At 36.2% G+C, this 72,089-nt stretch overlaps 2 protein-coding genes across 2 annotated transcripts; both read left to right on the top strand.

Moving 5' to 3' along the window:
- The first annotated feature begins 32,014 nt into the window (after window positions 1-32,014).
- On the top strand, window positions 32,015-43,335 carry LOC149773340 (SCAN domain-containing protein 3-like). The gene is made up of 5 exons (XM_089946443.1): window positions 32,015-32,071; window positions 35,419-35,485; window positions 39,015-39,080; window positions 42,542-42,819; window positions 43,159-43,335. Exons 1-5 carry the CDS (start codon window positions 32,015-32,017, stop codon window positions 43,333-43,335), a joined length of 645 nt encoding a protein of 214 aa, XP_089802569.1.
- A 44-nt stretch (window positions 43,336-43,379) lies between these two features.
- On the top strand, window positions 43,380-44,198 carry LOC149773339 (zinc finger BED domain-containing protein 5-like). The gene has a single exon (XM_089946442.1). The coding sequence runs from the start codon at window positions 43,380-43,382 to the stop codon at window positions 44,196-44,198; it is 819 nt and encodes a 272-aa protein (XP_089802568.1).
- Window positions 44,199-72,089: the final 27,891 nt, after the last annotated feature.

The raw sequence follows: 72,089 nt of genomic DNA, 5'->3' as shown, positions 1-72,089 counted from the left end.
TCGAAATGGGGTTAATTTCAAACGGTGTGTAATTATGGCTGTTCGGTACGAAATAACATATATTTAATCTGGCATTCACCACAACAGCTAAAAATATTATTATTGATGTTGCCTATTAAAGTTGGCCATGTCTTTACTGGATTGTTTTGATGACTCACAGATATAATCATCGCACATTGTCACGAATTAATGATATCATTGATTTAGAAAATGGAGGATAAATATTGAAAACTTCAACTCGGTACCGAACATTAAATAAGGTCTGAAAGCATTAGGAAAAAAGCAAAAACAGTATTTTAAGAAAGATTTCCAATATGAAATTTCAGATGCGATCCAGTGTTAGAATATGCAAACTGCATTTAGACAATTAAAGGAGGCTCTTGAAAGGGAAAGACAATTCTTGTTGAGAATGCCAAGAAGAAAACAGTTGAACATTGAGCCCATAAAATAATTAATTACAACAATAAAACAAAATTAACATTTACCAAGGCTGCAAATAAGCAAGTCTAGCACATCTGTATCATCAGTTTGTGTACTATGGGGAAAAAGAAGAGTGAATTTATGTCAATATTTTGATATGCTTGTTTATTTAATTAACAAGTTTTACAATGAAAAAAACATTTGCCATGAGAAGAGAAAAGTGTGATACACATGTAATATGTGCTGCAAAAGTTAACAAATTGTTAATGAATTATTGTGTGACAGCTGACATGCACATGTAACGACATAAATCATCGTGAAAGTCTACAATTATTATTTTAATTTGTGCAAATATGTTATTATTCAAACGGAGTCTTTTGTTGGCATGAAGTAACAACTTTGCCAATTATTATGATAATAATAGCCACCAGTAACAGTTTTGTATGCTGAATCTAAAATGGATGCCTGATCACGGGCACCACCCCTTGAAACCTTGCTGGAGAAGGATCCCCAGTACCCCAATAATTTTTCTCCAGAGAACCTACTCCTACTCATGTCTGCTTCTAAAGTATTGATAATTAAGCTCGGCTAATGTGGGTAAATGAGACTTTTTGCCTTTTCGTTGTTCGGTTGTTTTTCCAGCGATTTTCACAGGTTTTTCCTCCACCACTAATACTGGCCGAGATGTATAGCCCATCTTATACTGACAAAAGCATGAAACCTAACAAGAACAGCTACAAGACTATTGATAATTATCTCAGAGATGCAAGCAAAAGATGTTGCAATTCGTCTTAAAAGCTGTTAGGTACCCTTTGATTCATGTCAGTAGAAAGTGTCATTTTACCTTACATTAAACAAGTTTAATATTGTCATGCCTCCTCCATATACTATAACTAAACAAATAATGTAAACCTTCTTTTGACTTTACATTTCCTCTGTGCAACGTTTGTAGCAAATTTTGGTTTCATGGTTTTAACATCACTTTGAACATATTAATATTTTCCTAAATAATTAAGAATCGAGTGCATTTCTCAAGGCAGCCTACAATGGGCTGGCATGCATGGGTATTGAGTACACAATCCTTGGATTATGAGTCGTAACATGGCACACTTGTAGCATTTTTACAATTGCCACCCCCGCATTTTTACAATTGCCACCACAATGTTTTTTCTCCGAATATTACAGCCATCAATTCGCATTTATTTCCCTAGAAATACTGAACCGGTTTAGACCTAATGTAAAATCATGGTTTTTGTGGTTGCTGCAAATCAAAGTTGTAAAGAATAATGATCGTTCTATAAACATAATAGGACCTTTATATTATTACATAAATTCAGATTGTTATTGTTTGTGAACCAAGTATAGGAATTTACAATATTACATTACTGCAGGTCACTTTTTATAGATAGGCCTGTCACAATTATTCCATTAACTCCATTATCGCAGGTCATATTTAAGAGAAAACTCTATACAAATATTCACAGCATTCCTTGAATAAAGTCAGATAAACATTATTAACATTATAGCAGATCTTGTTTAAAGGAATCTAATACATTTATCGTTATTTCAATATTTCGTGTCATTGAAAAAGTTAAAAAATTATTAACTACATCATGATGTTTCCTGTCGCTGTAACCTATATTTTACACTTGTGGACTTTGGTTGCAGGTCATGTTTAATTAATTGTGTGTCACATTTATTAATAACATTCCATTATTGCTTGTTATGTTTAATACCAAAGTGTGATCAAAGTACTTAAATAATCCATTATTGCAGCTCATGTTTAATTGAAACGTTTGATACAACTATTTACAGTGTTCAGTGATAGGGTTTGTATTAAGATACAGTGAAGGTCGTTGAGAAATGAATAGCTCATTTCAATGTATTTTGTCTTCTTTGCTTTCGCCAGGGTATGATATTATTACACGCAAATGTGTAAAACAAATGTATATTACGTACAACCAAGAGTCGAGATATTGTTCTAGCTTATGGCTAGCAGTGATATAGTGACGGTGTATAATGCATTACACTACTTGTACATATCATATGCTAAGAGAGAGGCTACTTAATCTTCATCGGTATAATATCATCTGAAATTCTTACTATTCGGAAGTAAGTGTAGAAATAAATTTACATCTCACCTGTATCAAAAATGCGGCGTTCCAGTTGTGTATATCATAAAAAGAATTGTATAGTATTGACTGAGGATTGGAAATAGAGCTTGATCTTTTTCATCTGCTTCCCATTTCGCCATTATCAGAATCAATAGGACTTAATTAGACCATATGCATAGCGTGACTTTCACATGACGTTATTAATGCATGCATATTCAGCAATAGTTGATTTCAAGAAACAGACATCAATAAGATGCAACACTGAAACAGTGCTTAGTGTGGTGTGTAAGAAAAAATGTAACTCTTGAAAACACACGGCCTGTTGTTTTGATATTGTGCTCATAGTGTAAGTGCAAACAACTTCATTTAAATTGTTTTCATCAAAGTCATCTGTCTCATAAAACCCAGTTTCTACCGTGTCAGTATGTTCTACAAATTGTTTGACTGACAATTTGGGTGCAGTTTCTGTGACAGGCTTCATGCAAACCAGCGATGTGTTGAAGGATGAAATATTATAGATGTCCGCAACCTTTTCAAGGAAACAGCCAAACTGGCACATGAACCAGAAGAAAAAGGAACAATTACAATCTTGTCTCAGTACAATAGACTCAGACGAAAAGGGAAGAACAGCAGCAGGATGATAAAGTAAAGCAGTTAAAGAGCAGTGTTTTAAAACATGGGTCATGTTACAATGACGTTATTATCATTCGTCTTTCATATTTTATTCTTTTCATGTATATATATATATATATATATATATATATATATATATATATATATATATATATATATATATATCTTTATTGCTCTTATTTGTACATTTTTAGTTAGAGGAAGTTAAACATTTGATACTGAGAGTAGTTCCTGAAAAGCTGCAAACCAGTCCGTAAAACACCATCGAAAAGATAATGAATTTATGTTCTCCTGATCTACATTATTGGATGAACATTTTAATTGGAAAGTCTAATAAAGTTATTAACAATATTCCATTATTGCAGGCCTAAACATGAATCAATATTCATCAAACTATACCGAAACATCATCAGAAATGAGATTGATGATGAGTATTAACGTGGTAGTATCTGAAGCAGTTGTTGTTGTTGTTGTTGTTTTTGTTGTAGGTTTTTAACGCCATGTTTCAGCACACGATAGGCTATACATGGCAAACAAGTATCAATGGTGGAGGAAGACCTACCTACCCATGAGAAGCTGTTGGCAAGGTTTCTAACATACCCACATTGCCCGAATCTGAGACTCGAACCCACGCAGACAGAGGTGAGATGGCAATGATTCGTAACAGTGAGCGATTTAGACCACTCGGCCACTCGAGGCGCCAGTATCTGAAGCAAAGCATTTCTTTGGAGTTGAAATAATACATATTTTCTTTGACTTACTGGATGATGGATTGCTTCAGTTTGGATGAGCAATGCTATTTCTAACTTTGTACCTAATATGGCTGAGTCCGCTGTCAGGCAGCATGTTATTTCATGCTTTAAACATGCAAGTGACATGATGAATAGATTGATGACATCATTATTAGGGTATTTATAATCTTTATACTCAAGCAAAAGAGTTATTTCAACCCGTCACTGTAATCACTGAAAAGGTTTTAACTGCTATTAGGGGTCCCGAAGAAGGAAAAAGTCTTATTCAAGTATTAAGAGAAGAATCCGCTACGCAATTTGATTAAAAAAAATGACTAATCTCCGAGAAAGATTTACTGAAGAGGGTATAAGAAGAATCGAGGAAATTAATTTGACAGATGCCCACAGTAGGTTTGATTTTGGTAGGTTTGCCGCCGAAAGTCATCAGCGTAGAGATCAATTTTTAAAACCCGAGTATGTCAAAGGGGTAAGAAAAGATACTTGGGGTGATTGGTTGCATAAAATAAACACAAATGATTACACCATAGACAAAACGGATGTTGGTTATCCATTTTTTTACTAACGGAATGAAAGAATATACTAGAGAACAGCAAGAACTGCAGCAAGAAAAACAGCAAATAAAAATATAAAAAAAAGGAAAGAAAACGAGAACAGCAGCAAAAACGAAAGGAACAGCGACAAAAAGAGAAGGAAGAAAAAAAACAGAAAAAAAACCTGCGACCCTTTCACTTCCTGCGCCGTTGCAACAGACCGAGAAAAAAACAACGAGGAAGACCAAAAAAGCACCAGAAGGAACAATAGCAGTACCACACGTAGACGTACCTGATACATCTTCGTCACCAACTCTTGATTTATTGCCTGGTCCGCTACCCCCCCCCCCCCCAGTTCCGCCACGGCCTCAACTATCGGGTAAAAAAGCTTCGAGTCCCGTTCGTACTGACATCTAGCCGGAACGCTGTCCTAATCTGGAATCGTCTACTGAGGAGGGAGAGAGATACTTAAATCCCCTCGACAGCCCACCCCCCTTTTGGGCAACTGGCAGCGGTTTTCCTTGCCCTGATAATATTTTCAATGATGTGTCCCGGCTAGAAGTTCTCATCGGAGGAAGACGTGCCGGAAACAACTCCTCGGAAATAATTAATAGCTGCTAATATTTGCCGGAGATTATTTCAAGGCGGTGTTATGGATGCTCACATGTATCAAGAACTTGTCGATGAGCTTGTTGATTATTATAGTGACTAAAGTCATGACAACATGACAACAAATAACATAATATGGTTATGTACAACAGTCACTATACACCCGTGCAGGTCAGAGCAGTAAACTCACGATTACCGATTTATAGCGCAACTTACAGAGACGGACTTGGAGATACCGCTCGAAACTTATTTGCAGGGTTAGCACCAAAGTAGGGTCCTCTTGCAAAACAATTATCGATGAAGGCCATTAATGTTGTTGGTGAAAAAGCTCCTCGTGCAATTGTTAGCGCTGCTGGCAAAGCGCTCTCGGCAATCAAAGAAAGATTAGCGCGACTAATGAAACGCAAACCGGTGAAATTGCCAAGTACCGAAACTATGCCTGCGTAAGTTAGTAAAATAATAAATCAAGCCGCAAATCAAAAACTAGCGGCGCTGGAATCTAACGGAAAATAAATATCACAGCAAATTTAATAGCAGGAAGTGGGTTGTCATCCATTTGAAATCACACGCAATAGTATAAAATGTTTAAACCGATATCCGATATAGCATTTGATATAGATGCGCCGGTCCCCAAAGACAAATCGGTGCGTGATTATCAATTTTATTCCTACGATGCACGAGATCCAAATCAGCGAGGGCGCATTGAACTTTAAGTTCATGATACAAGTAGATATTTTTTGCCATCTGAGGCGTTTATTGAAGTAGAAGGCAATCTTGCAAAGGCGGATGGTACTAACTACGATCCCAATGTCCGAGTCGGTTTTGTCAACAACGGGATTATGGCATTGTTTAGCAGCGCCACATACATGATTGATGGAAAAAATATCGAATTGATTCAAAATGATGTCGATGTTGCCACAACAGTAATTGGTCTAGCAAGATATTCTGACGATTACATAAGATCAGCTGGGCCATCAATGATGTTTGCCAAGGGTATTACCAACAGCGCTGATCATATTCGGTAAGCTAAAATACGAACACCACGAGATACTACATCTGATCCACAGCCAGTTGCTGATGGTCCTGAATACGCAGCCAGACCAGGTGCTGCTTTTGATATTGTACGAGGTGATAGCGCGACTTACAACTTGGGATTTGCAACATGCCAAGCAATGTTGTCAGGAGTTACCAGAGATTTTTCATGCGCGATTCCACTCTCTCACATCTTCGGATTTTGCAGAGACGTTAGAAAGGTCATCTTTGGAGCTAAACACGCAGTTGTGCTTCATAGAAAAGCCGATGACAATGATGCGATCTGGCGAGGAGCTGGTGCTGGTGATGCTGGTATAGTAAGAATAACAAAACTTTCACTGTGGATGCCGGTATTGACTCCATCGGTCACAGAAGAACCGCGACTGCTCTCTTTTATGAACAAGGTGGTAAATCATTGCTATCGTGGCTTACAGTAACCACAGACACCGTCCAAAGTCAAGTCAGGGATGTGTTTTACTTGGCATATAGCATCACAACAGGGAGTTTCTGCACCACGACATATCTTTATTGCGCTGCAGGATGTTAGTCGGACGGGTAATCAGCTAAAGTCTCATATGATATTTGACAAACTTGACGTTACTGAGGTTTCGTTGAGAATAAGCGGTCAGCAAGAACCATCCGAAGATATATCATTAAGTTTTGCAAATAATCATGTGTCGCGCGCATATCATCGCTGGCTGACGTTCTTGTCGCGTAACACAAATATAGATACTGGCACGCAAATATCGCAGTTTGATTTCACAAATTTGTACCCGATTTATTACTTTTCACTGGAGCATCTTGATTTATCCAAGCAGTCTGTTGTTGATATTCTCTTTCGAGCTCGTGTCGGCGCCCTACCAGTCCCCGATCCTGCTCATGCAGCTGTTCACGGTCCCTACAGAGCAATCGCGGTCATCCTCAGCGATAAAGCAATGTTGCTTGAAGGTATTAGTGGCCGAATGAGAATCGTTGATGCACCAGTGGAAAACATGTAATGTTTTCAAAAACTTGTAAACAATTAGATCAATCCAATCTAAATAAAATGTCACACAGTCACGTTAATGTCACTCTGACTCCTGGTCAGGCTAAGAAATTACAATCGAAAAACGCGAGCACATGTGGGGCAAAAATAACTTTAAAACACGATCAGATTACTGGAGGTCCAAACAAGTTATCGTTGACTAAAACACAACTTAATCACTTTAATAAAGCAAAGCAATCAAAGACTGGGACTCAGCTTGATTTTTCTGCATCCGCGGTCAAAGACATGATTAAAACCGGTGGTATATTTCCTCTTCTCGCAGCAATACCAACACTGATAGCTGCTGCTGCCCCAGCTGTCGCTAAAGCCGCCGCGTTAGGAGCTGTTGGAACCGCTGCTGGAATGGCACTAAAAAAGGCGACTGGAAAAAGATACAAAGAAAGGGACGCGGACTAAGACTTCCAGGAACTCCGCCCTCATGGTATCCAAAACGTTTTTGAAAACACAAAGTGTTTTTACACCGATGTCCAATATTGATTTACTCGGTGCTGTTAAACAATTAAATATAAAATTCTTTAGAGGCGTCTTTATGCGAGATCAGTTACCACAACAACCGAATAATCCAGAAACAGGAATTATTAATCTTGATAACAGCGATGGTCCTGGAACTCACTGGGTTGCTTACACGATCGATCCACGTGGAATTATTTATTTTGATTCGTATGGGTTAGCACCGCCAGTTGAATTTCTAAAATATACAAAAGACATCCCCCTGACAAAGACAACGACAAAAGTTTGGTACTCAAAGCTACCAACACAAACACTGACCGATCCTCCGATATGTGGCCGTGAAGTATTAAATGTTCTCGATGCGATATCAGCGTCAACCAAACCACCTCACAATGTTGTGCACGAGTATACCACGGGTAGATTTAAACAGTTTCCTATCAAATAATGGTTGATATTTACGGAAGATCTATTCTCAACAGAAAAGTGAAGCGCTCCGACGTGGATTTATCAAAATATGTGACCAAAGATGAAATCGATAATCTTTTAAGTCTGACCGGAATAGACCCAGATGAGATTGTTATTTTTCAGAACCGACACGGAAAACTAAAAACCAGCGATATCAAATGGCATTAAATAATTCGTAGGATTATTGGAACCACTCCGGGTAACATCCCTGTGTTCACTGATAGCGGAAAAATCAGAGATTCGCTGATATCAATTGCGGCGCTTCGAGATGATACGCAGAAAGCTGCAGGGGAACGCGTAAAAAAGATCGGTGATACAATGACAGGTGAACTCAGCATGAACGGTAACAAAATACCTGTGTTAAGAGATCCAACATCCCCGGAAGATGCCGCGACAAAAAATTATGTTGACACCGTTGACGGTAAATTATCCACGTTGCGGGCCGAGTATGATGTTCATGTAAACGCGTTTACAAATCTCCTTAGAAACTTTAGAAAAACTAATGAAGCCGCAGAGGAATTCTTTGGTACTCCGCACACATTTTGACATAAAACTTTCTGATATCAAAACTAACATTGACACGATCAAACAAACACAACATGATATCGTAGCGGTGATTCCTGAGATCGTTAACAAAATCGGTTTGATTAAAATCCCATCTGGAATTACTCCAGGGCATATTACCAACATGGTATACACAGTATCATCTGGATTTGCAATATGGTCTAAACAAAACAACACCATCAAATATACAGCAACAGTCACTGGCGTGTACAGGTTGTCTGTGTTCAGTGCCGCTAAATTTGAAATCTTCACAACGTATCCCTGGAGACATTCCACCGATAAGTTTTCCGGGGTTGTAACTATCATATTAAACAAGGGAACCGAAGAAACATTTATACTGGAATCCGCCGACAAGAAATTAACCGCAACATCTTACTGGTGGTGTTTGGAATTTGTAGCTGAAACACCTCAATTGGTTACTCCGTAAAATAATAAAATGGCATTAAGAAATAAGTAAGCATCAATGACAACACTGGATGCGCAATAATACAGATATGATCAAGTACGCGAATGGCAGTCAGAGTTAAAAAATACTATTAACGAATGCACAGCAAAGGTAAAAAAAAACACATGCGGCGTGTAATCATCCTAGACACAATAGTGTATTCAGTGTCCGCGTTAGTTGCATCTACGGGAGTATTATTATCAGCGCTAACACCAGTGACAATGCAATCGCGGTAACAACATCAACGACAATTGCAGGTGCTGCTAATATTATCGCGAAAAAAAATATCCTCGTGCGCGCTAACAAAATTGCACGAATATGAAAAGTTAAGCAATGCGGCCCCGAGCACCTACTCGAAATTGTCGTCGCTGATATGATCCAGTCTCGACGATGCAACAATATCAGATTCCGAATTCGCCGAAATGGCAAACATGTATGAAGACTACACCAGTCATTTGAAGCGAAAAAAGATAAATAACAACAATGACGGAATTGCTTCATCAAGCTCTGCTTGATATAGTCGCAAATACAAGCCTGAAACGAACTTTTTTAATAACAGTAACCTCAACTAGACCAGAATTCAGTATTAATTTTCCAACTGCGATTCCAGTAAACGAGATCGCGTTAGCACAATTACGAGTATATCACAGTTGGCCCAATATCAGATCAAGATCGTTTGGTGGATTGCCAGCAAATAATTCACTGGTATTTGGATATAAAAATAAACCCGATGGCACACCAGACTGGAACGTCATTGGGTTACCAACCGGGTCTTATCAAATCGAAGAAATCAATGAAGAATTACAACGTCGAATAAAAAATATCACAACAAAGGAATCTAAGATAACAATAACTGTTCATGTGCCAACGCCATCTTCTGCCATCGAAATAAACACCCCAGACTACGCCGTGGATATATACAATAGTTCGATCAGAACAGTGTTAGGATGGCCTGAAGTTGCTCCACCGGCGCCACCAATACCACCAACGCCTAAACAGTCCGATTATATCACTGACAATAAGTCATATCACGGAATTACACTATTATACAGGGGACATCTGGATGATATAAAAGATGCAGTGTATGATGGCAATATTTCCACTTACGTTGACAATTTTTGGCTAAATCTTCATAAACAACTCCCTGATGGAAACACTTTACTTCTTGATTTTAACATAGAAGTAACCACTAAATATTTCAAAGAAATTAATCAAGTACATAAAACAGAACTAAAGTGGCTACGACATCGATTCCAAGAACATCTTTTTGATGCTAGTTTACGCGGTGACATCATCAGACGCATAGAAGTATTAAATCAGCTTGTATACGACATGGAATACATTAACATACGATTTATTCAGGGTATATTAAACGCTAAAGATGCCTCTGCTAGAACATTTTTTTGCAAATGTATATAAAATACGCGTAGAAGATATTCCAACATTTAAATTTCCCGGGTATAATGCAGCCGAGTTAAGAAAATCAGTCAACGACTCATAGACGAGTTCTTTGATGACATACTTGCACAACACAGGCGATCACTCGGGCATCGTAAATATAACTGAAGTGGTCGCGGTCAGTCTTGTGTGTGATGTCATTGATGGCAGTTACAGCACATACACGACAGTATCAAATCAAGCCCAGCAAGGATTTGTTCTTTATTCATTTACTTCGAAAGATATACCACCTGGATATCTAATCGTGCAAGAGCCGATCAATCCAGTCTATCTACGATGTCATAATCCGTGGCTGACCAGAATAGATTTCGCGCTGACAGACCAGAGCGGTCACCTTCTTGATTTACGGAATGAAACACTACATATTAATTTGCTAGTGAAATCTTAAAAATATTTTATTTTATATATATTTTGTGCACACTGTCCGATTAGCTAATTTTGATAGGGTGTTTACTAGTAAAAATCACAGAAATCGTCCAATTTCTCAATTTTGATATGGTGTTTACTAGTAAAAATCACGGAAATTCAACGTTTTTCAGTAAAAAAGTAAAAAAATATTGAAATCTGCAGATAAAATCATTGGAAGTCGAAGACTTTACAATCAATCAAGCGAGTATTATATAATGTATCACCGTGTAAAATGTTTCATACATAACAAAGAACTTCTTGATAAAGCTGTCAGTACCGGAAAAGTTACCCCGGAAAAAATAATTGTTGATGAATACGGCAATGACGATTTTATACTGACTGATACGCAACTACAGCGACTAAAAAAGATCATATTGTGATCGCGCATTGCGGTATACATCAAATTTTAGAATATATACGCGTATTTAGATCTTAGATTCATAAATCTATACATTTATCAATATGTACCACCACATAAATGTTTTCGTGTATGACAAACAAGCGCTCGAGCCAGCAGTTAGGGTTGCATTTGCACAAGAAGAAATTAACGTTAAATTCATTATTGACGAATAGGGAGACGAAGACTTCTTACTAACACAGCAACAGTTAGATAGTCTCAGACGCGAGCATATTATTTCAATTGTATGCGACAGAGATCAAATTCTCAATTATGCGCACTCTTGCATTAATCCCTATCGACTGATATTATCTAACTCAGACTGATGCAAGTAAAAAAAAATATATCGTTTTTTTTTTACTTTCAATTTCATTTCTAGGTATCCTTGATAATCAAATCACCTTGATGAAATCAAGGTGAGGTATTTACTTCCTTAATTTCATCAGCGGACATGCAATTTTTTAACTTCCTTACACAAGTATTTATTATCTTCCTTGTTTCATATTCTTGAGCTAATTCCAGCCTAATCTTTTCAATTGCACGACAATGAAACAAATTCATTTATTTGTGCTTCTTCTACTGTAGCCAGCGATTTATATAAATTTGTTTGTATCATCTTTATAAATCGGTAGTGTTTCAAAATCAGACATAATTGTTTCAGGATTTAGTGATATATTAAATCCGCGCTCTTCTAATTGTTTAATAGCAACAGTCACATCATTGATATTTTCGTAATTCATTTCTATGGCTTCTCGGCATCCTCGTGACAGAGTTAATGGCCGCATTCTTTTTGACGCATGTGACGTAGAGCTTTCTGCATCCACGGTTACTGTTTATTTTTGGGGGCTCCAAAGCGAAAGTGAAACTGTTTGTGTACATACCCCCCAAATCGAAATCCCAGGGGTGAAAAACACACCACCACGATTCGACGTGGAGGAGATATGTACACAAGGCCCCTGCTGGAGCCCCCATTTTATTATAAAACCCTATAAATTGGGACCGTCGACAGTATGTCCGTGACGAGATTTGAACATGGCATTTGATAAAGTCGGGACGAGAGTCAAACCACGGTCACATCTGATAATACAGGATTTAAAAATTATCATATAGGTAACTACTGACAGACAGTTAACAAGTTCTAAAACATTTCAGAACTAAATTTAAATTCTGAACTGGATTTTAAATTTAAGTTGGATCTAAACACAGAATTTATATTACTTATGAAAAATACCTGTACTCACAAACGCGGAAGTGTTATAGCCTGTGACGCAATTGTAAAAAAAATAATTGTATACCGCTCTGAGCAGTGCACAATCTCAAGGAGTGTTGCATAATCACCTTGACAAAGGGGAGGGAACTAATTGCATGAGATATGCTTAACGGAGTTATCTCCCATTTACATTAAAAATTTCAGGATTTTAGTGAAGTAAATAATGAAAAACAATTTTTTGTCTATATGTTTTTGAGAGGGCAGATTTGGTCACTTTATCTGCCACACGTCGTACCCCCGCGGAGTTAATACCGAAATACTTGGCAGCTGAGTTCATTGAGTGAAATATTTTTTCTTCACTGGTACTTATGTTGAAAGATTTAACTGCCCTAGACTCTCTCTTTCCCCCAGTATTCCACCGTGCAGAATTTTCACTAGGTGTGATAGCCTGTAAATTTTGAAGAGAATTATCAAGTTTCTTGCTGTTGATGTGATCAATCACAAGACCGTCTTTGATCTTTCCAAAGAAACACTCGAACAGGAACCTGTGATTATTATACCTCTTTTTCCCAACAGTAAATCTAAGATGAACAGAATTATTAACAACACCAACTGGTCTTTTTAACTTGCAATTTCTAACTATTCCATCACGATTCGCTTCGTAATTCTTAAGGATAGGATGTGAGACAAATTCTTGGTTCATTTATATAATAATGTATTTGTCTAATTTATAATTTGTCTGAAAACTTAGTTATACAATCGCGCTCACATTTTAGCGCAACATCATTATTTTTTTTTGTTATAATATCTTTTAAGTTCACGGTGTCTCTTTCCTGCGCAACTTGCACATAACTGTGTTTTACCCCTGACCCTAACACCACATCGCAGGCAGGGTATTGGTCCTAAACTCCCCCTTCGGACGCTTTGGGAATGTTTCCCGCAGAATTCTTTGCTGCAGGATTTATTACAAACAGTTACAGATCCAACCTGAAGCCACTTGCACCGGTTCATTATATATGTAATATTTCTTATTTAAATGTTTGTCTTAAATATAATATGGAGGAGTTTGAAAGATTATCTGCCATCGGCACCGGGAAAGCTTCTAGATTTGATCTTGACAGACTAACCCCTGTCTCGCGGAGACGAGCCCTGACTGATCTGTTTGATATTATCAGAAATGCCAAAAAAGAATTTCGTAACGACGGGCATCTCACGTATGGTCTACATTTAAAATCATACGCGACATCGAAGGTGTCATTGATGCTATAATGAATGATGCACGAGCGAAAACAATTATTGATTATCTCTTTGATAATCAGAAATATTTTTTCAGAATAAAATTTATTGTGCAAGTAGATTCCGATACGTGGATTATCCGTGAAAAAAATGACCCTGTCCTTGCTAATGGAAAAACCGTTCTGTTAGGTAAAGATTCCAAACCAGGAATGCTGACTGGGATTGATAAACCATATTACGCTCGAGCATATTCTGTGACCGCGGTCATTTATGGAATCTATCCGATAAAAAAAAACAAAAATCAATAAACTCACCCCAATGAGATTGTCAAGGCTGAATTGTGTAGCCGATCGAGTAATGGAACATTTTAAAAATGCGATGCGCGGAAACGGTCTAACTGATCTAAGACGTTCCAAGATAGCAGCGTGGGCTGAAAAAGTCAAGGATACAGGAGCGTCAACAAACGATGTTGCCGAACTAGAAAAAGCATTAAGATTTCCCATAACCGTAACAACGATAACAGAAGAAGTATTATACAAATCGAAATATGATTAAAACGGAGCTCCAATAAATATTATTGATCAAAACGCTCACGCTTGGACTAACGCAGTTACGATATTTCCGCGGGGTCGTGTTGTGAAATATTATTCGGGAAATATATTTGATTTTATTAAACAAATAAGTAAAAATGACCCTGTGTCGATGTGGTTGTTTAAAAGTTCCGAAGATGGCCAGTATGATCAATTTGTAAGATCAAACGGTGAATTATACCTGACGGAATCTCTGCAACAACAAATGAAAAAACTCGCAGAGAAATATTCAGAAAACACTGAGCAGTTAATAACTAATTCTTTTACATTTCCAAGTGTTGCCGCTCACGCCGCCAGAGAGAGAAATTTGTGGAGGCCAACGCGAAGTGAGTTTCTCGAGGATATACAATTGAGTTGTGTCGAGTATGGACACGGCGGTTTGTGGAATACCAAGTATGACCACAGCGAGATGATTTCCGTGGATATGATTGCGTGTTATCCGGGAAGCTTTCTCGGGATGGGCGAGTGTAAAGAATACTTTAAAAGATTTGGACATCCCACGAACTCGATGACACGAGTTGCTATAAACGATCCTTTACCCGATTTTTCCCTGACAGGATTTGCTCGTGTGACGTCGTTTGAATTTGCTAAAGAGCTTCATCCGTGCTGTTATGTTTGGTTTCTACTTTAGCGAAAAGCGTTGGGCGCCAATAGTGTTATTGCGATATATGCCTGACAGCCGAATACTGGTATCGTTGACAGTCAGTGAAGCAATCATATCATATCGACCGCAGACTTTGGTTTGGTTACCAACACCGGAGCGTATCAGTCTCGATGAAGTCATTGAAGAGTATGCACGAGAGAGTCCAAATACTTCCATGGATGTCATTATTAAAGAAGCTCCTAAAATTCTTAAGATTAAACTCAGCAGTAGTGAAAAAACAGCAAAGGATCTCGGGAGAAGAATAATCGGTAAATTTACTCAAGGTGGTGCATATGATCATAAACTACATCACCCACGATTGATTATCGATGACGCTGAATTAAATTTTATAATTGCTGATGCCGCTGCGAGAAATATATTTTGTAATCGGGAGTACGCGCTCTTGTCCGACGGAACACGGTTGGGCACAATTGTAAGTTATATTAATGGAGAATCACCTCAATACACACATTTAAGATCTTCGATGCTGGCTTATGTTTCTATAAATTTGCTATCGATGATAAATCGATTTCTCGACACTGCAGTTAGAGTTGCAACTGATTTATTTTATATCAATAAAAGATATTCAGAATCACTGGCTGTAGGCAACGACGAATCATGGAGTTCGTGGAGAATAAAAAAGGAGATGTTACATGGATATTGTGAATCCGCTGATGTTCAAATTAAGGATAATTATTGCAAATCAGAATTATCAGAAATGTCTAATGCACCATCTGTGTATGATCCAATCACCAGACACAAAACCGTTTATTTGAACGGACCGGGTAGTTCTGGTAAGACAACTCGAGCGATTGAATTATTTCGAAATTCAGATATGATTGTGCTAACACCTACACACAGACTCGCCAGGGAGATGAAACAACGAGGAGTTAATTCTTGTACTTATCACAGTTTTTTCAAATATAGCGGTGGTGTATGGACTCCAGATCGAATGGGAACAAAATATATTCCGCGGAATTATTTGGGATGAAATAGGCACAGTGTCGTTAGATATATCAAAATTGTTCCTGGATTGGCTGCTAACAAAAAATACAGCTGTGATAATGTGCGGCGATAACGGTCAGCCACCACCTTTTGTTGGTCCATCTCCGCATTTGTGGTTAAAAGATTTTGTTGATTATTATGAAGAAGTGTCTGATGATCATAGATCTCTTGATGCAACGTTGAAGGAATTTAAAACATTAATCAGAGCACAACCGAATAAAATTCAATGTGAAATCGTGCGTAAAATAATTTCAGAGACTTCAATGAGCGACTTTTGGAAAACGTGGAAACCAGACGATTTGATAGTGGCAAGTAGAAAGATAGTCAGAGACACACTTCAACAGCAGTTATTTCAATTACAACAAGAAAAGTTTCCAATGTTGCCAGTGCCATTGTGTTATAGACCAGCTGATACGCGGTTACAGAATATAGATGTTGATATTCCTGGGAACTTGACAGAGTCAAGGAAACAGAATTTAGTATTGAATGATATTGTCACAGTTGATGTCAGTGTTGTTGAAGATGTACTAAAAATGAACAAATCCTCGTGGACGCTAGGATATGCAATGACGATACATTCATCTCAAGGACTAACTATCAGTGATACAACTGTCTGGATCGTTGACGATCGCATTGAGTGGTCAAACTTAGTTTACTTGTGTCCAGAGTCAGAAGAATATCTCAACTGCGAAGAATTGTCTTGGAAGAGTCAATGGCTGATAATAATGAAAACAACAGTGATATAACAAAAAAAAAATTAGCCGGTTACAAACAGAGTGACAAAAATAATAATAGAGAATTTGACCTTGATGCTGAATTTATCATGGCGTTGAAACAACAGCAGAATAATCACTGTGCGAGCTGTAATTATATAATGTTGTGGTGTAATAAAAATGCAAAACAATTCACCGTAGACAGAGAAGATAACAGTCGCGGTCATACACGCGATAACGTGATGCTGACCTGTCTTGAGTGTAATCGACGTCGGGGTGCAGGCACCCTTGGTGCTAGTTAAGTGATTTGGGCGGTAATTGTGTGTCCTCGGGAATTACTTGTAATTGTTCACGTGTGAATCCACGTTGAGGAGCAGTTGAATCCAACCTGTAGATTGCTGGTCTCCCAGTAGATCTAGTTATGTTAGATATCTTGTGTGTGGTAATACTCCAGATAGGATCAGTCGCTCTTTTTTTACGACCTTCAAGTTCACCTGGTTCATATAAATATCTCACAGTGACATTACCAAGTATTGGTTGCGTTGGAAAATCACGTCGTTGTACAGGTATATGTTTTTTGGTGACTCCGCTAATAGGTTTCATGTTGGTTGTTCGAGTAATTTCATTATTTAATGCAGCTATTACACTTGGTAATCTTGCAACCCATTCGCGCGATCTCTTGTCTGAATGAATTCCTTCGCATACTGATATCCAAATAACCGTTCAGCAAGTGTTCGATTAAATCGCTCAACAATTGCCTGATCACGGTGAATTGCAGTATGTCCCCGCCTGATGGTGACGTTATGTTGCTTCATCAGCGATGATACTGCGCCTTGAAATTCTCTGCCAGGATCAACTTGTAAGAGATTTGGCCATCGTAGACCAACTCGTTGATAAATTCGTTCAAAAGCAGAAGCAACCTCAGATGCTGTTTTAGTCGTTAACGGTTCCGCATCTTTGTATCTACTTGCAACATCAACTACTGTTAACGCGTACTTGTATGTTTTGAGACGAACGGTATCATGTGGTAAAAATAATATATCAGCCTAATGAACTTCATTTGGCACACTAACATTAAAATGTGCAAAGTGAATTTGTTTAGGCGGTGGTTGGTAAATTTGCCATATTGCCTGTTTGGATAACCAATCTGCTGCAGTATCACGTGTGACTTTTGCTGCACTGGCAAGTTTACTAATTGCTGCGCTACCTCTCCAGTATCCTGTTGGGGAATAATAAATCGACTCCATTATAATTAATTACCAGCGCCTAATACAAGCTTAGATTTCATTGCATATTTTATTAGCCAACTAGCTAACCTTTCTTTGAAAGATTTATCAGTGATGGAATTTAACGCGTGAATTAATTTCACATCCGCGAGATGCCTATCTTGTAGATCCTTACTTCGGTAAGCTACATCATGGACATGGCATGCTTTATCGATAGCATTTATCGGATACTCACGTGGATTGGACTGATTTAAGGCATCAAACCTGATATCAAGTCTGGTTCCAGGACCACAGTAATTATATCCTGGGAGATGTTTTTCTCCGGGATATTTCGCCCACAGAGTTCCTGGTAATTTTCCTAACTTGGCGGCAATATCACCTCCTCGGATTTTTTTTTACTTGATGCTGGCTTTGACATGAGAATAAATTTAAACGTTTTTGTACCGCATCGCTCACACGTGCCCGAAACCGCAGATCTGTTACTTTTTGTTGTAACCGTTGTTAGATCACTTGTTGGGGTACGTGCTCTACATTTCACACAATATAAATCCATAGTTATATTATATTATTCTAATGGACATCACTGACTTTTCTGCTACAAGGAAACGAGAACCAGTTAAGCATCACGCAGCACTACCAAATTCTGTTCGTATGATTATAATTGGCCCATCTGGGGGTGGTAAGACGCAGTTGTTGTTAAATTTAATAATGAAATGGATGAAGTGGGACAAATTGTATTTGGTAGCTCCATCCGTAGAAGATCAACGTTATTATAACGTGTTAAAATTTTTTAATGAAAACGCAAAATCGGTAACCGGTGAGGATATTATTGAGTTTATCACGAACATTGATGAAGCTCCGTCCATAGATGATATCGATGGGTGTATTAACAAATTAGTTGTGTACGATGACGTAATGTTGGATAAACAAACAAATCCTGCCAGGATATTTTCCAGAGGTAGACACAAAAACACTGATGTGATTTATGTAACCCAACGATATACTCAAATTGCTAAAGTGATTAGGGATAACTGTAATATTCTTGCTGTGTTCAACGGAGTTGACACACACACGTTGCGAAATATACATCAGACTTGGTGCAACGGCGACATGGACATAATTAAGTTTAGAAATTTATTTAGTCATGCTCAATCAACCCCGCACAGATTTATAACAATAAATTTACATGATCCTCGAACACGGTATTTAGTCGGGTTAGATAAAATTTTTGGATAAATTGTTTTAATTGCAAGCAGCAGAGGGGGCGACGACACCAAAATGCAGCAACAACGGCGACAATTGTGTTTACAACACCGTAGGGTTAGCCCTCCATAAAGGGTTTATTTCGGCATTTGGAGGCTTCTAAAAAGTTGTAGGGTTCGCCCCCTCTGCTGCTCATGATTCAGAAACTTATGTAAACACAATGATAATGCAAGATCTATAATGAGACTTCTGCATTGATCAATGTGTGAACAAGAGCATTCGATTATATCATCCATAATGAATTGCCAATAAATGCAAACTATTTCATCAAACTAACTACGTGCGTATACACTATCAAGCTGTTCTGACTCTGCATTATGGTTTCCTTGGAACTATGATAATGGTCACATAACATAACATAATTGCTTGAAGATAACACCTTGAGAGGCTTTATAAACAAATGTTGCTACACTTATCCAGAATAATAGATAAGTTTGAAAATTTGGTGATATATCAGTCTTACATTAGTACTTCAAAAATAAATTGCAGCAGAATTTTTCACCTTAAATATTTTAACTTATTAAAGACATGAGATTTTTAAGATATTACATGCAAATAATACCTGTGTAAATTAAAATCACCAAATGTTACATCCACCTATATATGGCTACGGTACAATATTAATACAATAAATTGCATATATACCTAAGTGATGTGTTCCTGATCATTTCTTTAATCGTAGACAAGGTAATATTTTGTTGTATTTAGTGATTTAAACTATCACATCCTATATTATGCATATTTAAAACAATTAATGCTTTGTGCTTACAGGTTCTAGTTACACAGCAAGAGTATATGGGTCTGTGGGGCATTCAAGATCTACATGTCAAAATGACATTATTGTTTTAAGACATTCATTTTCCATTGTCGGTTTTTCATTTCACTTATGTCATTTTCGTTTGTTTTCTTTGAAATGTTTTCAGTCATGAAATTTACATAATATCACATAATTTGTTGTTTTTGTTTTCAGTTGTCCAGATAGTATAAGATTACAGCAAATGTCAAAGCAAACGTTCATATGCTTAGTGCAGTCTGTCGTTGTCTACTCTTGTTTAAGAACTACAACCAAAAGAAGAAAACGGCTAGGTACTTAATAACTGTAAAGCAGAACCATTGTCAATCGAAGCACTCAGGTGATCAGATTGGTCAAGTTCACTGGCTATCTTGTAATTAGCTCCATCTATGTATTTTCGTCCCAAGGAGGACTGAAAACCACATGAACATTACAATTACATTATGCAAATAGGTTGTCAGTGACATGTGTTTCCTTAAGTTTAATAAAGTAAATCGTGTGTTATCCATTTCTCAGTTAACAAGCACGCATTATTATTATTATTATTATTATTATTTGATAGTTCTTACTAGGAACACGGTTAGATTTCGATAATAACCCTTACAACCACTCCAGCTTAATTTGAGACAAATTGTACTATCAGATCTTAATTGATACGAACAATCTATCAACTGATGTAGCAATTTTCAGTGGTACAATCCATGAATCACAGGTAATATGAAAGCACCCATGAAGCCTAACTGGACTTAAACGCGAAAAGAATCTGACATTCATTTTATACGAAGATATATAATTTTGAATGTTTTACTAAAAGTTATATATTGACAAACATTGTTAAACAAAAAGAAGTTAACATGTTTATAATGTAAATTTCATGGATTTGCTTACAAATTTATTTGAATTTTAGTACTTATATTTGTTGCTTGGGGATGTATCCCATTATTCAGCACATGTTAAATGTCTCATTTGGATGTTATGGTGGAACTTCAAAATTAAAGCAGCTGATGATTTGAAGAAACAAAATCACATTTTATTAAAGCCAAAATATGTTTGATTATCTTTACTTAGTAGCATCAGTGAACCTTTAAAAGAATCAGCTGCATTCAGGAAAAAGCTGGGAAATTTTGTTTCAAACATTGTGGGAATCCTGTATTAAAGATACAAAACAATGCTTTTGTGGAAAGAATCATATGAAGTTATTTCCTTTGCATATATGATGGAGATTGTACTTGAAAAATGAAAAATGTAAAGCTTATGCAAGTACTTCAAGATTGAAAGTCAAAACGAAAATGTTAAAATAATGAAATAAAGAATATGAGAAATGTGGTGATATCTGACAGGCTGTTTGAAGTATATCTGCTCAACCGTTTACTCTGTAACGATGCTTTGGATGCAACCCCATTTACTGCATAATAGCAAATTGAATGCGTTGTAAGGGCAAACCAAGTTAAGTTATTCAACAGGGCCAAATCAAGTGTCCACTTGTATAACTAACACTTATATAGTAGACAAAAGAATATCAAGTAGTTTATTAGTTTAACCCAATAATTAAAGGAACAGTGCAGTTCAGTGTGCTCAATTAGTTGTAAATATATGCTCAGTTACCTGGAGTTGCCATCTGAAATAATTTGAAAACTTTAACATTTCGTTGTGAAGACCATTCATAATATGTCTGCAAATATGGCATTAATTAAACTATTTCAGTCAGTTATTATCGATGTTCCATCAAAAACGGAGGAAGCTTAGAACAAGCTAAAATCTTTGAAACAAGCCTATGCACTAAAAGTTCATAAAACATATTCACTGCATTCGTGTATGTCATTTCAACATGAATATATGACCAAGTACTCATTATTTTTCATAAACATTGCTGTTAGTACCGCCAGTAATATTTGTTTGCTAAGTTTAACGCTAAGCACTACAATTAAATTATATGAATGAAAGTTTTGAATATCTATCTGTTTATAGAAACAAGAAAAAGTCATTAGTCATATGGGATGATAATTTCAGGCATACGATGGAAGCATGGGACATACCACAAGTCTTGCATGCACATAATGTGAATGCTTGAATGGTTGTTTGTAGCCCAAAAAGATTTGCTGGAAAGTCACCAGGCCTATAGGACCAAGAAAAAAGGGTCATGCTTCTTCCTCATCTTCTTCGGACACTCCATTTCCAGAAAAGGGCTATGGCAAATCCAATTACATGGAAGTATTATGTGGCTACAGCACTTCCCAGTGTTGGAAGGCACCAGCTTCAATGACGGCTCTTTCTTGTGTATTGAGGTTATTTGATTTAATGAGAGCAGTAACTTGGATTCTTACTACTGTACGGAAGTTACCTGTGTCTTTCTCACTTCCTGTTGTACAGGAATAAGTTGATTCAATGAGAGCGGTGTTGGTATTTAGGAAGTCAACTTCTTTCACTGAGTTGTTATCTCTGGGGGAAAGAGTTTTGGCAGTTACTGGTATACGGAATATGCCCGCATTAGATAGAGAACCCTGTTTGTTCAATGGAAGGGAAGTATAGTCGTTGTCTCGCACTATTAGACCTTGAAATCAAGCAAGATTTTGTTTATCACAGTTGAGTTCCCCGAATATAGATTCTCTAATAAGGCAGAGATCTTCAGACCAACCATTGACTGGTCACAGGGCACCAGACATCGTTCAGTATGTAGTCTATCAGATGATGGCGAATATCTGCACTGGAAGTCGGTTACTGTGATATACGTTTAGTTACAGTTACATTATGTCACTAGTCACTGGTTACCAGTCCCTGGTGTACTGAGCCACATACGATAATGGTTGGATACAAGAAACCAAGAAAGGTCTGAATTGAATGTACTAACTTAATAGCAGTTGGCACTGGGCAACCTCCAGTCACAGAGCACATATCATGAGATGCCGATCACTAGGCACTAAATTTCCATGAAGAGTATTGCTTGAGGTGCTGATATTGTTTTGAGTATCAGGTTGCCACCATGGAGCACCATTTGTTACCCACAGAACATTGACTGCCAGATCCAGCCACAGTTGTTAGACATGGGTCTTTGGACTAGGTACTAAATTTAACCACATGTATAAAGGAAGGGATCAGTTTAGTTAGCGCTAACCTCCTCAATTCTTTATTTCAATCCCTAATGGGAACGGACTTTGAGATTTAAGAATTTTTCTGATATGAAGAATCGGGCTGATATCCCTCCTATGTTATGTTTTCCACCATGCAGTGAATCAGCTGTCTCCTTATTAGATCATGCCAACATCAACATGAGTGTCTTAACCATTGCCCTATGATTTAACTGCCCGGGCATGCCCGATGTCTCGTTTGCTTCCTCCGGCCTCGTTATAAATGTACTACTAAACACCTGCAGTGCACAGAGGAAATTACCAATCTCTTCCTCCAGGGAAAGATGATCAGAAAAATAGTCCCATTTATTCCTTTGAACAAAGACGTAATGAGGATCTAGTGATCACTAACTCACCTTCTCTTAGAAGGGAGATAAGGTGAAATAATCCTTCCTCGCCAAGAGAGTAAAAGACAGGGTTATGAACTGTCAATTTTTTAGTGGCTGCCAATGAGTTCAGAGAAGAATCCATTAGTCCGGGGCATTTACTTCAGTTGGGTTTGTATTCTTCACATACGATGGGTCAGGCTACGGAAGAATAAAAGACATGGGCTTTTGACAAGGCAAGGTGGTAAATGAGGTTTACCGCCTAATGTCCCCATATCTATGTCCCAAGTCTCTGAGATGTTCAAAGACGAACAATCACTCCAGTTTGGAGAGGCTTTCTGGAACACAGCATAAGTATGACCTGATGTAGCTTCTTCAGTATGGCGAAAGATCTGACTAAGAAATAGACTAAAGACCAGGAAAGGACCAGACAATAAAGCGTGCGATCTGTCCCCTCTTCTTTGCTTATATGCTTTAGCCCACGGTCTCTACCAGTAGCTGTGTGGTCTATTCACTCTCTTAGACCTTTAATATACCCCGTTTGAAATAAGTTGCCTCCCAGATGAGAATATCAGCAATGACCTGGATCCGTCTCTCTGCAAAAAACTCTAGAGGCATTTAAATTAAAGGTGAGGACACTGGATACTACAGTCTTGCATCCTTACCTTTTCCCAATTGACTTTCAGAGACTGACTAAGACATTGAGACATGCACAGTCGATGTTTATGGCACTCTATACAGGACAACCTCGTCGCTAAAGGGATTCGGCCTAGGTGACATCTAATGTTTCTCTGGAACGCAACAAAAGTCTTGTGCTGGCCGCCGCTCAAGATGCAGAGATTATATTCGGATGGCTAATGGCTACAGTTGATAAATGAGGATTGTAGAGATCAGTATCACCAGTCAATGCTGGTGAAAAATGACCCCATCCTGGAAGCTCCATGATTTCCCCTTCTGAGTAGTTTGAACAGAAAGAATCAAACTCTAAATTAGTCCCAGTTCCAAACCCCCTGGTAGAAAGTCTTCAGACCACATATTTCCCGACGAAGGGGCGGGGGCGGTCACACCCTCTACTACAATGTTCCCTTCTTCACAATGTCTCAGACCATCTTAAGACTGTCTTCAGAGGTTTAGTCGGACTTCTCTTACGATGCATTGGTACTTCCGTACTAAGGGTGGGTTACTTTTAAGACCCTTCAGTTGCTTCATCGACCCCCCTTTAGCTCAAGTAGTCTTTAGTGGTATTCCCATGAAAAGATGTAAACTCCTTTCTAATGGAGAGCGCAGTAGAGAAGGTGAATAACACACGAAGTCCGTGATTTTGTTCCAGGATTTGTTTTTAGTTTCAGAGACAGAGGTGAAGTTTCCATAATGAACAAGTTTCTTCTGCAAGATCAATTTGAGACAACCGCCTTTGTCAGGAATGTCATCAGAAAGAAACCACTGGGTCGTCTCCATACATCTGCGGGATACTGGTCTTCACATCCGCATAATGCTAGCCCACAGGAAATTTCTGCAAGTTTGTCTGGGATAAGAAATCTTTAATTTCAAGGTCTTTTTTTTTCGGCCTAGCTTCTCAACTCAAAACCGCATTATGCGTAAGAGAAGCTCATAAACGGTCTTGAGGGTTTCACATTTTCCAGTATTTTGGAGACGAATTGATGCAAAACGTCAATAGACTTGCCCTTCTGAGGGATCTCTCTCTCTGCTGGAAGACATTATTTAAGCTACGCTTAATTCCTGCTCTGGAGAAATCGAACCTTCTACCGTTTTAAAATTTTGTTTACGTGGAGAGACATTTTCTCACCCATCAAATAGCAGTCTGTTTTCTTCCTGAAAACATCTCACAAAACCTTGGTGGTAACTACTTAAATTTTCGGCCGACAGATAATTGTTATATTTTCTCAATGCATCTCAGCGTTGTCCTGAGGCTTCTTTACGGTCTTATGCGAACCATTGTTTGTGGATAAAGCAGAGATGGATTATTTGCAATCTCGAGTAAAATAAATGTAAAATGTTGAACAGGATCGTTCACGTAAAAATATGTATCTCTGTTAGGTCTAGATTTTCAAATTTTGTTGTCAATAACCATCTTATTATTCATTTAAAACAAGCAAAATAAGCATTCTGTAATGTTATAGAAATAACACAGTTGAAACAAAATATTATTTCAATGTTTTGTTTAATATTTTACATGTTGCTCAAATAATGACCGAAACCTTAACACGTCAGTAATGCACGCTACTTTAATGCAATTGAAAAATTAAGGTCATGCAATTGTTATTTATTGCTGAGACTACTTCCATGGTATTTCATGACCTAACGGAAATGACCAAGCCATACTCCAATCGGTACAAGCTCCTCAGCGGCTAAATCGGTGGATCATTTCATTAAGTCGATCCGACGGAAACGACCGATGATATTCCGATTGTCTCTTCAGGACTTGCTGTTCTAAGTCAGCTTCCATATTAAACCTATGGAAACGGCAGGACACTACAAATTCATTAACTTTAAATTTCTAGACGTTCAAGATCAGTATAGAAATACCCTTGCTGTAAGCTTCTTTGTAGTGAAAATCATATGAGACTCTGCGTCCTTTGGATCTACATCTGTTTGAAATATTTGTTTTCAATTACGCACCAAAAAAGCCAGGTAATAATTACAGTAATGAGTTTTCCAAGCTAAAGTCTGTAAATGGAATGAAGCTCCTTCAATGAAGCGTTCTCTATTTCATTTCACATGTAACTATGAAAAAAATTCAAAAGATTCCCTTTTCCTTTTTTCGCTTTTAATAATATCAACCAATCTTGGCCAGCCAAATCATATTTTATATTCATCCATTTCTAGAATGGTTCTCATTTTTCAGAACATTAGCATTGCAGGTCCTTCAATGGGAAGTAAACTACAAAGAAGGGTGCAGAAAGGAAGAATGCAGCAGTTTTAAAAAAAAGTTCGTGAACTCATAGGAAAATTATAATAACTTAGTTCAAACAGATCGATCGTTTTTTTGCTTCATGGACATTGTGCTACTTTACAATGTCGGCTCAAAATAGATTTGTGCAAATTTTCATTATTAATGTCAGTAGGCAAACTAATGGGACGATAATTCAAGCAACGTTGTTTTATAAATTGTAAAAAAAAAAAGTTTACTTTGGATTTGTTTGCGTTTTCGGTCTTATTCAGATTGTCTTCATTGTTTGGTGATTGGCAATCGGTTTGAAAGGTCACGTTTAGGCATACATAGACTTTTCCACGTCTTAAAATAAAATATGACTATGATTTATATCAGTGGTTCTCAGCCACAGGGACGCGAGGATGTTGAGTAGGGTCGATGAAGGTCGCCAGGATCTTATCTGAGGGTGGAAAACTAATCAAAATGTGAAAACAATATTTTGTATGAGTTGCGGCCAAAAGGGATTGGGAACCACTGAGTTATATTGTCAAATGGTGTCTCAGGGTGTAGTATGAGAAACAAAGAACATGTAGACCTTGAGATGCTTTGCCGTTGATTTCAGTGATACGAAAAGACTATTTACTGCTGTCGCCATGGGATTAAATCGTTTTGATGTACACTAAGGTAATTTACACGGAGATAAACTGTTTTTAATCCCCAATTATTAGAACAATAGATAAAGCGGGCTATTTGTTGCGTGATGGGATCGTTGGGGTCGTTTAAGGAATATGTTGTTTTAAACCTATAATTCTCTCTCTCTCTCTCTCTCTCTCTCTCTCATATGTTGTTCTTAGATATGTGTAGCAATCATTATTGCTTTGGCAAAGTATGCCAGATACTATTTTGTCGCTTTTGTCGTTTGTAGCTCACTTTCTCGTTCACTATTGTATCATGATTGAATGAATTTTAAGGGATTTGTATAAAATGAATTTATGGGGGGGGGGATTATGAGTTAAATTTTATATAATTTTAATAGCAAATATGATTGCTAGAGTTCTTATTGTGTAACTCAGAATTGTTTAATTTTAATAAAGACTATGATTGTTAGAATTTATATTATTGTAACTGACATGTGCATATCTTTATTAAATATACTCATTGCTCTTTATGTTCAACAACACTCGTACATTGCGTAAATATATTACTGTGTTCATCTTGTATTCTAGTGAGATATGTGACAAATACAGTACAATACAAAACAATATGTATGTCAGCAATTTCCTCTCTACTTGTGTCAGTAACATAAAGATAGATGTTATAAGGTAAGAACCTAAAGTCTTCACTGTAAGCAACTTTGGAAGGGGTCAACTATTCTTAGAAACGGAATGCTAAAACGATGAACACTTAGTAACTTTCCAGAATTTGGCACAGTTTCCCGAACTTCGAGTCCAAAGGTTGAAGATAGGGTTATAGCCTGTAAAAAATAAATTGACAAAGCATACATTCCATTACTGCAGAACAAAAAAACATTCCGCGCCCGATAACCTAGCCAAAGTTGCTGCATTACGGACTTAAGAATAGTGATTTCTTTTTCCAGGTAAGAGAAATATATCAAGTCATAGTTTAAAAAGTTTGCCCAGTACCTAGACCCATTTGACTATTGATGCGATACATATTTTGAAAATAGTTCATTCTTTAAAAGGGGTTTGTAATCTTGCATTATATAATATTAATTCTTAAAATATAATGTGTAATGGATTGTTTAAAACTTTATTTAGAATTACTGAAAATAATATTTTGGTATTTTAAATCAAACATTCAATAAAACACTTTTATTACAAATAATTTTGCTATTAGTTTGGAATATTTAATTCTTACGCATTTTCTGGATTATAGTCAAATATTCGAAATGTAATTATTTACATCATATTCTAAAGCACAGAAATTACAGAATTATATGAATTGGTAAGCTTTATATAAATATAACGGTTTTATTCTTTATTCTAGACGTATAATTTGAAGTGTGTGTAATTTTTGTATAATTTGATGTGTGTATAATTTTTCTATAATGAATGATGTTTGATTCCCCCCCCCCCCCCAAAAAAAAAAAAAAAAATGTTGTGGCATTACAGATTTCAGAATTTTTACTTCCTTTTTGCAGTTCGAACCCATACCTCTCAGCACCCCAGCGATGTAAATAACATCATCGCCAGGAGAGAAACCTCCACAAGAGGAGGCTAAAACGATGTCTTCTTCTCTCTATTTCTATCAAAGGGTTGTACCGCTAATAAACTGGGCATGCTGAAAGAAATTGATTTAAATAAACTGACCATAATGATGTGGTAGAATAATTTTACACTTAACTTTGTAAAGGTTGTTTGTATGTCATGCAATTTCATGTGTGCATTCACAATAACCCCTTATGTCAGTACCCATAAAAAGCAAACAGTCGGGGGTGGGCGTGTGTGGGTGGGTGTAATATTTTTTATTTTGCTAAACTAGCTGTGGAAGTTTTGGGATTATGTACTGTACAGGCGAAGCAAGGAAACTCCTTCAATAGTATTTCCTGTTCCTTCATTCCTAACACATACCTTCATATTTGTGTCCAATTACAAGCATCAAAGAAGAAAAAATCTTTCATTCAGTTTCATTTTATGTTTCATGCAATGTTTCACTTGCGTCCTCTGTATGTAAAGTACGAATTCTGTTCTTGTATCTACCCATGTTGACCGTAAAATTTTTATAGCTGCCTTTTGGACTTGCAATATAAGCTAAGATGCAATGTGTTAGTCTCCAATAATATGTAGATATTGATGCTTGCACAATGTTATAAACATTATCTGAATCTTAGGGTCAATATTGTTAGATACGATCACACTCCATACCATAAATGAATATGTCATTTTTGTAAAACTGATATTTTAACGGAAAATCAATTTGTTTGCGAGTATAGAGCTTTTAAACTGCTTCATAAACTGCATTTACCTAAATATCATTTGTAAACCCTTCAAAGAATACGCTATTTTTTTCCATCTGCACTGCAAAACAGAAACAAACGTACAATGAACCAAAATGTGTTTATATTTGCACCTGACATTACCCCATGATTTCTTTTAATGTAAACAAATGATGATTAATAATAATGTAATTTGTTATTTTTTATGTATGTTTATTTGTTCTCGCTATCGCACGTGCTTGTTATTATTTCTTTAACTGCTCTGAGCAAATGCATATTTAATTCAACGATCCTAAACATAGATAGGAATTTGGAATCACCACTAATCTTCTAATAATTTTGATGAATAATAAAGATATAGTTCATCATGTGTTTTGTAAGTCATATTTATTTTTATTTCACTCACGTGCTTATTGTTTGATAATGTCAAATGTATTATGAAATATAGTAATAGTAATCATCATCATCATTGTTAAAGAAAGCGACTATATATATATATATATATATATATATATATATATATATATATATATATATATATATATTCCGGATCTTTTCTATATATTTTTTTTCCTTTTAATTTTTTATATGTCCTCTATCCCAAAGTTTCAGATTTTGTGTTGGGTTCTTCATTAGAAGGTACAAAATGGCGGGTGATTTGAAGTCCTTCATCCTTGAAAAAGAAGAGAGCAAATGCCGTTTTCAAACCAATCTGGAAGCTATCATTCAAAAAGTTGACATTTCAAAATTTGATCATCATATTAATTATACCTTTACTTGATCATTAATACTTTATTATTTATTTTTACGTCGATCGTATTATTTGTTCTGACTGGAGAAACCGATTTTTTTTTTCTTTGTCATTTTCCCGTTTCTTTTCCATTAGTTCAGTGCCGAGCCTGCCTTGGCGGATGTTTGCCATAACAACCACTTTGGTGTCTGTGCGTTCGTACATGCGTCCGCACACTAGATTATTCACACTGTTAAAGATTTATATGTGGTTAGTTTCTCAATTATTGTTTGTCACTGACTCTAGAAAAACAAGTTGTTCTCTCACACCCCCCCCCCTTTACTTTACTGGTGGCGGAGACCAACCCTGTAAGGTACGCTTTGTGCTGGACCATCAACGTGGTTGATCATGTGGGTTATCATACCGTTCGTTAGTAATTAACTTTTATTCCTACTGGTTATTGCGTGTGGACAGTAATTATACAGAAGATATTTGCTTGAAATGAGTGAGAAACGGATATATTTCATCGAATGGGTGAAAACATTTAAAGTTTTTTTCTCACAAGATCAAATATATCCATTATTGATTCATAGCAAAGAAGTATTCTTTTTATTGTATGCTCAAATGATTTAAATAGCTAATGCATTATATAACAGATTGAAGAAACAGATTTCAACAGTTTACTGTTTATGTTCTGCTGTGTTTTTGTGATTATTCACACAGAAAATATAAACAACAGCATAATTCTCCTTTCCAATTCAAAGTACATTAGCTCGTTAAAAAATAAATTTGAGTTGAACTCTAATCATCTTTAACGGTAGTCTGCCATATTAACCTCTCAACTGCATGAGCGTCTGTGGATAACTCCAGTGAATATCAAGATTATTTCTCATATAAAATTCAGTAGTTCACTGCATAACATATAATCCTTCTTTTGAGAGACTGCTCTGGTGGCCTACATACACCTTGGATGCGTGAGGTCGTGGGTTTGAACCCCGGCCAAGTCATACCAAAGACTTACAAAAATGGTACTAACAGCTGCCTTGCTTGGCACTCAGCATTAAGAGGTTAGTGTTAAGACTGGTCAGACTAGTGTCAGAATAATGTGACTGGGTAGGACATCATGCTACATGTCTGAGGCATGGTGCCCCAGTGCTAAACATCACTATAAACTGCCACACTACAGACATCATAGCGATATGACTGAAAAGTTGTTAAAGCTACATTAAAAATCCAAATCACACACACTCTTCTTTTGAGACATGGTATTACATCCTTCAGAAGACTCTCCTTTTTAGTATTAATCTCTGTCAAAACAAAACACATGTGTATCCACCTGTGACTAACCTCAGATTTACATGGCTGATGCATGTGTGGAATGCAGCATCACCCCAAGGCAAGAGCCATGCATCATAACCTTACAGCAAAGCCTATATCACCGGGAACTGACTAATGTGTGGGACAGTTATAAACAAAGTTCAGTCAAAATAAGTTTATTAATTAGTAGAGAGGATCCTGATGATCTTCCAAAGCTGACTCTTCAGAACAAATCATTTCTTACAGAGCTGGTCTTCAGTAATGTCAGAAAAGAAAAATGACAAAGAACAACTTCTTGGTCTACCACTGACACATGTTAACAGGCAAGTGGACAGAAACTCACAGAACAAAAGGTCACAAATACACAAAGGACAGAAAGACAGAGTTTTGAATTATGATAGTAATGAATGATAAAAAAGCACAGGGACATAAAGTTACACTGTGAATTTTGAAATGCTGTAATGTACATGTGACCCAAAAAAATCACAACTGCATTTGGTCACGACACATACATGTAAGACATAAAATCTTAAGGTGAAATGCCATTTCAGATTTTTTTAATGAATTATTATTTTAATATGCTTAGGATTTGTTTTAAAAAAACACAAAAAACACTCCAGTTTTGTGATTTCCAAAGAGGATTGGTTTGGCTACCTTCCTGCCATTATGCCAGAGGAACCACCAGAAGCTGAAGATCTTGTGATATATTTCAGTGCACTCTGTGTAAAGCAGTACCGATGTCACTTTTTGCAGATTATGCCAATACTGCATATAGCCGATTATTAAAATTGCCAGTACCGATTATGAGACCAATTATTTCAAGAAACCGCCTGTTCTGCAGTTAGTGAAAGCACTAGCATTTGATTGACAAGTAAACCATGCCCTATTTTTGTTATAACAATGCCTAAAATGGGTGCGGATTTATGTTAACAGTTCAAATGTTGTCTCAAGCTACCATACATGTGATAACTATTTCCCACATTTTATATCCCACCTTATTTATTATTGTTAACTGATATATGCAAATAAAACTCTTTACTAAATAACATATTTATTCCAAATTAGTTTTTTGGGGGCACATATGCTCTGTGATATGTTTCTTCATTCCTTCTTTTAATTTAATGATGGTAATCAATGCTTATATATATTGTTCATTAATGCCAGGTCAAGTTGACTTGTGTAAATTTCATTGGTGGGAATGGAGATCATAATTTGCTTGTCGAGAAAAAAATCATGGTATTGATAATTTGTTGTGAGTAGACAATCAGCGGTAGTTTACAGCAAGCATGTTAAAAAGTATTTACTTTTAAGAATATACTATCTTTCAATTAACCCCCAAATCAAATGTTTATTCCTTAATTTCCACTATTTAATTCTGATTTAAAATTCAAGCCATGTCAAGATGACTGTTATGATTAAATTTATATTTTGGAAATTTGTTTACATCAGCACTGATTATTTCTGCCGATACTGATTATACCTATTATTCCCATAATTGGCCCGATTATGAGTATGGCTGATTAATTGGTATAGCTTTTCTTCTATGTTACTGATTAATTTTAACAGATTGAGTACAGACCAAGGCCATCTTCTAACAGTCTGAAGAGTATCAACTTTGTTTCTACTAGCCATGTGGAGTGTACACACAGCAACTACTCAGGGTAACCGACATACCAACAACATATATCAGGGATGGAATAATAAGTTTTACACCTCAGTTGGCTCATTGGTCTCAAGCAAATTCGTCAGAATAAACTGATTTCTGAGAGAAAATGCCACAGTTAACACAGTAGTGCAGCAAAATGAAAACTTCTTTGGATAAGGGATTGAGGATGATGAAGATGATGAAACGAAATCCCATGCACCCTCCAAACTTGGGTCTTAAAAAACTTTGTATAACAGAAACATAAAATGACAAAAATATCATAGGGGCACACCATGAGAATGCCCTCACTCTTTGTATTGGACTCTTTTCATAGGGACCTTAACAATATGTAAAGCGTGAAATTAAAAAGAGCAAGAGCCCACATGATTGTGATTGTGGGATGTAGTTTGTTATCTTTGTTTTCCACTTTCCAGTCAACAAAACTATACTCTGACACACATGGTCAGTTCAGTCAGTACAGCTATAATAAAAGTATAAAAATCGGTATTCAACAATTAAATTTCTGAGCCAGTCGAATTGAAGTGGCTATTTAGGGAAATCATTGCCATATATGGATTTGTATTATTGACATTCATTAAAACATTTTTTAAAGAAAATATGGATTACCTTTCAGATTTTCACAGAGAAGATAATATAACTAGATATATATTATATCAGTGATAAATTTTATGAAACAATATTGATATTAGAATTGGATCATGTTCCTATACATGTTTCTAGCAAGACTTTTGTGTTTCACCTGAAGAAGTACATGAACACAATGATGAGACTAAGCAAAATATCTGACATGTTGATTATCACTATATTCATATATTTTATCAGTAAGCATCAGCTATTCTCTTTTATTATGTCTCTATTTCATGCCATTCCTTTGATATTGCATTATATAGAACTCTTAATTTTCCACAAGCCACTTTTTGATTTTGTATTTAGCCATGCATTATTAGCACATAATCACCACTTATGATTGTGATTGCACCACTCCAGTGACCTAAGTGGCTAGAGCATCTGTCTTTGATGTGGGAGGTCTCAGGTTTGAACCCCAGCCAAGTCAAACCAAAGACTTATAAAAATGGTACTAGCAGCTGCCTTGCTTGGCGCTCAACTTTAAGTGGTTAATGTTAGGACTGGTCAGCCTGAAGTCAGGATAATATGACTGGGTGGGACATGATATTGCATGTTTGCAGCATGATGCCCCAGTGCTAGATATCACTATAAACTGCCACACTCTAGACATCGCAGCAACATGACTGAATTTCTTTTAAAGCTATGCTTAAAAATCCAAATCACATACACACACACTGATTGCGATCACTTGAGTGAACAAGAAAAAGATAATAAACATTACTTTTTTCCCATTTGATGGAGATTAAATTGTGTTTCAGGCCAGTGATTTCAAAGATGCCTCATCTTAAAATGCAAGTATTTTATAGGCTTATACTGATCAGTACTGAAGGAAAGAAGTTATATGAATTTTGTCATAGACAGAATATGGCAATGACTTATAAAACTTTTTAAAAATGAACTTTCTGTACATTGTGGTATTTTAGGTGGTGATTTCTGTAAAAATATTGCAAGATACAGCCTTTGTTGAAAATCTAGTTGACACGGGATTTTCACCACAAGTCTTCTTTTGATGTCCAGTCCTAAATGAAATTGGTGAAAATCTTGCATCTAATATGGCCATTACATAAACCATCTTGAAAATCGTGTTATAAATGAAGAATATAAAAATAATAGAAACACTCAGCAGTTAGATACAATACAAAACCTTTTCATCTTGGCCTCTTGAAAATTGTTTTAGGCCATTAAAGCATAAGTCTATTGATTTTAAGGTTATGGAAAAGGTTTTCATGTGAGGATGGCCTGAACTTCCATTCCTCAAATTCTGCTGATTCTGTATATTTGATGACACACATTGTTTTCATGCATTGGAAGCAAAACCAAGGTATAGTAGTCACTGTTCTTAGGTATATCAGCAGTTTTATACAAAGACCATAAGGTAGAATGTAAAATGCTGTGATTTTTACCTTCCAGCCATCTGTCTGAGCAGCAATAGCTCAATTATTAGTGTGCCAAATTCTTTACCGAAAGGGTGCATGTCAAATTTCTACTATTTAATAGGTCATCCTTTGTTGGTTACCATTTCATGTCTTTGGGCGTGCACTTGACTCCATTTGTCTTGGCATTAAATACCCAACTTGCATTCCTGTGCCAATGAAACACCAAACCAGATCATCTGTCTGTATATCTGTTACCAATTTCGTTTCCACACAATGTATAATGTTCTTCATCATCTACAGTTACCAAACTTTCTTGAAATGTCAAGGTCAGTCATCCTTTAATTTGCGCTAACATAACACATCCTTTGTTTGTCTTAAGAACACTAATCTTTGTGTTGCAGTATGAGGCTATTCCTGATATACAGGAGGAGTATCACCTTAATACCCTGTCTGTCACCCAAAACAAAGGTAAATCTGTGTTATGATGAATTACCTGTACCAATAAAATAGCCTTTCACTTATCTGGAGGATTTTATAAATGTTAAGAATTCAACAGTTTTCCATTCTGAGTTATGAAATGTATATACAGTGGTCCCACTCTTATATGGCCACCCCTTCTGCACTGGGAAAGTGGCTTATAAGATGGATGGCCTTAACAGAGAGGGACTAACGTTTTTGTGAGAAGTACAGTAATACCTCATGCATTCGCGTTTCTGGATTCGCGAATTCACGGATTCGTGAAATTTTCATTGGTACCCTCTACGTACATGTTTTCTTTATTTTATTGAATTGTACCTTCGTTATATGACTTCTGTGACATATGAAGTTTACCTAGTTTACCTTCCTGACAATGACAAAGAAAACGTCAGTCATTAAGTTTACAGTCCCATTCGTTACTTGGTTTTACCTTACTGTGAGTGCAAAAGAAAACGGCAGCCGGTGAATTAGTATAGGGGTAATATTAGTATACATGTACTGTACTGTAAATGCGCTAGTGTGGCAAATACCCATTAGGCGATACTGTACTCTATTTTTACGTCAGCCATTTATTTCTCTTTTTAAGGGTAATGTATTAAGCTAACTTTTAAATGAAATTAAAGTGCTTTGGGAGCATGATTTGGGTTATATTTAGGGTTTAAACCCTAGAAATAAGCATTTATTAGCATTTTTAGTGACTCGTACCAAACATTCGCGATTCTTCCTGATCCGTGACTGGTTCTGGAACCTAACCTCACGAATGTTCGAGGTATTACTGTATATGTAATATACATAGTAAGAAAGCTACATACTTAAAAGCACTTAATATCTGCATTTAATATCTTCATTTAAAAGCAGCATTAATTATTAAAGGGTTCTTCTTGTTATAATAATAGACTTATTCCAACTGAATATACATTAATAGTTCTTATTCTTGGCTAAGTGTGATATGCAAGCGGGTATTGTTTTGATGCACATTGCGTGATATGTGATGTGATTTGGATTTTTAACGTAGCTTTAACAATTTTTCAGTCATATCGCTATGGTGTCTGCAATGTGGCAGTTTATAGTGATGTCTAGCACTGGGGCATCATGCCGCAGATATGTAGCATGATGTCCCACCCAGTCACATTATTCTGACACCAGGCCAACCAGTCCTAACACTAACCTCTTAATGCTGAGTGCCAAGCGAGGCAGCTGTTAGAACCATTTTTGTAAGTCTTTGGTTTGACTCAGTCGGGGATCGAACCCACAACCTCCCGCATCCGAGGCGGACGCTTTAACCACTAGGCCACCTGAGTGGATGTACATTGCAAAACCATTCCAAAACATCATTTAAATCTTGGTACATACATAATTCACTTTCCGTTTGCTCCATTTTCCCACTGCTGCTGAATAACCTTCTTATTGGTTACAACGTTGTTTATTTGAGTCTTTTCTACATAAAATTGTTTGGCAAGTCCCCCTCCCCACCTCACCTGATGTTGTCAAGTAGAATAACCACTTTTCTGCTAAAATACGTCTCCGTTTACGTGATGACATGCTAATGTTTGGCAATGATTTATTCGGATGTTGCTAACTGTATGCGATTTAATTATGCAGATGAAACAATTGTTGAGTGGACGAAATGCCTTCTTCAAAAAGGAAGCGATAAATGTGTTGTCACATGATTTATCGGTCTTTGTCTGGTACCCTGTTTTGTTCAAGATCAAGGTTAATTTCTCTGCATGTGTGTTAATGCACAAAATCTTTTTTTAGCCTGTGCTGACTTTGTTATGATCTTGACAATTGCGTCCGGTTGTAATCAATCAAAAAAAAGAACTTGACAGATGTGTGAAGACCAAAACTCTATCTTAACATTGTTGAGCCCATAAACGTTGGCTTTTATAGACAATGATGCAGTATTAATCTTACTGTTATATGTAATGGAAACTTGACATTGGGAGACGTGTATCGATGATAGAGATAGTCTGTTATTTACCTTTTGTCACAATATGAATTAATTATTGGTTCTGGATACATCTGAATAAAAGGTTCCCACTCATGAGGGGAACATTTTACATTTTTGTACTATTATGCTGGTTGCATTCGAAGGGTGGCCATTCTTGAGGGATACTTTTGAATACAAACTTGTCAGTGGCCATCATTACTAAAAATAGAAAAACCTTTTTGACTGCTTCTCCAAAAACCTTTGAACTGAATTTGATAAAATTTGACAACATCTTGTTATGAGGTTTATTTTGATTTATAAGAATTGCTAAATTTAGACAAATCTGCGCGGGATGGTCAGCTTTAAGGTCACAATTCAGCTGTTTAAATTGAAACATACCTACCATGACTGTTCATGTATGTTATTCTTTCTTCATCTATAAATAATTTTTTATAGCATTAAATACATATGCCTGTCATACAGCATTTACATTTATATATAATAGGAGTCAGCTGACTCCAAAGTTGTCATGTCCAGGAGTTACATATGAGACTTCAATGAGTCAGTGCTGATGGTTGATACTCAATGTGTCAGAATAATATAGTACCCTATTTCGTAAACTTCCAAAACAAAGTGTTTTGACTGCCAGCTCGGTAGAGTTAGATTAATCCTGGTCTATATGGTTCCTTCAAAATCATCCAAATTAAACAGATGGGAGACTACTCATGTGGCCTAGTGGTCAAAGCATCTGCCTAAGATGCGGGAGGTCATGGGTTTGAAGCTTGGCAGAGTCATACCAAAGACTTATAAAAATGGTACTAACAGCTGCCTCACTTGGCACTCAGCATGAAGAGGTTAGTGTTAGGACTGGCTGTCCTTGTATCAGGATAATGTGCCTATGTGGGACTTAATGCTAAATGTCTGAGGCATGAAGCCCCAATGATAGACATCACTATGAACTGCCACACTGCAGACATCTTAGTGATATGACTGAAAAATTGTTAAAGCTACATTAAAATTCCAAATCACATACATACAAAATACACTTAAACAGATGGGGCTTACTCTTTTCTGCAAGTGTTATTCACCAGTTTGTGAACTGCTTATAGCAGCATGAACGTATTATACCTGGGAAATATGTTATTAAAATGCTGCTTTCTCTAATATTTGTCAAGAGAGCTCTATGGCAGTTCAGTGGCAGCCATACAATTGAGTTTTGTTCAGTTGTACCTGGCCTTAATTTATATATATATCTTTACATCATCATAGATGCTCTTCTGGTAGATACATTATACTTTATAAACAATTTGATGTCTTTCAAACTGAATACATGTGTGTATATATATATATATATATATATATATATATATATATATACACACACACACACACACATCTTGAGTAAATGATATTGTTCCAGATATATACAAATAATTTATAGAAAAAAAATGGTACATAATGATAAAATCCAGATGTCCCCAAGATAAATAGCTTGGCTTCAGATTTAGAGTTAATTTGGCTTGCTTCTTTTTGATAACTAATTTCTGCATCTATGTCATTTCTAAGACATATGTAAAATTCTCTTTTCAGGATTTTTGGACAAGACAGATTGTAGAAAATTTGGGCACACAGTGTTAAAACGGACTAAATTAAAAGGTATGAAATAAAACAGTTGAATAGTCTGTATTGATTTTTTAAAATAGTAAATAACTGATGTACTATAGTTTTCTTTTCCCAGTGCTGAGTAAAAATCATCAGGGTTCATATGCTTCCTTGAAAAGCACTTGATTGTCTTTATGTAATCAAGATCTTGACATTCCTTGAAAATTGCAGCAGTTTTACAGTCTCATAATCACATTAATGTTCGGAATTATTGCTGTATCCTCTGGAAACAGCCCTGCCACAGACTTGAAATGTCTGAAGTCTCTACTTTGTATAAACAAAGGGAACTAACTCCTATAGATTTCCTCCCCACTCACTGGCACACTATACTGGATATACAGTAGTCCCCCTCTTATAAGGCCACCCCTATTGCAGCAGGGAAGTGGCTTTATAATGAGGGAGGCCTTTCTAGAGGGGGGTGACAATGTGAATAGTAAATACATATGAAGAAAGTCACAAGTACATTTAATTCTAAAACATTTAATATTTTCATTAAAAAATCACATGCATGTTGTGAAACAAACTGTTTCATCATTTTCAAAAGAATGTTATGAATAACCATTGATATAGTTTTAAAACTGTCTTTATAATTATGTTACAGATCAAATCATCTGTCACTTTGTTGGTAACAGTCTAAAAAAACAAACCAGTCTCGTCACAATTAAAAATATCCTTGCTGTCATATCCCCTGCATATATCGTTTAGTCTTTTGTTCCAATCTTCGACAATTTCATCATTAACATAAGCTGATTCTCTACTAAGGACAGAACACTTAATATTGTGTCGCACTTGAAATATGTGCAACCATCCGTTACTTGTGGTAAAATTGTCATATCCCAATTCAACTGACAAAATTGTTGCTTTTTCTTGTCATTCAAATCAGGATACAAACATCTCCTGGCTCAAACATTCTTCCTTTCTCCGTCCATTTCACCTTCCCACTTTTGCAGAATTGTTTCCTTATCTTCACGATATTGTTTATCCGAGTCTTTCCGACATTATTTTTCTGCAAGGATCCTCGACCCCCCCCCCCCCTCTTGGTCAGTTGAATTACTTTCACTTTCTCTTCTAAGCTGAGAATTTTTCTATTTCTCGATGACATGTTGATCTTATTGCAGTAAGTTATTCATGTTACCAACTACAATACTGATAAAACAATTTTTGTATGCATCTAAACAAATTGCCGTGTGTTTATAAAGGAAGTGATCTTGTCACGTGGTTCATTAGTTGCAGTCTGGTACCCTATTGTTTTTATACATTTTTTTACACTAAGTGAGAGAAGCCAAAACGGATTAGATATGTACCATTAAAATCACGCAGATTTGAACTTGCGACCGTTAGGATTTGTAATTTTGACAATTATTGTCAGTAGTAATAGCCACTAATTATTAAACTGAACAAGCTCAACATCTTACTAAGAGAAGCCATAAAGGCTGTCAAACCATTTTCCTGCTGACTTATGTATTGCACGTTGATGCTGCCACTTCTCAGCTGTTACTACTGTTAAATAATTGTAATCTTAACAATTATCAGAATGACTAAACTGGACATCTTATGATAACACAGCAGTAAGACTAATTGGATTACATGTACTTACCCTTTTGTATGGATTAAAATTTGAGTCTTTCTCGGTTTTATGGAATAAATTTGGCTTCTTATGAGGCGTAAATGATATAAAATTAACCTTAGTGGTACATGTACTTTAGTCAACACTTCTTTCAGTAACGAAAGCCTGACATCGGGAAACAGAAATCGGATTACTTAACACACGTTATGAATAAAATACTGGTTCTGGTTACATATTAAAATAAAATGCAGCCGCTTGTGAAGGGTAAAGTTTATATTATTGCACTAATATGCTGGTCGCGTTAGCCGGGTGGCCTTTCATGAGGGGTACTTTTGAACACAAACTCGTCGGTGCCAATGGATTCTGGCCATAAGGAGCAGGTGGCCACTGGTCAGGGGGGCACTTCAAGAGGGGGACTACTATAGGTAGTTTTAACTATTGCTGTATCCTGTCCACAGGTCTCAGTGAATCCATGGATTTCTGTATTTTCTGTTAGCCATCCAATGGTAATTTTTGATTGTATAGTAAGTCAGTCAATTATCTTATACATTGTATATTACATTTTTTGTATATTTTGGTGAAATTTCAGACATATTTTGTGAAATTGTCACCAGTTCATATAATAACACGTATACAATTGATCGCTCCATATTTGCCACAGTTTTCATTCAGTTCTCCTGTTGAAACATATTATCCCATTTGTATGAAATATTTATGATTTAATTTTATAGTATATATGTTATTACTGTTTTGTTTAGTCCTTGTTAATTCAATCAATACCTTCTTTTAAATTCGACTCACAGGCTGTTGCTGGTTTATGATACTGAATGGAAATATGCATTAGCAATTTTATAATTTTACATTCAATGGCTATTATCTCACCCTATATTTATGTAACAAGATAACCGGATGGGATTTTTGGATTCACAACAGAACACTTTTGACGATGATATAAATACAATGTTTAATAATGGATGACTTGAATGAGCAATTAATTATGAATATGTGCGTGTATATATACTCCAAATACTGGATTTAATTAACATAAGACCGCACAGGCTTAATGATGAAAAATACAAATAAATTTAGCAAATACATAGACAATGGGTGAATGGTTCACAACAATTTGACAATGAAATGAAGGATGTAGTTTACTCAGCTAGTAAACAATGTAGAATTTTACTCATGTAATAAAATGAATTCACTCAGGTAGTGAAATTATGGTGATTAAAAAAAGGGACAGATATACAATTTATCTTTACAGTCCCGAAAGATACAGTGGGTTATACGAACGCCAGAATTAGCCCACAGCTATAGAATTATATGTAAGGAGATACACTCCGTCATCAGCACACTTTATTTCAACACCACGGCTACTACAGTTCAGCTTCACAGCTGCTGTGGTTGGCTTTACAGCTTGCACCACGTCGACCCCGATCACTGATAACTTTGAATGCTCGGGCCACTCTAGACGTTATAGATCAGTGTTTTTCAACCGGGGTTCCATGAGCGCCAGCCAGGGGTTCCGTGAGCACCAGTAAAAATATAAAAATAACGGCCGAAATCGCCAGGGACCAAGTCTGGCAGTACCGGAATTGTGCGGTAATTAGTCATTGTTTATCCACTTAATTACTGTTTCCATTGTTGTCCTAATGAGCGTTTAGCATTTGAATTCATTTTCATAACACTGTTGTTTTTGTGCGACCATGGACCGATTTATTAAGAAGAGAAAATTAGACGACCAAACTAAAACTCAGGAGCAGTCGACTGAAGCTACAGCTAGTACCGCGTCATGTGAGCTGAACGTGCCAAAAATTGACATTGTCGATCGGAATCAAAGTTCGTCAGTACAGTGACAATTACTTAGCTATGGGATTCACTTGGGCAGGAGACCCAGACTGCCCCTTACCGCTCTGTGTTGTCTGTGGGGAAAAGCTTGCCAATAGTGCCATGGCACCAGCTAAATTGAAGCGACACTTAACAACTAAACATCCAGATGTAGCGCACAAGAATGTGGCATACTTCGAGAGGGCACTAAGCTTGAATAAAAAGCAAACCGCTACATTCAAGAAAAAGTTCAAGATAAGTGACAAAGCTCAAGAAACAAGTTATGCTGTTGCGGAGATCGTTGCAAAGAAAATGAAACCGCATACCCACGCCGAAACTGTAATCTTACCTGCATGCTGAGAAATTGTGAGAATTATGTTTGGCGAGAGTGCCTTATCTGACATCAATAAAATTCCACTGTCAGACAATACAATAAGCAAACGTATTTCAGACATGTCCATCGACATTGAAAGTCACGTTTTAGCAAAGATAAAGACACGTGGATTCTTTGCACTGCAGGTGGATGAAAGCACTGATGTCAGTGGTAAGTCACAGCTTATGGGGTTTGTACATTTTATTGACAATGGAGCTATTGTTGAAGATCTTTTCTGCTGTTAGGAGTTACCAGAAACAACAAAAGGACAAGACATATTTGACGTTGTCAATTCATATTTGCAGTTATGTGACTTGAACTGGGAAAACTGCGTTGGCATTTGTACGGATGGCGCCCTTGCCATGACGGGAAATGTCAAAGGTTTTGTCTCGCTGGTGCGACAGATGAATCCAGCTATCATGGTCACACACTGTTTCATCCACAGAGAAGCACTAGTTGCTAAAAAGTTGGAGCCGAGTTAAAGTCTGTGCTGGACATGGTGGTGAAAATCGTTAATTATATGAAGATGAGACCTCTGAAATGTCGCCAGTTCGCCAAACTTTGTGAAAGCATGGAAGAGGACCATGTCACACTCATCCAACACACGGACGTACGATGGCTGTCTCGCGGAAAAGTTTTATCTCGTTTCTATGAGCTGAGAGAGGAGATGCTGATGTTCTGTTCTCGTGAAAACTTGAAGGATTTTGAAGAAGTACTGAGCAGCGAGTGTTGGTGTTCCAAACTAGCTTATCTGGACGATATATTTCATGAATTGAACATTTTGAACAGTGGAATGCAAGGCAGACATGAAAACGTCTTGACTTCAACTGACAGAATAAACGCATTTCTGAAGAAACTGGTAATTTGGAAGAAGTATGCATCTGCTGGAAATTTGGAAATGTTTCCCAGTGTTGTTCAAAAAAATTACCAAGAAATTCTTCCATTGATTGTGACCCATTTGGATGCTCTGTTGAATAGTCTCAGCAAATATTTTCCATCGATATCTGTTGACCAGTACGGCTGGATTAGAAACCCGTTTGTGGAATTTGAACCGTGCCAAGGACAGTTTACTTTGAAGGAAGAGGAGGAGCTCGTTAGCGTTGCGAGTGACAGAACGCTGAAGCTAAAACATGCAGAGTTGAACTTGGATGTGTTTTGTTTACTAGTTGAAAACGAGTACCCGGCTATCGCTGAGAAAGCTTTGCGACTTCTGTCGCAGTTTTCAACTTCTTACATGTGTGAGTTCGGATTTTCTGCTATGACCACCATCAAACACAAGAAACGAGAGCGACTTTTGTCTGTCGAAGATGAACTTCAGGTGTCTCTCTCGAACATTCGGCCATGAATTCAACTGCTTTGTAGAAATCACCAAGCACAAGTTTTGCACTGAAATGTTCGCTACTGCAAACTGATGCTAATGGGTAACAATAAAGTAACTTAGTAACTAGTAATATTGGCTATTCTGGCCACACGAGTTTATTTTTGATTTGGGCTACAATTACAGTGTTACACATACACCTGTATCAATCAGTGTTTTCTTTTGTCACTGCATGTGGTTCTGTGAGCAATCTAAATGCTCTGAAGGGTTCAGTTCCAATAAAAAGGTTGAAAAACACTGCTATAAATTAGACACACCAGATGCTATAGACATTAGACATGCCAGACGCTAGACATTAGACCCACCGGACACTCCGAACGTTAGACAGCTGAAAACATATCCAGTACCATGTACTATACATAACACGGGCATATAAGATAAAACGTAATGACGTTATACACTGTAAGTTATATAGATTCCATTATCAGCACAATAATTACAAAATGACAGGTTCAGAAATAAACCTAAACCTGCTCGATAAGAATCCTACTATAAACAGTTTTTTAAAATGTTGCTTTATATTACTAATATAAATCTCTTGCTAAGTCGCAAACAAGAATAGAAATATGTGCATTATACTGTGTAAATCAAAGCTACATAGCAAACATAGAAAAATAAATGAGGTAATACAGTAGTTATAACTTATAGAATAGAAATTAATAAACTTACATACCTCTACAGCTGAAGATGTGCAAGTCTTTGAAGCAGACTGCTGGCTGACAAGACCATCCGTATTGTAAAGAAATGTATGTACGGTGAGTTATTTATACACAGACATAGTCTGTGCATTGTAGGCATTCGGTTCGTCCCTTCGAGAGCACTTCTCACTTGTGGCATGGGATGAACCAAACTCACTATTTCGAAATACGACACAGTATACATAAATCACCCTCCGGTATCGTTGTACACAAAAAAAGAAAAACGAGTACATGTATTCAGTAAATAAAAGAATTTAATTCCGTGACAATTTACACCTGGTTTAGTTCTTCTTCTGCAACTACATGGCTATTAAAAGTAAAAGTTGCAGGCAGTTTAAGGCGGCTGAAGACAATCATAAATCCTGCTCATCATCCAGTATCTGCAAGGTGTATTCTCTATCGACAGAAATCATTTGGTCCAATGTTCTTCAAAAACAGCTTAATGATGGGGAGTTGACATCCTGCATCTGACAACTTTTTTCATGTTTAGCCTGGGATGACAGAATGTCCAACCCTTTACTCGTTAAATTGCCTTGTATAGCAGAAATATTGGAGTTGGATGCCAGTAGAGATCTAGAACTGAGGTTGATCAATATGATTCATAAAACTCTGACTTCAAGAATGTTAGCAAGCAAGTACAGTGAAGTTGCATTATAAAATCTAGGCAACCCACTGGACATAAGTACAGCTCCCTGCCTGTGCATGACATAGGCAATTAAGCTGGGTGTATGAGTGTTTTTTTATTTTATATTTTGTCTGCCATCCCAGACAGCATACTTGTTATGGTGATTCATGGCTGCTCTGGCTGTTGACCCATCCATCCAGCCACCTGACCAACAAACTTATAATAGTTATATATATGCAGTCGCAGCTGTTGAAAGACCTGCCCAGCTGTTAGAAAATGTTAGACATGGTAAGGATTCAGTTTTCAAACACTTCATCCATACCATTAGCGATAATGTCTTATGATGATTTTGCTGCTGAGTCTGGCCCTCCAATGGCTCCTTCATTATGTAGGTGTGCCTTCCTATGGCTTATCCACTGTGTAATGAATTATAGGGTACTTGTGACTGGGGCTCACATGTCCCAATGTTCATAGGACTTTCTGGTTTGCCTACCCTTGTGGCAGGATTTCCTGGTTAGCACAATCTTCTGTTAGTAGGCTTAACTCGGTTTTCTCCTCTCTAGGCCTCACAATACCAAACAAGAACTTACCTCCTTGCAAGCCTCAGGTGGGCAGAAGGCTCCTTCTATTCCTCAGTTCATGGACCAAATTATTCCATCACAATGAGTGGTTGATACAATTAGTTTTGGAGGGGCTCCACATCTTGTTCAGCCTTCCCCATCACCTCATGTTAGTACCCTTCATGACGAAGACTTTGACTGACCCCATGAAGGCCAAATTTTTGCAGAATTAGTGACATCTCCAAAGTGTTCATAAAGCCCCAAAATACAAAATGGAAATAGCAGGTCTGTCTTTTTGTCCTTCTGATCCAACAAATACACAATAAGTGTTCAACTTTCTGACGCATACTTCCACATTCATATCCATGTAACATGAAGAAAATACTTGCATTTTGCCTACAGGGGAGTAGTGTATAAATTGTGTGCCCTATGCTTCTGCCTCAACCTCAGCCCTTGGCCTTTTACCTGAACTTTGGACTCTGTCATCACCCTCTTCTGAACAACATCCTTATCCATGACGTCAGATTACATAGATAACATCCTGCAGAAGTAATCAGGGTCTGTAGGGGACTTTGAAAAGCCTTGAAAAATGAATTGTTCCTTCAAGGCCTTGAAAATGCCTTGAAAGTTCAAAATATTGTCTGGATACCTTGAAAATCCTTGATTTTCTTGAAACCAAAAAAGAATTTAATAAATAGTTTTCATTTTTCAGAATTAAATAAAAAGAAATGGAAAAACCAACAAAAAACAATTTTGAACTTCTGATTGTACGAAGCCCCAGATGTAGCAGTGCTTTAAATTTTAATCATTCGCTTTGACATCATTGGCTGGTGATTCCAACTTTGGTGAATAGATGATGGAAAATATAAAGTGTGGATTATGAGATCTTTCTTGGAGTGCTTTGCAAAATGCAAATTATGCCAGAAGGATATTGATTAGCGTACAATGGGAGAGAGTGCTCCACGGTCACATGCAGATGGAGAAGAAAAAACAAGCTCTTGTAATGGCACTTAATACAGGCAAAACAAGAAGCCTTCAGCATGAAATTTATGACGAAAAAGGTATGGCTGTGAACACAGAGATTCATGTTTTAAAATAGAAACTGTATATACACTGTAGTCTTAATTATGAAATTAGTTCCCAGAGTGTAATTTGTTGTGGATTTTGGCGTGGTTTGACTCATCTAAAGCAACCCAAATAAAAAACATGTTTCCTGATAGTCTTGTATTCAGGATTGAGAGTAAGCGAGCTCTTTTCTCTGTCCATGGATAAAAAAATGCCTACAGTTTCATTCCAATGGTTTGGTCATTTCAAAGACATAACCAGGTTGCATCACTAAGAACAGGGTTCCATCTATTGGCAACCTGAAAATAATGTTATGGCCCTCTTGTTAATCAATTCTTCAAGAGAGGAAAGGTTACAGCACCTGGTACATGCTCTCCAGATATAACTGAAGTTCACCCAATTAGAATGACAGGCATTTCCCCACACTAAAACGGGGGAAACAGGACATACCCTATAAGCACTATCGTTGTGGCTAAAGGGAGTCATTCAATCAGCATACACTGATCTCACACAGGAATAGGTATTTCTACTGGAGATTTTGACCCACAAAATACCATTTATTTCTATGAAACATGCCTTTCAATGCAATGTCTCAATTAAAGATACAATGGAATCAGTTGGTTGGCCTCATAAAACACAGTGTTGGATCCTGTTCTCCCTCATTTGCTGTCTAGACAGTCCCCAGAGCATGCCACTCCTGACATAACCACATTCACAGGTAGGATCAGTCAACTTTAGCTGGATTCACCAGAGAAAATATTTATTTGTAGGTATGGCACTGGCTTTAAAAAGGTTGTCGCCAAAATAATCGCCAACCTCAATATTTTGTTGCCAATTTTTATAATACAGTATTATCCATTTATCTCGACATCCTCGGGACCAAGGTAATATTGTCGACATAAGCGGATGTTTCGATGGGGGGGGGGGGCTGAAAATAAATTGAAATTTTGCATACAAGTGAAATTTTTAAGAGATGACAAATTTTGATTAAATGAAGACAACTAGTCTGAAATACACTTGTATATTGACAACTTACATTTGTGTAGTACACTCCACAATGTGTTAAATAATATACATGCATATGAAAAATCCATGAATTTGAATATTCAGTCATATGTTAAGAAATTCATGTGTCAGTCAAATCCCGTTACAAAACACAACTAAAACATATCTATAAAAAACGACTGTCCTAGTTTGATCTATATCCCATTGTCAACAAACACATTTCCTGAAACAATTCACTCTGATATTTATTATCCTAGTAGCACGTGACTGTGTAGTTTTTTATATGCTACATGTACAGGTACTTAAATCGGCCTATATTTTGGTCTGCCAGAGACAACTACATGATGCAGAGGCTACCAAAGGGATGAGGTTATTCATTGGGAAATGAAAACGTGAACAAATTAAAAAGTTTCATATTCTTGCAAGATGTCCCACCTTCATTTAACTCAATGGCCAGATAGCTATTGTTTCAAAATATTGGAACTTTAATTGGGGTATTAAACCGCCATTGGTTGTGATCGTAAGTATGAACGTTTTTGTTGCAAACAGGAAACTTTCACTGCACAATAAATATGTTCCAATCACTATACTTTTATTTAAGTTTGTTGCTGACTTTCTTTGATCAGAGATCTTTGGCTTGCTTTTGATGAAGTTTCATGTGTTGTTGAAGGTGCCGCTAAAGGCGCTCTTTGAAGGACCAATTGAATGCTCGTTTGTTATTGCTGCTGCAACATCAAATAATTGTAAAACACTGACAGTGACAGAACTTCTGTTTTCATTTGCTTAGTATATTTGCAGAATGATTGATGCTTCAAATTTAATCAGTTTTCTTTGAAGTTTCAGCAAAACTAATTTTTTCTGGTACATTTTTCAAAAAGGAAACAAACTGTCATCGTCAGGTTGATTGTAATCATTCAGTTCCCACCTTGTGTTAGGATTGGTTGGCCTGGTGTCAGGATAATGTGACTGGGTGGGACATCATGCTACATGTCTGCGGCATGATGCCCCAGTGCTAGACATCACTATAAACTGCCACACTGCAGACATCGTAGCGATATGACTGAAAAATCGTTAAAGCTATGTTAAAATTCCAAATCACACACACACACACAGTTCCCACCTTCAGAGATGGTCGATTGTATCTAGTCAGGTAGCATGACTATTTGGGTTATATTATAGCACAGAGTTTAAGGCCAGACATTAGCATAAGCGGATTATGGAATAACAATGCCATGTAAAGGTGGTTTGTCAATATGAACAAAGAATTTGTTCATGTAACAATAGATTCCAGTGCAGTTTTATATCCAAGTTTGCAGCTTTGCCTGTCATGATGCCTTTAAATTTCACAACTCCAATTCCAAGACTGTGTATACAGTTTTTAACAGCCAAAAATGCTGTCACATAAAAGATTGCCAGATTGTATACTTTGTCGCCAATAAGAGGAAAAAATCGCAGTTTGCAACAAAGGCAAAGCCCAGCACGATTCCTGTCTTTGAAACTATTTGTCTGTTCTGGAACCTACAGAACTTGTGTTCATTTTGTCAACTGTTGTTAGGAGGGTCTCACCATTAAAAGTTGCAAGTTCTTTTGACCCTATAGATTACTTTGGTAGAGGTTAGATGCTCGGCATTTCGTCCTCTCAACTATTCGCTTAACGTTAATGGGATTGGGTAATGTATTTCATGGAGAAAGGAAATTTTATAGTAAATTATGTTTATCCAAAGTTACTTACTCAGTCACATTACTCTAAATCCCTCCCAACTCTCCAAACATCCTTCTCTCAGTGCTTAAGTTACAACTAACTGTATCAGTGTGCAGAGTGCCACATAGTTGGGTACAGGCAGGTAGTCTGTAGGAGTTTTCTTTGTTTATAGCAAACAGAGAAAGGGAGACTTTCCAACTCTTTGGGTAGGCTGGATTTCAGAGGTAGTTGAAATAGTTACTAGCAATAATATGATTGGATAAATATTTTTGGAGAAACATAATTTACTATTAAAAAAATCCTTTTTGCTCCCTCTAAAATTACTGTTGTCCCTTTTAATTATGTGGTTCTTTGAATATCGGCATGATATTTTATCAATGATTGTTCCTCTATTATCTTGCCAATTTCTGGATTTTCAGCATATTTTACTTTGTATTGCTTGTCATACTTTGACTAGAAAATGTTGGAAAAGGCCTTAGATTTCATTTGAGTGGAAGTTTACAAACCTTAAATCCTATACTAGGCTTACTGTGTCAACTACAGCATTCTCTCTATTTGAACCTGAAGTCAGAAACCTGTTGAATGCAGTTCATCCTATTACATATCATATTCATTATTAGTGTTCAGAAGCAATAGATATTCTCATAGCTTAAGAATACAGAAATTGTCCAGCTTTTCACATGAAATAAATATATCTCATTGTGGTAGTATTTTTGGAATGTTGTATGTCATATATTGTAACCCCTTTCATTGAGGTTTGTCAAAATTAAGGGTGGAAAAAGATGCTGTATATTCAGTTTATGTTTTTCGCTCACGTCAGATGCTTCTCAGCTCCTAATCCTCCATTTGCATTGTTCCTATCATACTGTTTCTAATTATTTGGAGCCACAGTGGCTCAGTGGTTAGCATGCTAGACATGTGACAGGAAGGGTGTGGCTTATAATCCTGCTGTGAAATCAACCTGATGTACCATAATGTGTCTCTTGGCAAGTGCTTTACTCCAATTGCCTTGGCACTAAATATCCTACTTGTATCGCCATTCCATAAAACACGAATCCAACTTATCCTAGAACATTCTAAAAATAATAAAGAATAAGAATCAACATTATACTGAAATTTGTAGACCTGACAGTGTTGTTAAAGTCGTTCTTAGCCCACACAGTTAAATAGAGATTAAATTGCAATGCTTCAACCAGGATTTCAAAGAGTTCATTTTCATACAGATGTTACATTTCATTAACACTGGGTCCTTTGTTGACTAGATGTTGACAGATTCCAAAAAGTTCTCATGAAAAATATACCAGTATCATGGAATTTGTACTGCTGCTAATGTTAATTTCTAAAAAATCTATACATTTGAAGATGGTAAAACATTATGCCTTAACTTTGGTGTTGGTTGGCTTTTTGTTTTTAATGGAACTTTTGACACATTATTGACTATATCATGCAGAAGAATTGGCAGCTAAGTGCCCCTCACAGGGACACTGAGGCAGATGCTCCAGGCTGACTTGGGCAGGTACTAAACCTATGACCCTTGAATTAGGATTCCAAATTCTGTACCAGCTTCACTACTATTGCTTCCTAATGGGATGTAATAACATATGATTATTTTTGGAGTAGGTCAGTTTTTTTATATTAAGGAGGCTTAAGAAATAATAGAAATAATCCAGAATGGAACAATGTACATGATGCTGAAGAGTCAGAGAGAAAGTGTGAATAATGCACATTGTTATTGTTTATTTGATCAGTGAAAATGTGTACAGTTGTCTCTATATTTGCAAACATTTGACCCATTTTGTCCTTGCCCAAGAGGCACAGGTATCAGGATGAATGTTAAAATGAGGAAGACTTGAAAAATCAAGTCATGGTGCAAAGTTCATTTTACATGCTTCAGCAGAGATGGCGCTGGTTTTAATAAAGTTGCCACAAAAAATCATCAGCCTCAATATTTTGTTGCCAGTTTGTAAAAAAAAAAATGTTGACATTTTCAGAATATAGTACTACCCATTTATCTTGATATCTCTGTGATCAAGGTAATATTGTTAACTGAAGCTGATGTTGAGATAAGGTGGGGGGAGATGAAAAAAGCAATGACCAATCATCAGTGAGTATGAATGACACTGAGAGAAATTTTTTGGGAAATTTTCGTTTAATTGAGGACAAACTAGTCTGAAATACATGTGTGTATTGACAACTTACAGTTATGTAGAAGAATCCATAATGTGTAAAAAGTACTCTACATGTATATGAAAAGTCCATAAATTCATGTATGTGTCACATGTTAGAAAATTTATATATCATTCACATCCCATTAGAAAACAAATAACTGGTATGTAAAAAAATCTTTGTTTCATCTGTATCCCATTGTCAACAAACACGTATGACTAAATGGTTCACTGAGATTTTCATTCTTGCTGTTAGCGCTTGGCTTTATAGTTGTTTACATGGTACATGTACTTAGCCTAGGTTTTGGTGCGCTGGAAATGAGTATGTTAATAGGGAAATGAAAACAGGTGAACAATTTAAAAACTTTAACAAACATCTTTGTGACCAAATATCTATGGTTTCAAAAGATTTGAAATTTAATTTGCGTTTTATGCTATCTTTGGTAACAATCATAAGTGTAAACAATGTTCCTGCAAAGTAGAAACTTTTATAGCACAATAAAAGTGTTCCAGTCACTTTGGAAAACGCAACAATTGAAATTTGATGCTGACTTTCTTTAATGAAAGTTGCTTTGTTTTTATTCAAGTCAGCTTACTTTGATGAAGGGTGCATGTGATTTTGAAGTCACTGCTAAATGCAAACTTTCAAAGACCAAACAAGTGCTGGTTTGGTTATTGAAATGGTAACATCAAATAATTTTAGAACAATGGTTGACCAATTATTTTTGGTTTCATTGTTTAGTATTTATACAGAACATTTGGTGCTTCAAATGTAGTCAGTTTTCTTTGAAATTTGAGAAAATTATTGGGGGGGGATACATTTTTAAAATAATAAAAAATGGTCATTTGGTTGATTGTAGCTGTACCTGTTCCTGCCTTTGGAGGTTGATCAATTGTAGCTAATATGGTATCATGACCATCTGAGTGTATCACAGTATACAGCACCCAGGCAAAATGGCTGCGTAAATGGGCTGTTAAGACACATTTGTCAATATGAGCCAAGAATCTGTTTATGTAACAATTGATATATTCCAGTGCATTTTATATCTAAGTTTGCAACTTCCTTTCATGGTGCCTTTGAATGTCTCCACCTGAGACCCAAGGTTAAATATACAAGTTTAAACAGCCAAGAAGCGATTTTGCACAAAAAATCACCAGATGGTATATTTTGTCGCCAGTAAGTAAAACAAAATCATAATTTGCGACATTGGTGAAGCCTAGTACTATCCCTGGCTTGACACGTTGAATTTCAGAACATAATTCTTTAATGTTAAGCCTAATTGTTGTCACATTGTTCTGTGTATACTATATATTGTACATAACAGAAGTCATCAAGGTAGATTATTTCCTGTGACCAAGTTACCTTCACAAAATGAAATCATTATTTATTATTATTAGTAGTAGTAGTATTAGCATTATTATTAGTATTATTTTTATATTGTATTTTGATAGACTCCCAGAGACCTTAATATAAATACCAGATTTATCACAAATTTATGCAGAGATTTCATTTCTAAAGAAAATGTAATAATTTTATTTGACTGATTCTTTTTAGGTAGGGACACTTGATTGATCATTAAATTTGAGCCAGCATACCATATATAAGAACATGTTCATTTTACGACATTAAATCTGCCAGACAACCTCTTTCTCTCGAAAACTCATACCTGTCAAACACCAATGAAACTGAAACCAATGAATTTTGATGCTTAATAATAATGTTTGCATTTAGTCATTTGTAAATTTTCATTAAATACATCTATATTTATGTTCCATTTACTACCAAGAAAAGTAAAATGAAATATAGAAGCATAGAAGGACAGATTTTGTTGCCACATATATATTCTTTTAATTGATTCTGTGCACTTTGTTGATACATAAGAACAATAATCATTGAAAGATATTTTCCTTGGCTACTCTTCGACAAAAATACACATACTATTTTGTTTCTTTGCCTCAGGTGTTATTTTTAAAACTGAAATTGCTCAGGATGAGAAAAAAGCAATAATTCATGAGGAAAGATCATATATGATCCCAAACAAATGTTGAACTTTTGTTCAATTTTTCTGATCGTAGAACAAAAAAAATATCATAAGCAACAACAATTCCATAATGAAAAAAGTTAAATTGCAGTTCTTATTTAAAGAGCAAAATAGAAAAAGTGCAGAACCATTCACAGTGAATATAAAGGGACATATTTTGCCAGAAGAATTGGGCAGTCTTTCAAACAAATATAATATATAGTATACACCCCCTAATACATGGTATTCCAAAGTTATGTTTATATGTTAATATTTATATATGGTTGTTGTGGGGTTTGACACCATTTTTCAGCACACAATAGGCTATGCATAGCAGCCAGTATTAATGGTGGAGGAAGAACCTGGGAAGAACCACTGACCCACGAGAAGCTACTGGCAAGCTTTCTCACATACCCACATTGGCCAAATCCTAGACTCTAACCCATGCAGACAGATTTATATTTGGTAATTTAAGGAAGGATAAGGTAAAGTATAGTACAAAGGCACACCCAGTTAGTTTTTTTAATTAGATATACATAACAATCCCACCAAACGGGTCTTTTTTGTTTTATTTTTATTATTTGCACATGTATAATATACTAGTAGATAAATCTCTCATTTAAATCTGCTTTGTCAGTATATCTGTTCATACATTTACATTGCTTACTGGACATAATCAGTTCACACCTATGCCAGTTAAACTGAGTGACTTGCTTACACACTGGATGATAGGTTCACCATCCCAAGAAATTTCTTGGACATTTTCTCAGTGACACCTATCTCAACTACACGTTAAACCCCTATCCACTGGCATGAGTGAAGCATGGTCAGTCCATTTTTGGTATACTGTTCATGCCATGTGATTGGATTTTACTATATTGTATAGAAGAACTTGTATGTTATTGTTTTCTATCCATCTGTAAGCAGTACTTTTTCTTAGACCATTTTTAACCAAATAAGCTGTTTATCTTTCTTTAAATGTGATTTGATCAGTCTTGCAGTTAACATGACATACTTCTGTATATCATGTCAATTTTTGCATTAAAAGGTTTATGGTTAACTGGCTGCCTCTTCTTTTTAGACTCGGCAGCAAATGTCAGGTGTGCCAGTAGACTGTCTGATTTTAGCCATCAGCGAAACACAGATGAGTTCTTTGGAAAGGTACATAATGAATATATAACTCGTGTTCATAAGACTCAGAATTTTGCAACAATGCATGCATAGTAATAATGATAACAAAAAAGGCAATTTTTAACTGCAGTTTGTTATTATTATAATTAAGGTCAGTATGGTCCAGAATTTAGTACTGAATTGTTCCAATTAAGAAATAAATGCAACATATTAGTATGATGATTTATCATTTAATAAAATGATCTTCTATGCTTTTGCTTTTGTAGTTTCAATAAATGATATTTTGTCTCGTGTTAGTAAATGAATTTTGGGAAAAATCTTCCATCATTTATATGACGAAAAATATGACTCATTGTCATAAAATATTACAAGGACACTGTTATCATTATGCCATTAATATTTTATTTAGAACATGCTTGCTAGGAAAGCTTAAAAAGGCACTTCATCAGTAAAGTGATCATAAATTGCATCAGAATATTACATCTTCATAGAGAACAATGAATGCTATATGACAATAAAATGAATGATTTTGTAAACTCATTTTATGTCTTTTAAAAGTGCTTGACTTTCTCTTCAGAAATGTATTGTGTGTTTTAGAGAAATTATCTTTATTTGTCAAAAGCAGTTCTCTTTTTAAAGAAAACACAATTTTTAGACAAATTTTTATATCATTTTCACAATGTCCAATAAAATATAGTTGGTCAGGATAAATAACTGTATTATGTGTAGGGGGAAGAGGTATAACTAATATGCAAAATTACTTTAAAAGAAACAGTTTGAGACTCTAATTTCTCGGACAGATATTTTAATAAAGCAATCTCCAGCAGTTTTTTCCATTAGGAGAATCATAATTCATAAGAATCATTAATTCTCATTGTTTGCGTTGAGGTTTCATTAAATGCATTACCTGATCACATTTCATTACAATAACTTTCATTGTTACTCTTGAATCTAGACTTTCTGGTAAGATCCCTCTCTCTCTCTCTATATATATATATATATACACCACTATCTCAATAACTCATGCCCTGATAACTCGCGAACCCGCTTATGATGCAGGGTCAGGCGTGGATCCCATTTTTTTAAACCAGAAAATACCCCAAAAATTGATCCCTATTTGTTGAACTTGAAGAAAATCGTGAATCATTATGAAATATCAAATTTAAAAATAGGTCATTGTTTACATTTTCTTTCCAAACAACATTTCTAGTACACCGCAATGAACTATATGTAAGGAAATTTTGATCTATGAAAATGTCACTCACACCAAGGGGAGGCAGTACTTTAATAAATAAATACAAATTATATAATTTTTTTATCAATTGAAATCTATGTTCTAGTTCTATCTTTTAGTTCCTTTTAAGTGTAGTCGTCATAAATGCGATGTGTCTTCTTTTAAATATACGTAAAATGCATCAATCTGCCTTAACAGCTGTGTCCGCAAGCATTTCTCTGAGAACCTAATTAAGTGCCAACCGTGTTTTGATAATTGATTTCCAGAAGTATTTGTTGTATTGTTGCACTGGATTAAAAGCTGGCCTCCTTTGTATTGTCACGTTAAAAGAAAAGTTAAAAGGACCGAAAATCCTACAAACTTAAAGTCTAGCGGCCCCAGTTGTATATCGGGTGAACTCACATCATTTGATCAATCATACACTTATAAATGTTATTGTGTATGTAACATCATAAACTAGCTTAAATTAACCAACTCTTTCATAATGTGATCAAAGATAACAAGGCAGCCAAGCGAAATGAATACATTGTAAAATAAAGAGCTTGATTTCACAGATATGGACCATTGTGGGCAAGTGAGTTTCAGAGAATTCTTGAACTGGCACTTAGAGATATCCTCAAGGATGATAAGAAATTTCATTATTAATTCCAGTGAAATCACGACATCAATAATGTACTAACTGACCAATACAAAAATTGAGTTTCAATGTCGACGATTGTCTCACGAAATAAATGTCGTTTTTTTTTTTTTTTTAAAAAGGAATCTTGTTTGGTAGTGTATCAACAGTTAGTCTAGTTCCCTGCTTTGAGGTCTCCCAATTTGGCAGGATAATAAACACCACTATGGGAACCAGACTCATCAAGAAAGCAATATATGTATATATTGACAAAGGGAATCAACTCTTACAGATTAACTCCTATTTTACCTGCTGTGTGGCTACTGTTATACTCAATTGAAATCAATTTTTACTTTAGCTGCCATGCTGTAGAAATCTCTTCCAGACAATCCAGTTACATTCTGTAATTTCTGTAACTTAAAGTTAAATCATCCACATTTCATTTTTCGTGGTACTGTAAGTAAAATTGTTTTATTTTCTGTGATTTCCATATTAAAATATTTGAAATTATCATAATGTCTGATATTATCAGATGTGATTTTGATTGGTAACATTCATTTTCAGCAGATAATTTATTTTATCAAGTGCTGTACTTATCAATCATTACACTTCTAAGTCATTTTGAAAATGTGGTTAACATTATTGCAAGTTACACACACACTTGTTCCTATTTTTCATTACAGAGAAGTACAATAAGTGTAAGATATTTAAGGACATGACAATTTTCTATGCATACAGTTGCTCATTGGTACAACAGTCCTTGTGCCAGAGTTTTGTAAAAGCAGTTCAAAGGTTACAAAAATGAGCATGCTTCAGTACATCCTGGTGAGACTTTTAACATACATCTCACATCTGAATTGTTGATCATCTCATGGGGGATGTCAAGATGCCCACTTTACCCCTCATGCTTATATAGAAATACCACCTAAAGATACTGTATCAATGATTACAGTAGAATTATTGATTAGTCTCATGGTTGATGTTGAGATGCCATATCCACCCCCATCCCCCATGCAGATGTATAAACAGCACCAGAACATACTTTATCCATATATACAATGGAAAGCGCAGGCAATTCCAGTCAAACCTTGGAATCACATATGATAATATTACTCTAAGGCTTTGTTGTCAATATGTTGATGCATAGAAATGGTGTTTAGATTTTGTAATCACACCAGGGATAAACTTAGGACCCTGACATGAGAAGTGATGGCTAAAAAACAAATATACCCATGTCCATGAGGCTTGTAATCATTGGCCCAATCCTTGCATGATACAATGGTCATGACTCTGAATTGCGAGTTGGCTGAAAATTTGACTGGATAGATCATTTCTATGAAATTCATAGCAGGACAGCATTACTTTGTTACAACTATAGTCTTAATCTAAGTAACAGCAAAGAGTAAAAACCAACAGGTTTAATAAAATTCAAGTGCTACTGTTTTTTTTATCTCAGACATGTTTGGTCTTTATGAAAGAAATGATTTTGACTTCAAGAAAGTAATCCTCCACTTGCAGTCCAAATCTGACATATTCAGACCACACTCGCTCACATTATTCACAAAGGAATCTCTCCTGGAGCTTGACATAGCCAAACACTTTCATAGTTTGAGCCACTGTCTTTTCCACCCACACAGAGACAAACACACACACACCAAAGGAGCTATCATAAATCATTTGCAATTTATGCTAATGCTAACTTCATTCGTATGGTTCATTAATTCTAATGACACATCCTGGTTCTTTCCTTAGAACAGCATGCTATCATTAGTCAAACAAGAATAACTATTCATTCCCTCTCCTGCATCCTTCTATCAAGAGAACCAGAGATTCTGGACCCTGTACATACCCTCAGATGTTACCTGAGACACATGGACAATTACCACATCAAATGTAAAAAAAATTATTTGTACCACTATGCAGGAATGCAAGGCAGCCCTATAAGAACTAAAGGGAGCTCAGGTATACTAATGAAGATTTCAGCTCATGAAATATGAATGACTTCCATGAGCCTGGCTCAGAATGTAATGTCTCAGTTTGGGACATGACAGAGTCAGCTTGGCTGGTATGGCTGAATCTGCCTTCTAGTTTCCGTTTGCATGACATGACCTCACTAAGGAGAGAGGTGAATCACAGAATTTGCCAGTTTCACTGGATTCATCTAGGAAATGTTTGATGGTGAGACAATAATCAAGAACAGAATCCCAAAGGGATCTCCTACATGCTAAATCGGTATTAAAAGTTCATCCTTTCACTAGAGCTTCTACTAGGTAAGATACGCAACATTTTCTCCTCCTCTTACCTTTTCTTCCAACTTAATCTGATCAGATCATGTATTTAACATGAAAAAAGCAAAGTTTTATGTAAGTTATTTTTTCCTGATAATATATACCTGATCACTTTACAAATAATACTCCGCCCTTCTCTGCAAAGAAAGCATCCTTTAAGGCATTGCTTAAGTAAACAAGCTGCTTTAAGCTGAGATTTGCTTTATTTTGTCCATAATGTTCAGACATAAAGACCTTTTTCTGGGAGGGCTAGTTTCAGAGGTACCAAAGAAAGTTAATGTAATGTGATCAGGTAAGTATTATTGAAGAAACATAATATGCTAAAACTTATGCTTTTACTGACTAATGCTTTTTAGCTTAATTGGATGTAGACCATAAGAACTAATGGGATGGTCTGTCATCTGATATCTGTTATGTGCCTGTCCATTGTTATGGCTACTCCACCTAAACTACTTTCAAGACTGCCATGAAACTACACACATATTTATACCATGGTCTAGTTTGTCTTGAATGAAATTGGTTCTGCTTAGACAGCAACCTTTTTGAAATTCTTGTTATTGCTGCTTCTCCTGAATAGCAAGTCTTATTGACATGGGCATACATGCCAACTATTACACTTTGGCGTAATCATTACGCTGTTTTTCACTAAATTACACCTTATGCTTAACTGTATTCAGATTAAGCAATTTTCAGTATATCCCCTTCCAAAAAAATATTAATAATTTGTTTTCTCATTTGTATTAACATCCCATTAATCACACAGATTGTATTCTAGAAAAGACAGCTGTTATGTAACTAGGACATAAGAGTATGCTTGTCCGAAGACTTGCATGCACCTTCTTAACAGTATTATGTTCTATCTATAGCAGTTGCCCTATTTCCAAGAAGCATGTTGGTTTCTATTTTTGACCTCTGTTTCTATTTATAGCAGCTGTGTGGCTTAGGAGAGAACAGACTGGTTTTCTGAATTTATCTTTGCTCACAGATTCTTTGTTCTAATTCATATCTGGTACAGAGTCTGTAGGTATTTGGTGTTAAAAGTCAAGTCACATTTATTCTATTCGATGCGAGTGTTTGAGCAAAAATAGTTTTCAAATAATTTCACAGATGGATTAGGAAAAGACGAAAAACCGTTTCAGAGATGAAATCATGAATTACACCATACAGCGTTCCATTCTAGGGCAGCATCATTCCCCTTGCAGGCTACGTGGAAAGGATTTTAATATTTTCATTATGATAAAACAAAGAAACCTTGAATTAGCTCATTTTATTAACTCCAATACTAAGGTAACTTCTTTTTAACAGCAGAACTTATATAAATGTAGAGGCGTTATCTACTGAGTTCTTAATAGAACACGGACTACCCCTAACGGTAGAAGACTACATAGGTCCTTTCTTCAAATGGATGTTTCCTGATTCCAAAAATGCAGAAAATATGCATGTGCAAGAACAAAATCCTCTCATATTGATAGGTCTTTAGCAGAAGATACTTCACTTAAAATTGCAGAAGCCATGAAAATTGGGCCATTTAGTATTGCAACAGATAGGAGTAGTGATTATGCCAAAAAGTTGTATCCGGCCTGCGTAAGAGATTTTGACAACAAAAAGGACAAAGTCAGGGTGCTCTTCTTTCATTACCAGAATTAACAGTAGATTCCATGGGAGAAAACATTTGTTTTATTTGCTTGATCATTAGAACCAAACTAATGCACGACATCCAAGCTAACCTCACAACTTGCTTACCTCCTACTGCAGAACAACTCAATAAATGCCCGCATTCATTGATTGACAAATATGCCCCAGCTACCAAGTGCAGAGTATCAATTCAAAAGTGTTCTCCACTTCACACTGCTAAAAGAGACCGCCGTAAAGCTGAGAGGCTCTGGCTTTCCACCAGACTTTCTATTCAAAAGCAAATCAATGAAGTCACTGAGAAGAATGTCACAAATATAGTCCATGCAGCGAAATCAGCCCACTACACTACTAAGATCATGGAAAGATCCAGCTGCAAAGAGCTCTTTCGAGATTACTAACAAGCTAATGTCAAGGAGCAAATCAACACCACTTCCAACTACCTTCTCTCCAATCGACCTTCTGGACATGTTTGCAAATTTCTTCCGTGACAAAGTACAAACCATTAGTGATAAGCTTGACACCACAATTTCAATTGATTCGTTGTCACCATACAGTTGGGATACAGAATTTGAGCGGCAACCATTAGCAGCATTTGAACCTGTCTCTATGGATTTCATACGTACAATCCTGATGAAGAGTGCACCAAAGTCATGTGAACTGTGGTTCAAGTCCTACTTGGTCAACAGGACACAAATTGTGTCTGCAAATGGAATACAGTCCAGCCCAGTTGATCTATGTTGTGGTGTTCCACAGAGGTCTGTTTTTGGACCTGTTCTGTTCATTCTATACACTCAGCTGCTCTCAAGTGTCATAGATCATCATCCAGTGTCTCACCAATTGTACGCTGATGACACTCAAATATACAAATCTGGCCACCCAGCTGAAGTTGATGCTACCATCCAAGGTGTAGAAAGGTGCATTTCTAATGTGAAATCATGGATGACATGTAACAAGCTGCAGATGAATGATGATAAAACCAGGGCCATTCTGATCACAACACAAAGATTTTCTCATTCACATCCTTTACCTCAAACAATAAATATCAGCAACACCAACATTAAATTCACACAATCAGTACGAAACCTAGGTGTTACTCTGGACAGTACTCTCACATTGCACCAACATGTCATGAACATATGCAAGGCTGCATATCTTGAGCTGAGACGCATCAGCTCCATTCACAAATATCTTTCAGTAGATGCCACTAAAACACTTGTGTGCTCATTAGTACTTTCAAGACTGGACTATTGTAACTCAATTCTGTCTGTTTCATCTCAATATCTACTCCAAAAACTTAAAAAAGTTCAAAACACAGCTGCTCGGATCATACTTAGAGTACCACGATCAGAGCACACCTCCCCGCTGTTCTGTACTCTACACTGGCTATCCATTTGATCCAGAATCAAACACAAAATTAGTTCTCTGTGCTACGTTTCACTGACAGACTCTAGACCAACATACCTATCCGACCTCACCCATGTGTACACACCAGCAAGATACTTACGCTCCTCTTGTGACAATCGTATACTCATTATTCCCACTATGAAAACAAAGTCATATGGACAGCGTTCTTTTACATACCAGGGCCCAGCAACATGGAATGAATTGCCCACTGAACTTAGACACAAAGACACAGTGATCACATTCAAGAGTGCTCTCAAAACTCACTTATTTCGACTGCAAGAACAAATTTAAAAACCTAATAATGTTTCCTACCTGAAATACTCTCAGCATGTTTTTTTTCTATGTTTTCTAATTTCATGGTGTTTGTGTTTGTAATCATATCATTATATATGTTTTTTATCTTATAGGTGTTGTCTAATGTTGCAAATTGCTTACAGCTTCTAAAGATTAGGCGCTATAGAAAGTCCTCATTATCATTAATATTATTATTATTATCTATCAATAACATTTATCTATCTTCTTCCAAGACTGTCAAAGTGAATAGATGGACTAGTCATTTTCAAGTAAAGAAAATGTTTTTTGTCTTCACTTGGGATAAACAAGCTGCCTAGCTGTCTTTGTAACAGTCACTGGGGTTAGTTTTATGTATCTGCATGTTGGGAAAGAAACAGCATCTATCAATAACATTTATCTATCTTCTTCCAAGACCATATATATATATATGTGTGTGAGTGTGATCACTTTCTTAACATTAAAAAAACAAGACCCTGATTCATGAGTAGAAATTATATATACTGGAACCATTAAATGTTAAGTTTGGTCAATTATTAAACACATTGAATCTACAGGCTTATTAAACATAAAATAGTAATTTCATTATGATTGAAAATAAGTGACTGTCTACAACATGGGGGAAACACAACTGAGTATAAGTGAAGACAAGCATAGTTCCTATTCTTAGAGTGAATTGAATGGTGACCATCTCCATTCTGCTATTATTAATTCTTATCTCAACCAGTAATAATGTCTCATAATGCCAACCTACTTTCATGATATCAGATGTAAACAGAAGACTAGAATTTTAGATAGCTTTAGATTTGGGCACTTATTTCATTCTGACAATTATTTACTCCTGAAGTTTTATTTTAAAAAACACAGAAGAAAACACCAACTGAAGGTGTTCATTAGGTTTACCAGAAATGTGTTCATGCAACTATGAGCCCATCTAGGTGATTTACAGGTAAATCACCTAACAGAGAGCAAGAGTGTATTAAGCAATAGCCTTTCTGAAATATATTTAAATACAGTAAGCAACAGTCAGCCTGGACCATATCTAAATACCTTAGCATTTGCCAGTTTACTCAGTAAACAAATTTTAATTAGATCATATCCACACAAGCTTTTTGACTTTTTTACATTGCAATGTGTACAAATCAGACAGTGGCAGATTGGCTAAAATAAAGAATTGTTTTATTCTCTCAAGTCATCAAGTTACATAACTATTGTCTTGTCAGCAATACTGAGATGACTGTATGCGCCTGAGTGCAACATGTTAAAAACATAACTGCTTTATTGCTCATTCTAAGTGAAAACACTAAGCTCTTAATAAAAATGCATCGTTTTTGTAATTTACATTGAACAATAGACCAATTCCATTCCAAGTTTCACCATATACTTTGGAATTCTCTTATGTGTCTCTCTTACTGCACACTCATTTATCTCTTTATTTTTTTCTGACAATCATTCTTAAACTTGCTTTCTCACCCTGCTCCTACTTCTGTTTGCTTGTTCATTTGTTTGTACATTCATTTTCATATTCATCTTAATGTGAAAGATAACTGGTAAAATCAAAAATTGAAATACTTAAGTCATTTATATTAGTCTAAATTAAACTGAATTGAGTAAGAGTCCCTCAAATGGACAAACTCTACTGGCCAAGAAATAAACCAAGAAATTCCAAAGAAGACCATTTCTTCATTTAATTGTTGATTGTTGAAACCATCTATCATATTCTTCAGTAACAGCAAGCTGAAAAAATTAGCTGTTGTGGTGCACATATTAGATGTTATATTAACACCATTTTCAATTAGAAGAACATTGTGGCAGTCATATTGGAATTTATATCAATGCCATTTACATTTAGGACCAACTAGACAACAAGAAGTGTTGTAGAGAAAACTTCATACTGATATGAGGAAGTATGGAAGGCAATAGTGGGTGTAACTGAGTATGAAATGCAAATTACATTTCACACAACCACAAGATCACCATTATAAATATTTTACTAATCCTGACTGCATTTGACTGAACCTGCTAAAATCAAACAGCCTGTTCAGTTTCAAATTGAACTATTATTACTCATTGACATCAACTTAAAAAATAAAATTTCACAAACACGACTCAAAGAAAATTGAAGATTTCTCAGAGCCATAAGGCCTCGTCTCTGGCCTTCTTTTCCTTGGTCTAGCAGAATGCCACAGCTTGATGCCATCTTTTGCATTTGGCAAACAAAACAACAAAAAAGAAACTTATTTGATTTTCCACATGCATTGGTTTTAAAAATTAGGGTAAGAAGGTCATTGTTTTAAACATTATATATATTTAGTTTTTGATGGTTTTTTTACAAAAAAAAAATGGTGTGAAAAAGTGCTAAGGCTGGCAGAAACAGAGAAGGTCTGTTGATGTTCAACACTTTTTTTATTACTGGACATAATAATTCTTCATGTCTGGTGAGTAAAGCAGTACAATCATGACTGTCATTCCAGGGACAATTTATGGAAGTTTTACAACCATTAACAATAAAGTGTCCACAACACTACTATATTTTCCCAAATAGTCATTGAAGAAAGTTTACAACATCACAAGTTTTGTTCGGTCACATTTTGGTGATTCATTCTTCCATCATTTCTGTAACTTTCTTACTCTCTTTCTAGGGTTAAAAGATTTTTCTCCCTTATATTTGGAGAGCAACATTTTCATTTTAGGTCCCAAAAGAACTCATATGAAATTGCTTAATAAAACCTCCATGTTGATATGATCAGCCTGTAAGGATGAGTAGCAATAGCAAGATTTTTAAGACTGGCAACCATACTGGATATGCTGCATTATTTTCATTAAGGACCAATTAGACATCATAAGAAGTCTTCTGGAGAAAACCCCATGCATACATGGCAACCCCTGGTGAGGAAAAAGTGTAATCCAAGTGGACAAAAAGAGTAATTCGAGCAGAAAAAGAGTAATCCACATATAACATGATAAAATTCAATAAGCATATGTACAAAATGATTTATTTACCCCTGTGGACTTTTAACATCAATTACTGCTTCAAGTTTTCGTATATATTGCTTTGAGCATCAAAAGCAACAGTCTCTCATTCTGCATTTCAAAACACTTTGTACCTGCTGAGACTATGAATGTTTTGCACACCAGCACTGGATCTGAATTCAGTTTATTTTTGTTAACAACACCGAACAATCTCTCACAGTCAGCATTAGAATAGTAAAGAACCAATATTGCTCTCATAACTTGACAAAGAAGAGAAAATTTATATCCTACAGTTATTGGGTCTTTAAGCTGGGAAATAAGGTGAAAAAATCAACTCTGTCCATATGAAGTACATTGTCAGGTAAAGTGCCAGTTTGATACTTCAAGAGTTCTCCTTTTAATTTATCAGATGACAGAGATAACCTGATATGCACAATGATGGAGACATTTTTCAAAATACAGAATGCAACGTCTTTATGAATTCCAGTCATCACTGATGCAGTATCAGCCGAAAAACCCATACAGTTCTGCCAACTTATGTTTATTCAAGCATTATAATAATAATAATAATGAGGACTTTGCATAGCACCTAATTTTTAGAACATCTAAGCACTTTACAACATTAGACAACACCTATAAGATAAAAAAACATATAATAATATTATTACAAAAACAAACACCATGAAATTAGAAAAACTTTATAAAAAAAAAAACATGCTGAGAATATTTCAGGTAGGAAACATTATTAGGTCTTTAAGTTTGTTCTTGCAGTTGAAATAAGTGAGTTTTGAGAGCACTCTTGAATGTGATCACTGTGTCTTTGTGTCTAAGTTCAGTGGGCAATTCATTCCACATTGCTGGGCCCTGGTATGCAAAAGAACACTGTCCATATGACTTTGTTTTCATAGTGGGAATAATGAATTTACGACTGTCAGAAAAGGAGCTTAAGTATCTTGCTGGTGTGTACACATGGGTGAGGTTGGATAGGTATGTTGGACTAGAGTCCGACAGTGAAATGTAGCACAGAAAACAAATTTTGTGTTTGATTCTGGATCGAATGGAAAGCCAGTGTTGGGTACAGAGCAGCGGGAAGGTGTGCTCTGATCGTGGTACTCTAAGTATGATCCGAGCAGCTGTGTTTTGAACTTTGTGAAGTTTCTGGAGCACATAATGAGATGAACCAGACAGAATTGAGTTACAATAGTCCAGTCTTGATAGTACTAATGAACACACAAGTGTTTTAGTGGCATCAACTGAAAGATATTTGCGAATTGAGCTGATGCGTCTCAGCTCAAGATATGCAGCCTTGCATATGTTCATGAAATGTTGGTGCAATGTGAGAGCACTGTCCTGAGTAACACCTAGTTTCCGTACTGATTGTATGAATCTAATGTTGGTGCTGCTGATATTTATTGTTTGAGGTAAAGGATGTGAATGAGAAAGTCCTTGTGTTGTGATCAGAATGGCCTCATTTATATCATCATTCATCTGCAGCTTGTTACATGTCATCCATGATTTCACATCAGAAATGCACCTCTCTACACCTTGGATGGTAGCATCAACTTCAGCTGGGTGGCTAGATTTGTATACTTGGGTGTCATCAGCGTACAATTGGTGAGACACTGGATGATGATCTATGACACTTGAGAGCGACTGAGTTTACAGAATGAAGAGATCAGGTCCAAGAACAGACCCCTGTGGAACACCACAACATAGATCAACTGGGCAGATACAATTTGTGTCCTGTTGACCAAGTAGGACTTGAACCACAGTAAGGCTGTATCATGAATGCCAAATACATGCTGGAGACGGTGAAGTAATATATCATGGTCTATTGTGTCAAATGCTGCAGACAAATCATGGAGGGTGAGGACTGTAATCTTTCCACTATCCAACGCAGAGAGAATGTCATTAACTACTTTTAGAAGAGTAGTTTCAGTACTGTGGCGAGGGTGATATGCAGATTGTACATTGCTAAAAAGACTGTTTGAATTTAGATGAGATACAAGCTGGGATAGAACAACTTTTTCAAAGATTTTTGATATGAATGGGAGATAAGAAACTGGATGGTAGTTCTTTAAATCGTTATGGTCTAGTGTTGGTTTCTTCAGCATAGGCTTTACAATGGCAGTTTTAAAAACTAATGGAAGTTCACTGGATGAGAGAGAGGTATTAATAACATCAGTTAGTGAAGGCAATACTGGATCTAAGCACTCAGTCAGCAGTGATGTTGGAATTGGATCAAGTTCATATGACTTTGGTGCACTCTTCTTCAATATTGTACGTATGAAATCCATAGAGACAGGTTCAAATGCTGCTAATGGTTGCCGCTCAAATTCTGTATCCCAACTGTATGGTGATGACGAGTCAATTGAAATTGTGGTGTCAAGCTTATCTCTAATGGTTTGTACTTTGTCACGAAAGAAATTTGCAAACATGTCGACTGGAGAGAAGGTAGTTGGAAGTGGTGTTGATTTGTTCCTTGACATTAGCTTGTTAGTAATCTCGAAGAGCTCTTTGCAGCTGGATCTTTCCATGATCATTGTAGTGAAGTGGGCTGATTTCACTGCATGGACTATATTTGTGACATTCTTCTTAGTGGCTTCATTGATTTGCTTATGAATAGTGAGTCTGGTGGAAAGCCAAAGCCTTTCAGCTTTACAGCGGTCTCTTTTTGCAGTGCGAAGCTGGTCCCTAACACTGCTATACCATGGAGAACACTTTTGAATTGATACTCTGCACTTGGTAGCTGGGGCATATTTGTCAATCAATGAATGCGGGCATTTATTGAGTTGTTCTGCGGTAGGAGGTTAGCAAGTTGTTAGGTTTTCTTGGATGTCATGCATTAGTTTGGTTCTATTTATCATAAGGAGGTTTCTCTTAGTAGCAGATAAAGGTGGAGGGTTAGGGACTGATACGTGAAGATGGCATATAATGCAGAGGTGATCTGATGCAAGTTCATGGGATACCAGGGAGGACCGTAGAATGTTATCATGAGGTCTATGAAGAATCCAGTCTAAAATGTGACCATGTTTATGGGTGGGTTGGTTAACTGACTGTTTGAGGTTGAAAACAATGTAATCTATGAGCTTTGATGTGTTTGGGTTTCCGGGACAGTCAAAGTGAAAGTTGAAATCTCCAAGAGTAATCAGATTGTCACCTATCGAATTTCCATAGTCCAGGAGATTTGGAAACTGCTTCAAAAAGAGAGATTCAGTCAGCTTGTTTTTTTCTACTATGAGGAGGGCGGTATAGGCAGAAAAATTGGACTGACTTTTGATGCAGTTTCTTTCCCAACATGCAGACATACATAAAACTAACCCCAGTGACTATTATAAAGACAGCTAGGCAGCTTGTTTATCCCAAGTGGTGAAGACAAAAAACATTTTCTTTACTTGAAAATGACTAGTTCATCTATTCACTTTGGCAGTATTTGGATGTGTTTCTCCTTCTAGAGTGACATCACACGTAACAGCCAACCAAATTGAGTCAAAGAAGGCAAAGCAGTAATTAATGTTGGACAGTCATATTCATCAACAATTTTTAATTCTAAAAATGTGGGGAATTCAGTGATAGTGAATTTAACTGGAGAAGATATTTAATTTCGCCATACCAGAAGCATGAAAGAATAACTCAAAATATGGTAAATATCTTAAAAGTTTAAATGCATCAGTCGCTAAAAAATGTATTAATGGGGCTCAATAGTGCCATATGCCACAGTGGGATAATTTTCAAAAATAAGGCAGTAATCTGGTAGGTTTATTGGGAAAAGAGTCTAGATTCAGTCAGCCAGATGAGGCTTTTCAATGCTAAACTTGAAGACTTTGCTGTTGACTCTTTATGGTTAATAAATAGTTGTTCTCCTCCATGAACTATTATCATGATTATATTTTAAAAAAGATTTACAGTTAGTGATATCATGAAGTAGCCCTCTCCAGTATCTGGATTCAGTCTTTGGTACAGAATATTGGTATTCCCAGGCTCAGGACACACAATTTGTAAGGCTACATGGCCAGTCATGGCTGTGCAATAAATTTAACATTATTTACAAGGCAAGATAGATCACAAATATTAGTTTTAATGTAGATTATTGAGAATGACATTTTTCAGTAAAATTAAAACATGTGGCTAAAATATATCACCTCTGATAGTCATATCAATCTTATTATGGTGGACAAATGACTATAGTTTCCTCTTTTTTTCCTCTGCGTCATACTTTCATTTTTGCTTTAACCTTTATTATTTTATCTTCTTATTAACAGCTGAATTTGTCTGATCATACAGAATCAAGTGACATTACCAGGGAGACAAGTAGATATGCACCTAGTGATGAAATACTGAATGGTAGGTTCTCTTTTATGAGTCAAAATTATTAACTCTATTGTCTAACATGTTTGTGCCTTTAATGCTAAATTAATATGTTACTGTTGTCAAAAATCCTCAGTAATTGCTGTCAGTGAAGTTGTTAAAAGTTTTGATAGGGCTAGGAAAGTCAAACTTTACTTTCAGTTAGACCAGAAGAACCTACGTAGTAGCCTTTGTCATTTGCATACATGTGACAGAAAAGACAGGTCGAGTCAGGACAGATCATAACATTTTCAAAAGTTAGGAGTTTTGGCCTCATAAAAGGCAGGATTTTTCGTTTTAACTCCCAGTTGGACAGAAATTACAAAATTTGCACAAATTTACATTATTATTATGATATTCAAATTGCCACTCACCACATGAGTTCTTTTACAGGAACTTGTTGCCATTCATACTCTTCTTATATGTACCACAAGCATTTTTAGCAATTCTGTGGAGATCATTGATGAATTATGTTGGTGTCAGTGCTGATCTTTGTTGATCTTCACTTAAGAGTGGATGGATCCAGATTTCCTTTAGTCAGCATGAATTTCTTCAGAATGGAAAATGTCCTTTTGGTGTCTGCATTAGAATGTGGCAATGTCAGAACAACTCTACTGAGTCCACCAGGACATTTAAATTGTTTCCTGCCTGTGGGTAGATTCAGATTGCTGACTGACTGCCAGAACTACTCAAAATTGTCACTGTCTGAGTCTAATGTTGCTTTAATGTCTGTAATATTCTTCACATGAAGCACAAACACATTACACATTTTTGACTTTAGGCCTAATTTACAGACACCTTTGCTGTCATCATTATTATCACTGTCACCACTCTTTAATAATGACAATAAAATCTGGAAAATGATTATGACTTAGAAGTATTACAGATGAAGACCCCAGTCATCCTAGGCAAGTCAGTGGTGTTTATATCAGTTTTGAGATGCGATCATTCATAATATCGTAAAAGGCATATTTTGCCTAAAAATCATGGTTGCTGATCACGTCTGGCAGGTAGACACTCACAACAGTTAGTTTATATAATAATCATAATTATCTTTATTATTGTTTATTGAAGATTATGAGTTCTTACGAATAATAAAATGGTCACTATGTGAAGAGATTTTGTCTGTTTGCATGAAAATATATATGTGAGGAAACATTATTTTTACTAGATCAGAGAAATGATCAGCTACCAGAAATGGGAGATTTTGTGGGCTATAAAGTTGGCAAGTAGTCTCTTGGCATATGTAACTTATCCACATTTAATGTAGATTCCAAGAACATGGATTTCAGTGATGGCATTTTTGTTCCTTGAAGCCCAGCTGATGATGCAGACAAAACTACATTGTCTTGCCTTGCTTAAGCTAGTTCACATTTACGCGATCATATGTAGTGTTACCATAAATAGGCTAACCTGAAACCAAAATGTGGGGGTAAAAAAGGGGGGAAAAAATAAAAATTTTACCCATTATTTTTGCATGTGGTAGACGTTTCAGTTAGTGACAGGAAATGGGATATTGCAAGTTGTACAACATACTCTCTCTCTCTAAAAATACAAGAAAAAACCAATTTGCACAATTAACAAACAAATGCATTGTCCATTCAAAGGATAATTTTATTAGTTCATTTTCCTTTTTGTTTAAAGTTGTACTTTTAACAGTCTCCTTATAATCTTTTTGTAACAATATTATAGACCAACACATTACATATAAGCCAATACAAAAACCCAGATAAATCTTTTTTACCAAATGGCAGTTAGTTTACTGCTGGTCATAAAATGTGTACTATCATTTGTTTCATTATACTTCATTCTAGAACACATTTATCCAAAAATCAAAGAGGCTAATGATTCATCTTTTTAGTAAGTTACACCTGAATTTTTAAATATTTCTTTTGTTGCAGCAAAGTTAAAAACCAACAGAATCTGCATTGTGCTCCTGACTTTGTAATCCAAATAAGGCATTTGTCTCTGTAAGCTTACTGATATCTTTGTTGTGAAAGAATGCCTTGGGTGATAATGTGTTCTCCAGATATCTTGTGGTGAACAAGGGCAGATTTTTTAAATTTCTTAAACCCTGTCACGAAAGGATTATTTACTT

The sequence above is a fragment of the Sinohyriopsis cumingii genome, unplaced genomic scaffold (assembly GCF_028554795.1).
Source record: "Sinohyriopsis cumingii isolate HCF-2022 unplaced genomic scaffold, ASM2855479v2 utg000663l, whole genome shotgun sequence".
Classification (NCBI taxonomy): Eukaryota; Metazoa; Mollusca; class Bivalvia; order Unionida; family Unionidae; genus Sinohyriopsis; species Sinohyriopsis cumingii.
Note: the sequence above shows the minus strand (reverse complement) of the source record. Positions and strands in the feature narration are given on the sequence as shown.

Bases quoted from the DNA above. Each gene is read 5' to 3' on its own strand.
- LOC149773340 (XM_089946443.1), top strand. From the start codon at position 32,015: ATGCCAGAGGAACCACCAGAAGCTGAAGATCTTGTGATATATTTCAGT. The intron at 39,081-42,541 runs GTATGAAATAAA...TCACTTGGGCAG, and splicing joins AAAACGGACTAAATTAAAAG to GAGACCCAGACTGCCCCTTA. The intron at 42,820-43,158 runs GTAATCTTACCT...TCATATTTGCAG, and splicing joins CGCATACCCACGCCGAAACT to TTATGTGACTTGAACTGGGA.
- LOC149773339 (XM_089946442.1), top strand. From the start codon at position 43,380: ATGAGACCTCTGAAATGTCGCCAGTTCGCCAAACTTTGTGAAAGCATG.